We start from the raw sequence: 72089 nt of genomic DNA on the forward strand, positions 1-72089 counted from the left end.
GACGCTCTCGAGCTCGTCCACGGTGATCTCTGTGGGCCGATCACACCAGCCACAAACAGTGGTTAGCGGTACTTCCTCCTGTTCGTGGATGATTGCAGTTGCTACATGTGGCTACAACTCCTGACGAGTAAGGATGAAGCGGCGGCGGCGATCAAGAAGTTTAAGATGTGCGTGGAGGCCAAGAGTGGCAAGAAGCTTCGCACGCTGAGGACTGATCGCGGTGGCGAATTCACTTCGGTGGAGTTTGTTGCGTACTGTGTAGATCAGGGTGTGGTGCGACACCACACCGCGCTGTACTCGCCAGAGCAGAATGGCATGGTGGAGCGATGGAACCAGACGGTGGTCGGCATGGCTCAATCCGTGATGAAGGCCAAGGGAATGCCGACAAGGTTCTGGGGTGAGATGGTGACCACGACGGTGTTCATCCTCAACTGCGCTCCCACCAAGGCCCTGAAGGGTAAGACGCCGTTCGAAGCTTGGTATGGGCGAAAGCTGAGCATGTCCTTCCTTCGGACATTCGGCTACATCGGCCACGTCAGGAAGATGAAGCTGATCCTCACCAAGCTAGAGGACAGGAGCACACCGATGGTGTTCCTAGGCTACGCGGAGGGTATCAAGGCGTACTGGCTCTATGACCCACACGGAGACAAGGTGCTTGTCTCGCGCGACGACGTGTTCGACGAGAAGGTGGCTTGGGACTAGAACAGTCCGAGCACAGGGCAAGCTGGTGGCTTCAGCAGCACCTTCGTCGTCGAGCACTTGGTCATCCACAGGAGTAGAGATGTTGGGGAAGAGGTGCCGAGCACTCTAGGAGGGGTGCTGAGCACTCAAGCAATAGAGCCGAGCACTCCTGGGGCAGTGCCGAGCACTTTGGGAGGGATGCCGAGCACTCCGGGAGGAGTGCCGAGCACTCCTGGAGGGATGCCAAGCATGCCAGGAGTGGTGCCGAGAGGTCCAGGAGTGGTGGCGACCACTCCAGGACGGGTGCCGAGCACTCCCATAACGGAGCCAGGAGGTCTTGGAGTGGTGCCGACCACTCCAAGACTGGGGCTCAGCACTCCTACAGTGGTGCTGAGCACTGCAGGAGTTATGATGAGCTGTCTAGGAGTAGTGCCGAGCACTGCAATCGGGGTGCCAAGCACTCCAGGTGCTATGCCGAGCACTCTGGCGGAACAGGGAACTCCATCGACGCCGATCGAGTTCGCCTAACCTCCAAGTGACATCACTGAGTTCGTGGATGCCTACCACTAAGGTGAGGAGGTGCGGTTTTGAAGGCTGGACGACCTTGTCGGTGGCACAGGTCCCTCAGGCCTGGCGAGTAGGCTGCTCAATGACCTAGAGCTGCTACTCGTCAGTGTAGGGGAACCACTCATGTTCGCGCTAGCCGAGCACGATGGAAACTGGTGACGGGCGATGCTGGAGGAGATGAAGGCGATCGAGGAAAACGAGACTTGGCAGCTCATCGATCCTCCTCCAGGATGCCGTCCGATCAGCCTAAAGTGGGTGTACAAGGTCAAGCAAGATGAGCACGGTGCCATTGTCAAGCACAAGGCGCGCCTCATGGCCCGAGGCTTTATCTAGTGTGAGGGCATCGGCTTCGAAGAAGTATTTGCACTGGTAGCACGCATGGAGTCTGTCCGTTTGCTACTAGCCTTGGCAGCAGCAAAGGACTGGCACGTCCATCACCTGGACGCTAAATCAGCCTTCCTCAATGGCGAGCTGGCGGAAACGGTCTTCGTCAGGCAACCTCCAGGTTTCGCCGTCAAGGGAGCGGAGCACAGGGTGCTCCGACTGCGCAAGGCGCTCTGCGGGCTACGGTAAGCCCCACGAGCGTGGAACGCCAAGCTTAACACCACGCTGGGTGAGCTTAGGTTCATGAGATGTGCAATCGAGCACGCGCTCTACACACGGTGACGAGGGAAGGAGGAGCTCGTCGTCGGCTTGTATGTGGACGACTTGATCGTCACCGGCGCGCGTGCAGAGGACATCAACAGCTTCAAGCACGAGATGGCGGCTTGTTTTCGAATGAGCGATCTTGGGGCGCTCTCCTACTACCTCGGCATCGAGGTGAGACAGGGGAGGGAGGCATTCGTGCTCGGTCAGAGCGCGTATGCCTCGAAGCTATTGGAGCAGAGCGGCATGGTTGAGTGCAAGCCATGCGTGACTCCGATGAAGGAGCGGCTGAAACTGAAGAAGGCCAGCACTGCAGCGAAGGTGGATGTAACACTCTACCAGAGCATCATCGACGGTCTACGCTATCTAGTCTACACAAGACCAGACATTGCGTTCGCCGTGGGCTACGTCAGTCGCTTCATGGAGGATCCCAGAGAGGATCACTGGGCTGCAGTGAAGCAGCTACTGTGCTACATCAAGGGGACGGTGGATCAAAGGATTGTCTTCCCCAAGACCGGCGGAAGTAGGCTGCAGCTCACTGTGTTCAGCGATGCAGACATGGCGGGGGACATCGACGGACGGCGGAGCACCTCTAGCGTGCTCGTCTTCCTCGGGTCGGCTCCAATTTCAAGGCTGTCGCTGAAACAGAAGGTGGTGGCGCTATCTATGTGCGAAGCAGAGTACGTAGCGGCGGCCACAGCGGCGTGCCAAGTTGTGTGGCTACGCTGGCTGCTGGGTGAGCTGACCGGTGTGGAAGCTCACCCACCAGCACTGATGGTGGATAACCATCCCGCCATCGCCCTTGCGAAGAATCCGGTTCTACACGACCGGAGCAAACACATCGACGTGAAGTTCCACTTCCTCAGGGACTGTGTCGATGGAGGGCAGATCGTCATCGAGTTCGTCGAAAATGGACGGCAACTCGCGGACATCCTCACCAAGCCGTTAGGACGTCTTCGACTCACAGAGCTGAAGGAGATGATCGGCATAAAGGGGTACAAGGGTTAGTAGTTGGATTAGGGGGAGAATTGTTAGATAATCTACTGCTTCCTTGTATGAACGCACGACAGGGGAAGACGGCGCCGAAAAGGCCCCCTACTATGGTACTGTAGCCACTGTAGGGGCAGGCGCCGAACGGCTCACCTGCCGCACTGTAGCCACATGCAGGGGCAGACACCAGAGTCAGCCCTGCTGTGTTATATAGTCACTGTAGCAGCATGTCAGCTGTACTAGGACTAGATGGATAGAGTTGTATATATAGTTTGCCACTGCAACTCATCAAAGAGAGTTCAGATTTATCATCTCCTCTGCAGGGCTCCGGCCAATACTGGTGTAACAAAATATTTTGGCTCTCTAAACATGGTAGTGCATTGTTTATGTTGGAAAAGGCAAGCACAGAAAGAACGGGTGCACCCAAAACCTGGAGGTACAATACACGACAAAGCGCAAAGAGAAGTCGCAGGAGGTAGCTAGGTCGCCACACAACCAACACAAGTCTAGTCAGGATCATTTGTAGTAGTAATATATGGTACTACTCCATTATCTGTACGGTGTACACGACTGATCTATGTATGTTTGAAATTAGCGTGAATTCAGTTTTGGCCCCCATGTTGTCTTGAGTTTTGTCCTAATTAACAGTGTATTTGGAGCACGTCACATATATAGCATCCAAGTCAACTATTGACCTGCATATATTCGTAGCACAACAAAGGAGAAATGGATCACTAGCACTGTACTAAACAGTTGTTCCGTGTTTGTCCTTTGTACCCACGCCATTGCAGCTGGAGGTGTCAGCAACCTCTAGTAATCGTCCCCAAGACGCCATTCATACCTGCCTGCAACAGCTGCTACTTGCAAAGTTGCAATTCACATCGCTGGTTTGACAATTTCGCAGGTAAAAGACAACAGCGACAGACAAGTGGCCAACAACCATCGATCACAAATGTTTACAACTTGCAGCGCTCGGAAATTACACTGCAGCTTCCTCCTTGTGCCATTCTCCTAGAAACAGCAGCATCCTCTGCACTGCATTGCTCCTATATGGAAGGAAATCACTACCTCTACAGTATTAAGCTTGGTTGTCCAGTTCGCTGAATACAAGCAGTGCACCTCTCAGTGCTTAGTTCTTGATCTCAAAACATATAGTCTAAAATGTTCAATAAAGTTTAGCAAATCTCATTCAAAAGTCACTGGTTCATTAGACCACCCAAGTGAACTAATTAAAGTAGCCTAAAGTTAGCATTTCACACTAGAAGATGCACACCTGTTTCCATCTACTTCTCTCAACAGTCTCCACACGTACAGAACTACAGTTCCACTCAGATTCACATCTGGTGTGTTTCGGTCTGCTTCTCTCGCTAAAAATATCAATACCGTGTTTCAATTCTAGTTGGGGCTTGTGCAACCCCTCAAAATCATCGTCAAAAATAATAAAACTGAGATCATACCGACCTTTTTAAGCGCAGACAAATTTCCATAGCAAAGATGAAAACAGTCCATAATTAATTAACTGCATCTGAGTAGAGTGTCCAAAAAGTAGCAATCGGGAAGACTGACCAAAGAATTTACAGTGCCTGTGAATGTGATGGGGCTAAATCCAACACCGACCGCCAAGTGGGTAACAACCACCACAAGCTTTCCGAGTCATAGCGTTCAAAACTTGCATGGCAGCTTACTAGAAACTGAACCCTCCTCTGCATTTCCTTGATCTTTCCAGCTCCTCTGTTCTTGATCACACATTGGAGCCACGCCGCCCATTTCAACCTGTCCACACATTGAGCCCAAAATGAGGACCAGCTACCTCCAATTTTTTCACTACTGTATAAATTAGCCTGGTCGTCCGGTTCACTCTGTTCTTGATCTCACCTTATCCCGGCTCCTTCATTCCTCCAACAGCAAGCCTGTCATCAGCATGCAGTTGGTGTGCATCACATGCGTGGCAGCAGCAATCTAGAGGAGAATTAAGGTATGGACTACCCTCAGCACACCACAGACTATATTACTAACTAGCCAAGATCATTTATCGTCAAACTATATTTGCTCATTTTATTTGTCTCCTCCAGGTCTGGTCCGGTCCGATCCTTGGAAGCTGCCATCATGGCGGAAATGGTGTGTTCAGCCCTTGTTCAGGAGGCCGTGAGCAGAGGCGTCTCCTCTGTGTCGAGCAGGCGTGAGGAGAAGGCATCCCAAGGGCACTTTATGGAGAGGCTCCAGATGGCAGTCAGTGAGCTGGAGTTTGTGCTCGAGAGGGCCAGGAACTGCCCATCAGACACCTCTCTCTGCTTGAACGTAGGAAGCAGATCAAGCGTGCCTACGTCGAGGCCATGGAATTGATTGACAGGCACAACAATCAGCAGGCACTCCAGGAACAAGTGGCACAAGGGGCAAAGTGAAAGCGATGGGTTCTTTGTGCATAGAACATGTCTTGAGCACGGATGATGTTCGAAGATTTGAATGGTATGCGGATCGTGCCGGCAGGTTTTTGAGGGATGTGGAGTCTGGCTGTTCGCTTCATCACTACACCTTTTGCAGCCCTATTGTCAGGCATCTCCTCGAAGGTAAAACTCCCCGGTATTCTCATTTGGAGCGTGGAAACCAGCTACGACGTTTCTATATATGGCCCACGTATTCTGATGAGCGTGGAGCACAGGCCGTGCTAATGCCGTTATGGTGACAGCACAATGAATGAGAAATATTTCATTCTGGTGTTGCTCCTACGACTGTCAGAAAGCACCGACATAGTTGGGGTTGCTATTAACTGCTTGCGATTGTTTACATCTGAATTCAAACTTGCGGCCGAATTTGCAATGGGAGAACTCACCCTGCTATCTAATTTGCAAGACATTGCCCATTCCTATGGGCCTGCATGGGTGGGCATTCAAGAGTTGTATATCGACGACAGCACACAGTTTTTTCGCCCAGACCCAGTATGTTGCAAAGGAAGTAGGCACGGAGTTTGTGCTAACAACAACGTCTCGTCAGAGTTATCAGATATATTCCCAGAGCAAGTTACTGTTTGGAGTTTTACATGCTACTATGTACCAGCACTAGAGCCCAGATCGTCATGCAGCTCATCTGATGTGGTGGGAACAAGCAAGAGCAGAGGAGGTGGGAAGCCGCCCCTGCTGCTGTCAGCTGTCTTCGCCCCTCATAATGTGACTGAGACGCAGGATAGTTATGCAATCGAAACTATCGGAGACGTCAAAAAGTATAGAGACGCTAGTAGCATACAGCAAGTGGCCGAGGCACTAAAATCAAACGCAATCAATTGTTTCTCCCGTCAGCCAGAGCTGACAAAGTACAAAATATTTTGGAGCTCTAAACATGGTGGTGCATTGTTTATGCTGGAAAAGGCAAGCATGGAAAGAACAGGTGTGCCTAAAACCAGGAGGAGGTACAATACACGAGGAAGCGCAAGGAGGACTCGCAGGAGGTAACTAGGTCACCACCCAACCAACACAAGGCCATGCGAGCTAGTTAGTGTGGTGTCCAGTATTTGGTTGGAATATTTGTAGTAATAAATACTCAGAGTGTGATGGTAAGGTAGTAAGCACCCGGAAAGTAAACTTGCGACATCATCAGAACCGTAAAGCACATTGCACTGCTGTATTCACTGAACGCCATGATTGATGATTGTATATACACTGGAAGGACGGAAGGAAGTTGCTAAGAAGCATCCTCAGCACGCGCTTTCTTGACATGCAGATTGTGCAGGAAAAGTTTTGTGAGGGATGTGGAGTCAGACTGGTCGATCACTTCAGTTCACCTTTTGCAAACCTATTGCACGTCAAGCATCTTCTCCAAGGTAAAACTCTCCGGTATTATAATTTCGAGCAAGGAAACCTGCTACAAAGTTTGAACATATATATGGCCATGAATTCTGATGAGCGTGGCATGGAAGCTGTGCTATTTTACCGTTATGAGGATAGCACAATGACCATTAATATCGATAGAAGTGGGTAATGTACAAACATCTACATGCTCTATGGTTATTTAAACATCTACATGCACAATGACCATTAATATTGATAGAAGTGGGTATGTACATGTGTAATTAGATGCAAATTTAGGTCTACTTTAGATCATGTCTCTTAAAGACATATGTGGGTAGCTTATATACAGAGTCACGAGTTATTTTATGTAATAGGAGAGGTAAATATTTAGAAAATAGAATAGATCCAATACCTATTATTATCAATGGTGATTAGGTTATACCGAATTGATGGTCAAATGTTTAGGTTTTTGTGTGAAATTTTTAGGGTATATCTTTTATTTTCCTACTGTCTCGTGGGGATTAACATGGAGGATGCATTAATGACCTCTAATTAGCATTTCTAGTATTTATCCTTTTTTAGCATGACATGCATTTATTTTAAACCTAATCATAAGATATATAAACTCTTATTGCATCCCTTTGTGTGACTTCATAAATTATAGTTTTGCTTTCGACTTTTAACTAAGTTGTACAAATTTTTTCACATGTTAAGTAGAAACTTTAGTGTTTTTTATTTTTTGTTCAAAATTTATTTTTATTAAAAAGAGTTTAGGTCTTAGTAATACTGTTTTCCACATGTTAATTAAGTTGAAACTTAGAGTGCACTCTAGCACCGAACTTGTTAAATTTGTTATATCACAGAATTATATGTGTGCAGTATTATTTTATATATTATAGAGTGCTAAAAATTAAATTATCAATATTGATATGACATAATTTTTTAGTTACAATGTATGAAGTTATTTAAAAACAACTTATAAAATTCATTATTATGGAGTATTTTAACATAATTTAAAGGGAATTGTCGGTGTTATGTCATTGCTATGTGGTTTGTTAAGCTATTAAAGTAAATATTTATCCTAAGGTATATATGTTTACTTGGTATGCATGGTCAAACATAGCATTATGGTTATTTAATTTCACAATTGTAGAAGTTTGTAATATAGAAATATATATGTCTTGTATATACATGGTCAAACATAGCATTGTGATTATTCAATTTCATAGTTGTAGAAGTTTGTAATTTAGAAATATATATGTCTCATATTTTATAAATACTGATCTATTCTTTTAATAGCATATATTAGTATTTACATATAGATTTGAGCGAGGTGGGTAATTTAGATGCAATGTGAGAGGGTTATTATGAATTATGTTTCATAATGACAAAGTGGGTAATTTAGATACAAATTTAGGGTGTTTTTTGAATTATTTTTCATAATGATAAGTGTTGGTCATTTATATACAAATTTAGGGGGTTATTTTAAATTATCTTTCGTAACAGTAGAGGTGGATAATTTATATGCAAAATTAGGGGGTTACTTTAAGAATTTTCATAATGGCAGAGGTGGGTAATTTTTTTATAAATTATAATAGATCCAATGGCTATTATCGGAGATGATGATTAGAGTCTACCAAATTAAAGGCCAGATATTTCTGATTATTATGAGAATTTCTAGGATTTATCTTTTTTCTTAGCGCGTCTTGTGAGAGGTAACGTGGTGCCTCCCTTTGGGGCCTCTAATTAGTAATAGTATGATACCTTTATGCATATATTTGTTTCATGTGACTTCGTGGACTAGCAGTACGTCTATTGTGCTTATGAACTAATTTAGTACCTACTATATAATTATACATATATATATCTTTACACATATATTTGTTTTTGTTGCAAAAAATATGGGTATATATTCCATGGAATAAGGGGCATACCCCTGACCCGCCCATGTTTCTGTATATAGTGTTTTTTTTTGCGATTATGTTTCTGTATATAGTTTCATTTTCTTGTGCAATTTGTGTGTTTCGTGATGCATCTGTTCATTGGTCAATGGTGAACAATCGACGTGTCAGATTTGAAAACAATGTAAATTCTGTCGGATTTAGCTGTCCACGTCTATAAAAAAAAGTCTGTCAAAATATAATATATACCTTTGACCTTAAAACATGGGAAATAGATGCAAAATTACATGAGGTAAACAGACTTTACGGCAGAGGGACACAAGCTCTTTCTTCGGTTCGAGAACATATAGAGGTAAAATCACAAAACTTTGAAAACAAGGATAAAATCTCTATTTTTCTTTAAAACGAGGGCATGAACACCGATAGCCCTTAATGATACGTTGGTACTCAAATAATGGTCGTAGTCTTCACCAATAATGTTGGCCACATTAGGAAATTAATTATATAAGGTTTGTCGATATGTAGCTAGATACTACTCCGTGACTGCTGTATGTGGCTGCCGTGTCACTTCACGCTGACACTGCCATTTGGGTTCTAGCATCGACAGCAAGTCTTCGTCTTCGTCGTCGCCATGCATGCTTGCTAGCTGCCAGCAAGAAGAAATAGAAGAAAAGTACTGCGGCTCAAATCATAGGGAATATACAGTGTTCAATAGTTTGTCTCGTGGCAACGCTCTTGCATTATGTTTGTCGATATCTGGCTGAGCAGTTTTCGTGTGCGCGAGAGACAGAGACAGCGGTATATGTGGCTGCCCCGTCACCTCGTGCTGCCACCGCCGTTTGGCCGCTAGCGTCGACTCCAGGTCTTCGTCGCCATGCATGCAAGCGCATAAGCCACAGCATGAACCGATAGAAGAAAAGTTTTACTACTCAGATCATTTATATGTGTGTGTGTATATATATATATATATATATATATATATATATATATATATATATATATATATATATATATATATATATATATATATATATATATATATATATATATGGGAGAGGCTATTCAGTAGCCAGCTACAGAATAAGTTATTCTGTAGCCACCTCTATTTACCATAATTTTATATACTAATTTATGATAATGTCAATATATATTTACTATAGTTGGGTTACTATAACACACGGGGATATTTACCATAATGTTATAGTAAACCACTTAGTAAGGAGTTACTATAATCTTATAAATTAACATAGTAATTATCATAACTCAAAGTGGCTACAGAATAAGTTATTTTGTAGCCAGCTACAGAGTAGTAGTTATATATATATATATATATATATATATATATATATATATATATATATATATATATATATATATATATATATATATATGTGTGTGTGTGTGTGTGTGTGTGTGTGTGTGTATGAGGCGCAAGACTTTTCTACAATCAGTTCTCGCTGGTGGCATATATATGCATTAGTGGATGATGACAAAGACCTGGAGTCCGCGCAAGCATCCAAACTGTAGTGGCATGTATATATAAATGATTTGAGTCGCAAGACTTTTCTTCTACTAGCTTTTACTGGTGGCTTCTATGCACATGTGTTATTATCTATATAGATACATACATATATCTGTGTATCTGACGTGCAAGACTTTTCTACATCACTTCTCGCTGGCGGCATATCTATGGATTAATGGATGACGACGAAGACCTGGAGCCCGCGCTAACATCCAAACTGTAGAAGAACCCCACTACAAGATTTATCTAATTCCTCATGCTGCAACGTCAGCCACAACCCACACCCATCCCGATTAAACTAATATAAACAGAGAGGTTATACAGCTCTCTGCCTGTACATCTCCCTCACGTCTATCACTGTCTCTGTTCCAGGCCGTTCCTGGCCGGAATCGATCCGACGCTATTTAGGCATGGTTTACTGGGGTGAAATTTGGGAATTTGGTTACTGTAGCACTTTCGTTTTTATTTGGCAATTAGTATTCAATCATGGACTAATTAGGCTCAAAACGTTCGTCTCGCGATTTCTAACCAAACTGTGCAATTAGTTTTTTTTTCGTCTACATTTAATGCTCCATGCATGTATCGCAAGATTCGATGGGATGACTATTGTAGTACTTTTTGGGAAAACTATTTGGAACTAAACAAAGCCTTAAATTATTGAAGGAAACTTAGCTGGGAATTGTTCCCAACCCCAACCGAACGAGGCCTGATCAGAAATGGATTCCCACCGTGATGAAACGATTTCATTAATCAACTTAATCCATCCCTTCCCCTTTCCCTTCCACATCAATTCGTCATTCACTTGGAATCTACCGTTGGACAACTAGCCCATTTAAAAGGCCCTAGCGATCACATCATCTGTGCTCCAGGGCATCCCACCAGAAGTTGGAGCCAAGCCATCGCTTGCATCGATTAGCCACATGCCGATGCATCTGCAGCTCCTGCAATTCTGCTCTCTGTGAGTTCGTTCGGCAACCATGCATGTGTGAGTGCAAGTGGAACATGGCGACGCTAGAGGTGCGGTCGAGGAACTGTTGCTGCGGATGCTGATCGAATTTGAGCGGCGCAAGAACGCGATTGAGTGGGTATGTTCACCGGATCGGATGCTCGCTCTTAGACACGACCCTCGCTCCCTGGACACGACAAAGTTATGGCCATCGGCGTGAGCTGCGAGTACTATGAGCTTGGCCGGCTGTTTTTCGACCAGGCGGGGGTCCCGCACATGGTGGACTTCTGCGAGCGCGAGGGCCCTGCGATGGAGCAACTGGAAGCGCCGACATCCAAGCACGTCACCTTCGACTTCGTGTTCCTAGAGCCGACATCCAAGCCAACGTTTCTGCATCCAATCCACTTTTGATCGATTCTTTGGTTTTGTATCATGTTTCCTATTAGCTGGTCTTTCTGTTGGGCTTCAAAATGCAATTATGGTCATTCTCATCATTTTCTTTTGCTATCTTTGAGAGATGAAACTCTGCAGCCTTTTTAAAACATCGCAACAGGAACACATAATTCTGTTCTTCATCCTCTTTTAGCTAGAAAAAACATACCCACATGTACAAAATTACAGCCCCAACTTCACGTGTAGACGTGTTTTGGTTCTTTAACAATTTCTCCTATAATTAAGTATATATAGTCATGTTTGAATTACCACAGCAACGCGCACGGTATTATCTAGTATATATAAATGATTTGAGTCGCAAGACTTTTCTTCTACCAGCTTTTACTGGCGGCTTCTATGCATATGTGTTATTATCTATATAGATACATACATATATCTGTGTATCTGAGGCGCAAGACTTTTCTACTATCAGTTCTCGCTGGCGGCATATATATGCATTAATGCATGGCCACGAAGACCTAGAGTCCGCGATAGCATCCAAACTGTAGCGGCATATATATATAAATGATTTGAGTCACAAGACTATTCGCTTTTACTGGCAGCTTCTATGCATATGGATGGATGGCGACAGAGACATGCACGGAGTTGTCGCTGGCGTCAAAACTGCAGTGGCAGCGCGAGGTGACGAGAAAGCCACATCCACATACAGTCACGGTTGTCGCTGGCACGTACTATGGACGATCTCGATGGCTGCAAATGGTCCCGAGAGCAGGGGTCTTGTACAACAATGGCGTCCGCTTGCTGCCACTTGCACAGGCTGCGGCATCCCTTGTACAGCAATGACATCCGCAGACGATATTATGAGTTTAATTTTTGGGTCAATTATAAGACTTTTTTTTACATAGCATGACTAAACTTAATTTTACTCCCTCAGCATTCGATATGCTACTTAATTACTCCCTCCAGGCTGGTAAAAGAAGTCGTTTTGGACAATGACACGGTCTCCAAAGCATAACTTTGACTTCTTATTTTTATTAAAGTATTTATTAAAAAGTAATATGTGTATATCTTTATGAAAGTATTTTTCAAGGTAAATCTACTAAAATGATGCCTTATATTATGGGATATATATATAAAGAGAGAAGAGTACTACAGTCACATGTTGGTTTGTCGAGCATAATATGATATAATTAATAAGAGTAAATTTCACTAGTGGTAAGGTTGGTTTGTCGAGCATAATATGACATAATAAGAGTAAATTTCACTAGTGGTCCTTTAACTTGTCCCAAGTTGGCATCCTGTTGCCATTACTCGTAGATTGCATGTTTGGCTCCCTAAATTTGTGTGGAGTTTTTATCCATGTCCTCATACTTTTAGATTCTACATTTGGCTCCGTGAAACTGTCCCGGGTTGTCATCCTGATCTTGTACTTGCAAATTGCATACTTGGCTCCTTAAAATCATATTATTGTACCATCATGGTTGTTGACGGTAGTTAACATTCATCATAAACCATCAATATAACTTGTATAAATGGCTAAAAAGGATCACCAATGTAGACTTAAGGGTTTAAACTGACAAATTCTACGAGTTTTGGTGAATCTGTGTTTCTAGCAGGATTTAATCAGAAAACCACGAAGGAAGACCTATTCGTCAAAGAAAATTATGGAATTCCCACGGCGTAATCGACGTGGGAAGACTTTAGAAGACTCCAGAAGCCAAATCACCGAACCGGAGCCCGTGTCCCTGACTGTGGGGCCGGCTGGCCTGTGGGCCCGGCTGGCCTGTGGGCCCCACATGTCAACCCCTCCTCGCTTTGTCGGTTCTCCACCGCCTTAAGGATTGCGTCTCCGCCGTTTATTCAAGTCGGTTTGATCCAAGGGCTCAGGATTAACGCTTCGGCCTATATATAGCAGCCTGCACCCCCCTCCAGGGCAATTGGCATTTGATCCTGAGAGCTGAGAAGCCAGAAACCCTAATTCATATGTCCACCAGGATCAGGGCTAGTTAACATGGTCTTGCACTAGTTACTCTGAGCCAGGCCAAGCCAAGACCCCACCGGAGGGTTTCCAAGAGAAAGCGGTAGAAGTTCAAAGGTGGGCAAGTCATTTGTGATTAGGCTTATTTTACGAGATCGGTACTTCAATTTCAAGGCCGTGATTTATCTAGGTTCTAGCTTTGAAAAAATTGTAATCCCTCCCCATGTTTCACCCGTACCTGCTAGTGTGGTGCCCGGTGTTTCACCAAAAGATGGCATCTATGTCTGCAATTCTCTGTACGGTGTTTCTATTTTTTAGTGGAATCATCCAAGAAATAAAACTATTCTGTCATGCATGCCAGGGTGTGAAAATTTGGTTTGTAGTTTTGTTATTCTGTATATGTATGTATGATTGAAAATAGCGTTCATGAATAATTAACTTGTGGTCCCCGTGTTGTCCTAAGTTTTGTCTTGGTAACACTGTCACTATCACAATCCTTAATTGCCTTGAGTGCCAAAAACCGCCAAAGAAATGTGTTAAACCGCCAAGAAATGATGCTTGGTCACAAACCGTCAAGCAAATTCACTCAAGGATAGGAGATGAGGGAAATTAGTAGCGCAAAAGCAGGATGGAAGGATGGAGCACTCCATGGCCACACTGCTGAGCACGAAAAAGCAGGCCGCAATGGGCAGGACAGAGCTGAGTCAGCTCAACAGTGAAAGGGGCAGAAGCAAACACGAGTAGTACAGTACATCCATGACGTGCATTATTGCATGCGGCCAATACATTGTAATAACGGAAAATAAAAGCTACCAATAAATCATATTGCTGATTAATGATCTAAGAGTATAGTGCAGCCAAGTCCTTGTGAACTTGTCCTTGATCACTTGTTGTTGTGGCATCCAAGGCAGGCACACGGACGGGGGAAGCCCCCTCTGCATTTCCTTGAACGTTCCAGCTACTCCATGGCTGAGCACGTTGGGCTGGACAGCTGAGTCAGCCCAACAGTGAGAAAGGCAGAAGCAAACATGCATGACTTGTACAGTACATGCATCCTTGGCGTGCATTGTTGCTTGCGGCCAAAACATTGTAATAAACCAAAGTAAATGCTAAAGCATGTTGTTGATTGAGTTATATATCGAGACGGCCCCACTTCGGGAAGAGGCCTCAACCTCTAGGAGATAAGCCCGCGCCCAAATAACCCGTTCCCGTCTACTACAAAAAAACATTTGTATCAACACCGTTTTTAGTAGCGGCGGCTTAATCTAAAACCGCCTCTAAAAATAGTTCCAAAAATAAGCTGCCCCACAAATACATTTATAGAGGCGGCTGGTATTTTTAGCCGCCTCTATAAATTGCCCTATTTGTAGGGCCGGCTTTAGACCCAGCCGCCCCTATAAATTGATTTGCACAGGTAGGTGGATCTAGAGCTGCCTCTACAAATGGGCGCTCAACTATAGAATTACATATTAAAAACTTTATAGTTGAAAATATTTTCATTTGCAATCATCTATCCATGAAAAATTATGCTTGAATTTGTCCAATTTGAAATTCAAATTCTTTAAACGACCTCAGATATATGGAGAAATGACCAAAACCAAAGTTATAGATCTCGAAAAGTTATAAAACTTTGTAGTTGACAACTTTTTCATTTGAGTTCGTTTAGTGTCCCAAATATTCATTTCAAAACTGTTTGAAGATAAGTTTCTTGTGGGTGGAGTGGTTAGGATAGGATTGTGCGAGAACGGAGGTTGTGGGTTCAAGAGCCCATGGCTGCATAGTTTGTGTTTTCACGAGAAAAAAAACTCCTGCGACGCCGTGCGTGGGTCTCCCATGACAAAAAAAAATTTTGCTATTTTTTCTATTTTAGGTCTAAATTTTTTATTTCTAAAAAACAATTTGTAGGGGCGGCACGTTTTTCAGCCGCCCCAAGAAATCTATGATTTTTTTGCGACACATGCGTAGGGACGGTTGGCCCAACCACCCCTACAAAGGGTCTGTAGCCGTCTCTAAAAAGCCTGTGCGTAGTAGTGGGGGCTTGGCCTAACCCGCCTAGCTCCCAGCCGTGGGCGCCGGTTGCTGACCAAGGAAGGCAATGAGCGTCACCGCGTGGCTTGAGCTGGCTTCCCATCCTGACTGATATGAGAAATATTTCTTCGGAATCTGACAAATACTCCGAACCTAACACGAGGATAGAGTCGTAGGATATGTAGATAGTTGCATGTTTTGTACACAACAATAAATGGATGAGGTTTGAAGTGTTGCCGACACTACGGGAGAGACAAAATTCCCCGAGTGTCGCTGGCTTCCCCGAGTGCCAAAAATCGGACACTCGGGAAAGAGGATCTTCCCCGAGTGTTGCACTCGGGGAAGAATTGCACTCGGGGAAGAGAGGCTTTCCCGAGTGCCGCAGAGAACCTGGCACTCGGTAAAGAGAAGCACTCGGCAAAGGCCCTCTTCCCCGAGTGCAACACTCGGGGAAGATCGGCACTCGGCAAAGAAACATGCTACTTGACGGTTCACCCCGCCCATGCCGTTAAAACTTAAAAAAACAAAAATTCTTCCCCGAGTGCCAGGGAAGACACTCGGGGAAGAGGCCCTTTCCCGAGTGTCAGAACAGGACACTCGGGGAAGAGGCTGCCTTCCCCGAGTGCCCTGTCCTGGCACTCGGGAAAGAGCCTCTTCGCCGAGTGCCAGGGAAGGCACTCGGGGAAGAATTTTTGTTTTTTTTTTGTTTTTTTACCTCATTTTTTTTGTGAGGCCTTCCCACATTGTTTAAAACTGCATGTTCATATTTGGGACAATTTTGACTTATTTTGTTATATTTCGTTAGTTTTTTTTGTTTCGTTGAATTTTTTTGCATACTTCGAATTTGAACTGCAGGTGCATGAAATAATGGAATTTGGTGATTCAAAAAATTATATTAATGATATTTGGTGTATGTTGATGCCTTATCCAGGAACTCGCATGAAATGTCGAGCATCTTGTTGACGTAACATGACGAACAACTTGCTCCTATAATTTAAATACACTTTTCCCGCAAGTTGTTCGTCATGTTACGTCAACAAGATGCTCGACATTTCATGCGAGTTCCTGGATAAGGCATCAACATACACCAAATATCATTAATATAATTTTTTGAATCACCAAATTCCATTATTTCATGCACCTGCAGTTCAAATTCGAAGTATGCAAAAAAATTTAACGAAACGAAAAAAACTAACGAAATATAACAAAATAAGTCAAAATTGTCCCAAATATGAACATGCAGTTTTAAACAATGTGGGAAGGCCTCACAAAAAAAATGAGGTAAAAAAACAAAAAAAAACAAAAATTCTTCACCGAGTGCCTTCCCTGGCACTCGGCGAAGAGGCTCTTTCCCGAGTGCCAGGACAGGGCACTCGGGGAAGACTTAAAAAAAAAAGGCCCAACAGGCCTTATCTAAACCTAACCGGCCACCCCACCCCACCCCACACCCGCTAGCCCGCCCCGTCCGTGCGCTACCCCGCCGCCGCCAGCTCCCTCCGCGCGCCGCTGCCGCTCGCCGCGCGCCCCCCGTAGCCCCCGCAGCGCCGCGTGCCACCGCAGCCCTCGCGCCGCGCGCCCCAGCAGGCCTCACCGGCACGCTCCCGCAGCCCGAGACGGCGTCGCGCCCCCGCAGCCCCCGCGCAGCGCGACCCCTCAGGCCCCGCCGGCGCGCCCCCGTAGCCCGAGACGACGGCGCGGCCCCGCCGGCGCGCCCCTGTCCCTGCGCGTCGGGGCCCGTCCGGCCGGCGCGCCCCCTCCCCAGCCCCAAGGCAAGCCGCCTGGCCCCTATCCGTCCGTCTGTCCGTGTGGAGCCCGGCCCCTGGCGCTGGTCAGGGAGCAGAGAAGGAGGAGGTAGGTGGAGGAAGGAGGAGGAAGGAGGAAGAAGAAGGGGAAGGGGAGGAGAAGGAGAAAGAAGGGGAGGAGGTGCCACCGTCGCCACGTCCTGTCCCGTTGTCGGCGTCTTCTTCTCCGCATGCACGTCCCGCCAACGCCCAAGGTATACGAACCGTCCCGTTCTGGTTGTCGGCCATCGCGCCGTTTATGTGTTGACGGCCTTCGTGCCGGAATTGTGGATGTGTGGGCCATCGTGCCCCAAATGTGGACGTCGGCCATTGTGTCGACGGTTTTTCTTGCAGGTTATCGAAACCTCCCCATGCAGGGGAGGTTCTGCCGAAATTTTGTACTTATAGTGCTATTTTTCTTCTTTTGCAGAGCAGGACCTGTCGCAGGGGAATCGGAGCACCTAGGCGACCTCGATCGTCTTCGTCGGCGCTGCGGTCCTACCTGCACAGCGCCAACTCGCCACTGCACCGAATCGCCACTGCGTCGCTAGCCTTTCTCCACCACCACCCTAGGTATAATTAAGCTCTTTTCCTTACCGTTGTCGTACGTAGATCGGTGTAGCCTAGTTAGGCATCTCCCGTCCGAAACAGATACGATTGGAGGTATGCGGATCTCTCCATATCTATGACCGTATCTATTTCGGATTGTCCAGGTGTAATTGGACAGCTCGCGGATGGGTAGATGGGTTAGTTTCCATGTTCTGCTCGGATCCGAGACGGAGTTTTGGCACCACCTACCTGTTGTTCTCTAGATACACACTCTCCCTTCCAGGATGTGTATCGGGAGAGCAGCGGGTAGGTGCTGCCGAAATTCTGTCTCGGATCAGAGTAGAGCATGGAAACTAACCTCATCTACGCATCCGCGGGTGGGATTAGGACCTATCCTCACCTATTAGACAGTAGGCACGCCGTGCAGATGCGACTGATGGTTACTTTACTCCGTTATGTGTATATGCTAGAGGATGGATACCCGTGAGTGGATGTACACGGGACGCCCAAGTCAGTCTCAAATCACCCGTGAATGGATGGATAAGACCAAGAAATTCTTGGACCATGCATTTAAGGCAGCTAAGGGAGCAAGAGACACGTTCTGTCCCTACAGCGAATGTGAAAACAAGAAAAGAAGAATAAGGGAAGTCATGATGAAGCATCTTTGCAAGTATGGATTTATGCCAAACTATACCCGGTGGGTGCACCATGGTGAACCCTACCGTCCTAGAGAGGAGGTAGTGAGACGAGGCTTGGAGGCATTTGATGGTGATGGCGGGGTAGCAGGATGGTTAGGTGACTATGCGGATGCGATGTTCGCTGAAGGACGTACGGAGGACGAGCAGGAGGATGGGGAGGAGGAGCCAGAGCCAAGCGCTAAGGTGTTCTTGGACATGTTGAAATCGGCACAGAAGTTCCTACATGAGAAGACATCGATTTCTCAACTAGATGCCATTGGGCGCCTATTGGGGTTGAAGTCACATCACAACATGACTCGAAAATGCTTCGATGATATGGTGGCAATTATTGGGGATCTGCTTCCGGCGGGTCATCAGCTGCCTCCAAACTTGTACGAGTCAACAAAACTCCTTCGGGCACTGAAGATGCCGTATGACCAGATACATTGTTGTCCAAAGGGGTGCGTCCTATTTAGGAAAGAACATAAGGATGCAAAGTACTGTCCAAAGTGTAAATCCTCTAGATATGTGGAGGTAGACAAAGGTGATGGCAAGAAGGAGCAGAATGAGAGGATCCCCATGAAAGTCCTACGACACCTTCCAATCATACCGAGGCTCCAACAGCTATTCATGAAAGAGGAGTCTGCGAAACAGATGAGATGGCACAAGAATGGTGTTCGATACAATAAAGACAAGATGATACATCCAGCAGATGGTGAAGCATGGAAAAGCTTTAATGCCAAGCATCGTGGCAAAGATGAAGAGGCCCGTAATGTACGTGTTGCGCTGGCAACGGATGGGTTCAATCCTTATGGAATGATGTCGGCCCCATACACTTGTTGGCCCATGTTCGCTATCCCCCTCAATCTCCCCCCCGGGGACCTACTTCAACGGCAAAACATATTCTTGACGTTGATAATTCCTGGACACCCGGGAGACAAAATGGGTGTGTACATGGAGCCTGTTTATGATGAATTGATCGAGGCTTGGAATGAAGGCGTATTGACTTACGACCGAGCTACAAGGAGGAACTTCAAAATGTATGTTTGGTACCAATACTCTATGCATGACTTTCTGGTGTATGGGATATTCACCGGCTGGTGTGTCCACGGGAAGTATCCATGCCCGGTATGCAAGGCAGCTCTACAGTTCATTTGGTTGAAGAAGGGTGGCAAGTTCTCGTCGTTCGACAAGCATCGACAGTTCCTCCCTCTTGACCATGCATTCAGAAGAGACACCAAGAACTTCACGAAAGGTGCCACGGTGATGACTAGTGCACCTCAGAAGATGACAAGTGCCCAGGTTCATGCTCAGATAGATGCTCTCGTGGTCCCAGCGCAGGAAGATAATCCAAAGAAGGGTAAAAGAAAGAAAGGTAATCCAAAGAAAGATAAGCCAAAGAAAGATCGCTTTGTGGGCTATGGTGTGGAACATATGTGGACTCATAATCCGGGATTGGAGAGGCTTCCCTATTTTGATGACCTTCTCCTTCCACATAACATAGATGTAATGCACACTGAGAAGAATGTCGCCGAAGCACTTTGGGCAACACTCATGGACATTCCTGACAAGACAAAGGACAACCCTAAGGCCAGAGTAGACATGGCAACACTATGCGATAGACCTAAGCTATAGATGCTGCCTCCAAGAGACAACAAACCATGGAAAAGGCCTAAGGCTGATTACGTCTTGGAAAAGAAGCACAGGACGGAAGTGATAGAATGGATGCAGACGTTAAGTTTCCCTGATGGGTTTGTAGCGAATCTGAGGAGGGGAGCGAACCCAGAAACTGGCAAAGTCTTAGGGATGAAGAGTCATGACTTTCACATATGGATTGAGCGGCTTCTTCTGTCGATGGTTCGAGGCTACGTCCCTGAGCATGTCTAGAAGGTGCTGGCAGAGTTGAGCTTTTTCTTCCGCCAGCTCTGTGCCAAGGAGATATCTCTAAGAGTGGTTGAGGAGTTGGAAAAAACGGCACCCGAGTTGCTCTGTAAGTTGGAGAAGATTTTTCCACCTGGCTTTTTCTTGTCGATGCAACATTTGATTTTGCACCTCTCGAATGAGGTACGAATGGGGGGGCCCGTGCAGAACCGTTGGTGCTATCCAATAGAGAGATGTCTAAAGACTGTTCGCCAGAAATGTGGAAACAAAGGCAGTATTGAGGCTTCCATAGCAGAGGCATTCATTCGTGAGGAGGTGTCAAACTTCACAACATCATACTATAGTGAGAACCTTCCAAGTGTGCATAATCCACCCCCTTGTTACAACGAGGACGAAAATGAATCGACCCTCAGCCTATTCAAAGGGCAACGTGGGAGATCAAGTGGAGCGTCCAAAAAGATATTGACCAATGAAGAGTGGCGCAAGATCATGCTCTACGTGTTGATGAACCTTGAGGAAGTCGACAAGTATCAGGGGTAAGTTCTCAACGAACTTGTTACATACTCCGTAAATTTTCTGCATCCAACAACCTTGTTGCTTGTCGGTGCAGAGAATTTTTTAATCAATACTGGCATCATCCAAGTCCACCTTCTGACCATGAACGAGATACCCTTCTTCAACATGGTTTGCCTGATTTCAAGGTTGATTTCATTACATGGTTCCAAAGAAAGGTACCTTCTGACCAACTTAGCTCGTTCTAAGTTTGGCGTTCCTAGTTGCCTAATTTCATTTCTCTCCTGCTTGATCTTGTAGTGCCAAAGTGATTTGTCTATAAGTGCCGAATTACGACAAGTGGCCAAAGGCTTTTACTGTAAGGTCTCGTCATTTAACGCTTATGATGTGAATGGATATCGCTTTCACACAACAGGCTACGAGAAGAATCGGGCCAATGCAAGGACCACGAATACCGGAGTATTTACGCCCGGAGTAGTTACGCCTGATGCTGATCAGGAGGACTATTATGGCACAGTTGAAGAAATATACGAGCTCGAATACCATGGTGAAAATGCACCTAAGCTTGTCGTATTCAAATGCCAGTGGTTTAAACCTACAGTACAGAGAAAGTCCCCTAAACTTGGAATAGTCGAAACTAGACAGGATTCCTTCTATGAAGGAGATGATGTCTATATTGTGGCTCAATAAGCCAGTCAAGTTTATTATTGTCCATATGCGTGCAAAACCGACCCACGTCTTCAGGGTTGGTATATTGTGCACAAGGTATCACCACATGGTAAATTACCTCGCCCAAACGATGATGATTACAACTTGAACCCACCCACGCATGACGGGGAGTTCTATCAACAAGACGAGGGACTACCAGGGATGCTTGAGATAGACTTAACCGGGGAGATTGAAATGGAAGTAGACGAGGAATGGGTTGTTGACGAGCAAGCTGCAGATGAGGTGCATGATCCGAGAGACTTGAAAATGCTTGACGGACTACAACTAGACAGCGATGAGGATGAGGCTATTGACGATTTGGAGGCTCTTGATAGTGATGACGATACCTATCGTCCAGATAATCCCGATCATGAAGAATATTAGAAATACATGTAATACTATGTTATTTTGTAATTACATTTTCTTTATTTTGCATCCCTTGCTAAGTATTTCTTGTTTATCATGACTAATAATGGTTTATTCTTTTTAATTGCAGGTGATGGGACCCACTAGGAGGAGCTGTCCCTCGACTTACTCGAGACCGAGGGACACGTCAGCGGCTGAGGAGACAGAGACGGAGCCGTCAGAGAGGCAGAGGCGTCCGAGGGGCAGGCCCAGGCGGGGGGGCCTGCCGCTGACTGACCACGACCTCGGCTCCTCGCGCTCTGCTAGGGCTGACGACGTACCTCTGCCCACGGTGGGCGAGGACGCCATTCCACAGATGTACGACGACGCTGTTCCGCACGCGTCCGAGGAGGGGGTTCCGCACACGTCCGAGGAGGGGGCAGGGGGTTCGACTTCCTCTGCAGCCTCGAAACCCTATAAGCGAGGTCCCAGCCAGCTCCCGAAGCGACCGATTCTTGTTGACCGCCGCCCACTGATTGCACCCGAGGGGGATAGGTAAGTAACTTCATATGTTCTTCATTTGATATGTTGAAAAATCATAATTAGAGCTAATAATAACTATTGTTAACCACTTGTGCAGGAACTGGATGCTTGTGGAGGAGGGGGTCCCGGCTCGCAATGTCAATGGGATCCTAGGACTTCTGTGCAGGGAACACTTCCCTGGCCTAGTGTGGACGTCGGAGGATGAGGACCCAGAGATACCCTCGTTCGACCACTACGCCCTCTTCCCCGCCGCTGGGCACCTAAACTTGGCGGATCAGGTGCTTACGGAGTTGTGGGTAAGCCTTTCTCGCTCTACAACCCTCAATTCATTGCATTCATTGGACATTCTTGAAATAAAATAATGGATACCTCGTGTCTTTATGCAGGACTTCTTCAGATGCCAGCCGGGACAGGAGTTAAGGGCGCATGAGGTGGCTGCCACTTCCTGTAGAAGGCGTGTCTCGGACTTGTATCATGAGTCCCGCCTCCAGGCGCACATTGACTACAACGTCACCTACCGTAATAGAAGAATGAACAGAACTCAGGCAAGAAGAGAGATAGAGATTCTGACAAGGGAGCAGTACCTACAGGTAAATAGAAAACATCTCCTATTGATCTCTTTTTAGATTAACTATGCCTAATTTGATCTTCTGATGGCTTGTAGGTGATTCCGAGCTGGTGCGCCACCTTTCCCGATTGCTGGGCTGCTATAGTGGACAGATGGTTGGACGCGGACTGGCAGAAGGCGCACCAAGAGAAAAGCGAGCACCGTATGCTGATGCCAGGTGTACCTCACCATCAGGGCAGCGCCACCCTCAGCAAATACAAAAAGACATATGTAAGTCTCCACCACTTGTCTAATCTAGCCGCGCTCAATTCTGCATGATTTCTAACCACATGTTGTCTTTCTCGCAGGAGGCGGCGCACGGTGGCCAGCCAATTGGCCAACTCACGGCGTATGCTCTGGCCCACATGGGCCCGGCAAAGTCCAACATCGAGTACAACCTGGATGCGGGCCCAGAGGCGTACACCAACTCCAGCGTCCACACCCGCCTCAGTTCGTACACGGAGGCATCAAGGTTAGTCCACGGGTCGGACTACGATCCGAGGACCGAGGAGCGCCTTGATCCTGAGCTAGTGATGAGGATTGGGCAAGGCAAGAAGCATGGGCGGTTTTACATGGGCGATGGCATCCTCGAGACGGGCTGTACTCCTCTCAACCGCCTACGAGCAGCGAGCACGAGCTCTAGCGTGCCCATAAGCCAACGGCCGACAGCGGTGGCTTCAATCCAGGTAAGTATTCCAGTTTCATTCGTCGTTCTTTCACTTTTACGTTCCTTAGCTATGCATTATTGAAACATTGGGGTCAAATGTTGCAGGCCGAGCTGCAGCAACTTCGGGCTCAGCAGAAGAGTTTGCTAGTTGAGAGGGAGGCTGAGCGGGCCGAGCGGGAGTCCGAGCGTCAGAGGGTACAAGCTTTGGAGGCCCAGCAAGATGGTTTGCTCAAGTTCGTGCAACAACTTGGGCAGAAACAAGGTTGGGAGATTCTAGTAGAGCTGCTTGCACCACCACCACCACCACCATATCGTCGAGAGTCTACTCCGGTGAGTATGAGTACGGATGTTTTACTTTCTTTGCTCATGCTTAGTGTCAAACCTAGTGATGGCCTTCGTGCCGGATTTGTTGATGTGTTGGCATTCGTGCCGGATTTGTTGATGTGTCGGCCTTCGTGCTGGAAATGTGGTTGTCGGCCTTCGTGCCGACGTTTTTCTTGCATGTTTTGGAAACCTCCCCATGCAGGGGAGGTGCTGCCGAAATTTTCAACTTTTCTTTACACTCCTTATATTTTTATCTTGTCACTCACGTGCAATCTCGTCTCTTTTTTGCAGCATCAATCGGGTGGGGCGTCGAACCATGTCGAAGGGTCGCCGGCATCGCACGTCGGGCCATCCCCACCTGGACCGTCGCCGGGATCGCACACTGGGGCGTCCCACCCCTCACAGTCGCCGTGAGCCGCCTTCGGAGTCGTTTTTTTGTATTGAACTTGTGAACTTGGAATAGTGTGTACTTTTGAACGTGTGGTTTGTAATATATTGTGGATTTCGGACAAATTTGGTCGTTTGTGATATATAAATGTGGTTTGTGACATATTGGTGTTGATTTGTGGTTTGGTTTGTGATATATATATATATATATATATATATATATATATATATATATATATATGCTTTGTTGTTTACGTGGAAAAGCAAAAAACAAAAAAAAATAATTTTAGAGGTGGCTTCCCCGAGTGCCTGTGCTGTGGCACTCGGGGAAGAGGGATTTTTATAAAAAAAACAAATTTCTTCCCCGAGTGCCTGAACTTCGGCACTCGGCAAAGAGTATTTTAAAAAAAAATTCAAAAATCTTTCCCGAGTGTTGCACTCGGGGAAGAAAATAAAAAAAAAACAACGTCGGCCGTCGGCCAACGGCGTCAAGTCTTCCCCGAGTGCCAGCACGGCACTCGGCAAAGCCTTCCCCGAGTGCACGATTTTTGACACTCGGGGAAGGCGGCTTTCCCGTGAGAGGATTAGCCGGAGGCTCTTCCCCGAGTGTTGCACTCGGGGAAGGCTTCCCCGAGTGCAACTGGGCCTTCCCCGAGTGCAACCGGCACTCGGGGAATCCAGCAGTTCCTGTAGTGCGAACACTCCACTCGTGCCAAAACACAGGTCAATTTATGTTTTTCTTCTAAGTAAAAGTTATATCAATTTGATAACTTTTATAAAAAAAATTGCATCAAACATCTGTAATATCCAAATTACAGGCCATCTCATTATATACTTTATACAATATTTATTAATAGTGTATTTTTTAAATATGTACGAAAATTCATATATTGTTTTTAAAAGCCCAGTCAAAGTTAGGTAAGTTTGACTTAGGATAAAACTAAAATGATATATAATTTGTAGGGGATGGAGTAAATAATTAGTAGTATCTTTGCATAGCATGGAGTAATTAGGAGACTATTTTTATTTTCAAAATCAAACAAGCACTGGTATTGGGTATCGGTTGGCAAGTCGTGTAGGCGTACAATATCAATAACAAGGGAAATTAGTGTATGGTTGGCAGCCAGAAAAATAGTTTTATTTCACAAATAATAGGCTTGTGTATGTTGCAAATAATGGAGTAGTACAATCTTATATTGCTACAATGATCCAACCAAATACTGGACACCACAATAACCAGCTCACATGGCCTTGTCCCTGTGTTGGTTCGGTTCTGACGTCAACACCTGTTGTCGTAGGGCAAGCACGGGTTGTGACGTCAACACCTGTTGACGTCAGCTACCTCCTGCTATTCTCCTCTCCTTGTGCAAAACAACTCTAGGAGACCTTGACCTGCTGCGAGGCCAAGGCGTGGACTTGACTCCAACGAACTACTCGCAGCCCGCGGAGCAGAGAGCAGACTAGCACAGTACATACTGGTACATCAGGAATCATATCGCTGACATGGCAAAGACGCCAACAAGGCAACAAGTTTAGTGCCGCCGACTTAGGCCGGTCACAAGGTAGATTTCATGAGAGTTTCATGGATATTAAATAACCTGATGTGGCATAGTATTGACGAAGAGAGGTATGATAATAGTTTCATGTGATGAAATGAGTTTCATGGGGATCGAACTTATCTCTGCACAATTTCCAACACATGAGAATCTTGAAAACAGTGGCATGAAACTCCTAAACCGCCCCTTAACCACTTTGCATTGGTTGTGGATATGTTGAAGTGGCCGTGGAATTTGGTGGAAAAGATGCATCAAACGACCCCTTAACCACTTTCTGTTTGGTTGTGGATATGATGAAACGGCTCTGGAAGCTGGTGGAGAAGATCCATCAAACGGCCCCTTAACCATTTTCCGTTGCCAATGTCTTGTCCATTGGAGGTTTGTGTTGGCCATCCTCTTCTTAAGAAAGGCTCCCCAAGAGAGTGTGAACTCCGGATGGTAGAGGCTGGAACGTTGTTCTATTATCTAAAAACAAGAGACTGTGAAATGGGCACCACCGGCGACCACACTGATGAGCTAGGTTGAACCTTGAAGCTTGCTCAATATAGGTTTTGCTATATATCTAGTATGTTGCAAGTCATTAGGAATTTTTTAGATACATAGCCAAGATATAGTGTACATTTATGTGCATGGCAAAAAGCTACATATCTATAAATAAAAGCCAGAATAGCTTACAAATTTGGAACCGAGGGATTAAAAAATATGTGGCATGCGTTAGGACGAAGGGGCAGCCCAAGTTCGATTGGCACAAGCTAAGCCTCAGTATAAATACTAGAGAGCAGCAGGGCACATCCTTCACTCTCTCTGGGTTACTTTAGGCTTCTAGCCGGACTACACTATTGGAGATTCTTCCATGTCTCTACCAGTTTCTCATGCTGGTAAGTGGTAACTAGTTAACATGCTGGTTCATATTTGCAATGTGATCTTTGTTTATATATATGAATGCGCATGAAGTGCTGAAATGATGTCTGAAAACACTGCAAATTAAATCATGTTTGCTCTATGGATTTGCTTACATTCACACTGACAGTGCCTGTACATTTGTGAAATCAAAGCAGACCTGTGCTCAGATGCTGTCGTCGAGTTTGTCGGCGGGGTGACTATGCAGCTGTGGCGGTCCAATGCACTCATGGTTGCCAATGCCATCCTTGTGGCAATCATGGTGGCAGCTAGTGCGTTGGGCCGGCGTTATCGCTATGCAGCCGTGACCCGGTTCCTGTTCCAGGGAGCCTCCACGCTGTACCTCCCCATCGTCTCCTACGTTGCCTCTTCCATTGGCAAGGAATCCTGCAGCATGTCAGGAGGGCTTGACGTCTTCTGCCACGGCAGGTCATACGTGGCCTTGCTCCTGATCTGGACAGTTCTTGTCCAGATTGTGGGAACCAACACAAGTGCAGTAGTCGCCGCTGATGACTACCATTGTGGGCAGAACCTGAGCCCTTTGATCCAGCTTCTTTTCCGTACGGTATGGACATCATACCTGGTGTTCTACTACGCAGGCCGAGGTTTCGTCACCGAAACTAGCCCATACTACACGAGGTTGTCAAGCATATTGTTCTACAAGATGCTATCACAATATCTTGTGGTTCTCTGTCTTCTTAGTCTTGCAAAGATAATGCTCATGTGGTATGCGTTTCAGAAGGCAAGGAAATCTTTTGCTCTTGGGCGCAACTCTCACCTTATCGCCGGATACATGGAGAAATTACAAGGTGATGATGAGAGCCCATTAGAAGCAGGATTATCACCGGCGCCCGCGGTGGCGTTGTGTGGTCATCCGAATCAGATGATACCCCCATTTATAGTGATGGGGGAGGACAAGCAGCAGATCGAGGAAACACCCCATGGGTACAGCATCAAGCAAATAAACGCTAGCTTGGTGACCGTCGACATGGTATGGCGAATGTCGGCGACTGGCGATGCTCTCTTGGCCTCCCAGCCATGGCTCAAGGACTTATGCCTTTCATTCGCATTGTCCAAGCTGCTTACGCGCCGGTTCGCCAAGGCTCATATCGCTGAGTCTGGCTCTGCCAAGGCATTTAGTTTTGTCTTGGATGTGCTGCTTAACAATGGCAGCGCTGACAGGGTATTCAGAGTGATGGCAGATGAGATCTCCTTCATCCTTGATTTTTACTATTCATCATTGCCAACTTCAAACTTTGGGCGACTTCTGCCAATTCTCAATTTCATCGTCTCCCTCTCAGTTATAGGCTGGTGCATAACTGGGGGCGCTATCATATCAGAGCATTACAGTGTTCACAGCCACCGTAACCAGATATACTGCAGGCCAGAACCTATGTCGTCGTGCATGTTTCCACCCCAGTACTTAAATGATGGCTACCGAATAGCATTCGGCAGCATACATTTTAACACTCTACCCACATTATCACTTTTCGCAGCCGTCATAGTCGCAGAGGCATGGCAGATTGTGTCATACTTGTGCTCCAACTGGGTCAAGGTAACCATGCTTTGCCACTATATGACCCATGCGTCCTGGCAGGAATCCCCTCGTGTGCAGAGATGGCTTGGTGTTCTTATGAAACTGAGAATCAGGTTCAGAAGGAGCTGGAGCGATCACATCGGACAGAGGTCGCTACTACCACCAAGTATAGGGCGGCAGTATGCATGCCGGACGATGATGTGCCGACTCTTCTTTTGCTTCTCTGACCAAAAGATGCAGTATGTCAAAGTGCCAATAGAGGTGAAGGCTGCCATCGTCGACGCGCTTAGAAGGAGCAATGGTACCCTGACCAAAGGGACGGCAGCGCTCGACAAGCACAGCAGTATTATTGGCAACAGCCTCCGATGGGCATGTGAAGGGCAAGGCACATCCGATGTTATCCTCGCCTGGCACATCGCCACTGGCATGGTTGAGACCTCTACCTGCAGCAGCATTCGCTCATCGGCCGCCAATGCCAACAGGGCCGTCGCTATGCATCTGTCCCGGTACTGCGCCTACTTGGTGGCTGAGGCTCCTCAGCTGCTGCCAGATAACAAGGAATGGTCAGGGAAACTTTACAAGACGGTGAGCAAAGACATCAAGCATGCACATGTTGTAGGCGATGCCATAACCATGGCTGCTCGTCTCGGTGACAGATGCGAGCACGAGGTGGTGAAGATGGGCCTGAGGTTGGGAAAGCAGCTCATGGAGTTGGTTCAAGATGATGAGGACGCAAGCTGGGCTCTCTTGGCCAGCTTCTGGTCTGAGATCGTGCTCTACGTGGCTCCCTCTGATGACCTCAAGGCGCACAAGGAGGCCATCGCCCACGGTACCGAGCTCCTGACGCTGATCTGGGCATTGCTCGCGCATGCTGGGATCACTACCAGGCCAAGCTCTACCGGTAATGCTGCTTAATTGCATTAGGTACCTGCAGCATTAGCCTGCAGTTATTGTAAGTTTTATGTAGTGTCTCGGGTGAGCACAACTTGTTTGTTTTAATTTCGTTCTTTGTATTTTTCACGTCATGTGGCATTCGGGTGTCGTCCCTCGTGAAACCCTCAACTGTGGCATCTCCTATGTATCGTTTGCTTTATGTCGAACAAATCACTACATGGAATAATTCTACATAATGATCTGAACGACCTCTTGTGTACACGAACTTTTAACAAGTGTTATTATTATTAATGTATTTCTAGGACATAAGCAAGGCAATGTACTGTATTTGTTTTCAAGTTCCAGATTAATGCTCATTTGGATTTGAAACTATCGGTGTTCAAGTCAGTAGAATAAACCAAAGATATTAGGCCAGTTTGCGTCATACATACATTTGCTAGAGTGTTTTAGTCCCGGTACTAGCGATCCGAGACTAAAGTGTTGTTCTTTAGTCCCGGTTTGCCACAACCGGGACTAAAGATCATCCCAGCTTTAAAAAAAATAATGCCTCTCACCGCTGCGCCCCCTGAGATTCGAACCCAAGACCTCATGCACTGCCTCGCGCGGAGCTTACCACCCCACCTACACAACACATCTAACAATGGATGGGATGCTTTTCTTTTGAACTAACCCATCGGAGGACCTTTAGTCCCGGTTGGTGTTATCAACCGGGACTAAAGGGTCCTTTAGTCCGGGTTGGTGTTACCAACCGGGACTAAAGGGTCTACCTTTAGTCCAGGTTGGTATTACCAACCAGGACTAAAGGTTGGAGGACTTTTTAGTCCCGGTTGGTGGCTTCAACCGGGAATAAAAGAACATTTAGTCCCGGTTGGTATTACTAACCGGGACTAAAGGTCCTTTAGTCCCGGGGGCAAAAAATGTCGAGGCTAATGCTAAATTGAGACATCGTTCTAAAGTCTGTTCTCTAGTAGTGTATAACCAGCCCAAATCCAAACCATAGTAACGAAAAAGAACACAAATGTTGTCACATCATCATTGCATTAACATGCAGTACAACTCATAATACACCGTACCAATCATAGAAACATACATTGAGTTTCATTTATTAGCAAGTCCACTGCTGTCACATAGTTTGAGGACAATCAATTCACGATCAAGCTAACTAGTATGTATCAATTCACAATCAAGCTAACAAGCATTTTGTCCTATATATATTTTCTAAGGCAAATGGGTAGCACTTCCCCTATCTCGGCATCAACATCTCTTGTCTTTGGTCAGAATCTCTTCTAGAGAGATGATCTGTAAAAATGGTGAAACACGCTTGCAGACAACCGCTAGGCCTCTGCCTCCACGCACCGCACTGCTGCCTCCTCAAGCCTTCTATATCCAGATTGTTCTACAAAATAAGACCACAAATCAATAAGCATTTCAGTTAAATCAACCATAAGTTCATTCATAGTAAAGTGGAACCAAGACAGATGTTGATTGTAGGACATCACCTAAACAACTTAATTATAGTTCATCATAATAGGCATGTACACTTTTCATAAGTCAAATGGGCAAATGACAAGCATATTGAGAGCTCATGCCTTTTTTCATAAACTACGGTCCAATATCATGCATTAAAGATATTTTCTAGCATTATACTTTACACATGAATTTAAATCTATCATACACCAGTAAGTTGAAAGCAGCAGCAGGTATCATCAGACAAAATGTTAGAAAAGATGTACATCTAGGAACTGATGCAATTTAGATGAAGAAATGCTGAAGACAGTTTTTGAAACTACTATACTCACATTTGCTTGCGTCCAATATAGATGGCCTTGCAGATCTATTGGGTCTTCCTTTTCTGCTTAAGCCAAGGTTAAAGATTCACGTGCACAAGTGTTGTGGCCAATAGCAAACCGTGTAACTGTTTCAGTAGGGACCCTTGAATGTTCAGAGTAATTTGAGAGCATCTCATGAGTCAACACAATCCAAGAAAGATGTTTTGATCAGCAAACCAAGAGATACAGTGAAACTAAGATGGTTACAGGTATTAAACCAATTGATGTCTAACTAATACATACGAGATTGGTTTTTTTATGAAGTTTTGGTTAACTGCTAAATATACCTGTACCTTTTAAGAAGACAGGTAAATTATCCCAAATTCCATGCGGGCCAATTATCCCATTTGCGTTTCCATCTGAATATAAGCTCTAAATACAAGCTAATATAATATCCAGACCTCAATTGATAACGAAGGGAAATCCAAGCTCTAAATACAATCATCATACACACCTGCTCCATCTAAGGACCAAGGTAGCATCTCCATCCTCCAGTACCCTAAACAAGAATACAAGATACATAATTTTTAGAAAACAGACACACAAAGAAACGAAAGTGCATGAACCTGGACGTGGCAGGTCCGGTCTCCCTCGGATGAGCGGCTGTGGATCTGGCCTCCCTTGCACGAGCGGGGGGCTCTAATGGCCGCTCGATGCCGGGACTTGGTGACGGATGGCGACGGCGACGGACGAGACTGATTGGGGATGGAGGCCGCGGCAGGGACGGCAACCGCATCAGGGAGGGAGAGGAGTAGGCGGACTGGATCTGTGCGCAACGGGGATGGCGTCCGGACGACGGCGCTGCGGGGACAGTTGCCACGGCTGGAACGACGGCCGCGGAGGAGAGGACAGCGGACACAACAGAGACGGCGCCTCGGTGAGCTCGCGTTGGCGGTGGAGATGAGGAGAGGAGCGGCGCTCGGTGCTAGAGTCCGTGAGAGATGCTGTTAGGTGGCCGGGTGGGAGAGGATAAGATTGGGAGCAGGGAGAGGAGGGACCAGGAGCCGAGGGAGTACATCGGCCGGGGCAAAATATCAACATCCGGTCCTCATTTTCATTTTTTATTTTCTTTTTTTATAATCTTTTATCTTTTATCTTTTTAAATGGTAAGCTGTGATATTCAATATATGTGATATGAATATACGACACTTTTTAAATGGTAAACCATGAATATCAATGTACAACACTTATGTAAGGTTCATTTTAAATCATAAAATTATATTTTGGCTCACATATTTCACTCTAGCCTATATCTTGGAGTTAGACAGAAAAAAAAAACATTTGTTTGCCAGGGAATACTCTGGATCTTGCATCGTTTACAAGGGAATATGATCTGTGACGTCCAACCGTGACGACAACTAAATCAGTCGTTACAGATGTATAACCTCAAGAATGAACCGTCACAGATAATAGAATTCTATGATGCTTTCTTAGAACGTCACTAGTAAACTGTCATGTAAAGCCTTAATTCTTGTAGTGGTTTAATGGCGTTGTTACCAAAATTGTCATGTTAGCTTTAATGTTGGAAAACGGGTTTCATCCAGACAAAACTCTCTTTATCTCTCTCTTCATAATTATTTATCACCATGTTGCCATTTCCCCTCTGATTCAGTACCACACAAAAGACCATCACTGCAGGATTGAGGGATTTCCAAGATTCAAACTCAAGACCTCAAGGTTCATGTTTCTGCGAGCGCACCTGCCAACTGAGCTATGTGACACATGACTATATAGCTAACGCTATTGTTTTAGCTATACATTTTTGAATCTTAGATTATATATTTAACACTCAAAACAATCTTAAATGAAAAAGGTTGTTAACTGCAAAGTTATAGATCTAATCAAGTACTACAACTTTGATGTTGACTTTGTCTCCATTCGACATGGTTAATCATGTCAAATCTGATCCGAGAACTTATATTGAATATTTGGACTTGGAAACCATCTCAAATTAAAAAATTGTCAACTACAAAGTTTTAGATCTCTTTGTACTCTACAATTTTGATATAAAGTTTATTTTCATCTTATCTCAAATGAAAAGTTATGATTTTTTTGGTGCAAAACAACTATCACCGCTAGTTCAAGCCACGAAGCGATAGTGATAGGCATCACTGCTGGTTCATGGTTTGAACAGGTAGTGATAGTACTGTGCCTATCATTGCCAGTTGTGCTATCACTATGTTGAAGAAAATCGACTTCTTGAAAGGAATGACAACAGCACGTTCCTCCTTCTCCAGCTTTCTCTTCCTTGTCGTGTTCTCCTTTTTTTTTCTTCTTTCCGAACCCATGGCACTGCAGCCTCCGCCTTTGCCAAGCGGCCTTTTGCTCGTGGTACCGCGGCCTCCGCCTTCGCCAAGCGACCTCCGCCCGCCTTCGTGGGGCGACCTTCGTTTGCCTTCGCCGGGCGACCTTCGCTCGCCTTCGCCTTCATGCGGCCATCAATGCGGAGGCCTTCTTATAACTTTCCTGCACATCATACGAAAAACCGGTTCGCTTGTTAGTCTCTGCTGTCTCCAGACTCTATGGCCTCCGCGGCTCGTGGTCATTCCCCAACAATATCCAATTCGTTTCAGACTGGCCAGTTTGTGCAACAATAAGTCACCATGGTAAGGGCGGCGTCTGCGTTGCATCAGTAACATTGTTCTTTAGTGTGGGGTTAGCAAGGCAGTTTTTATCTATTTTCTTTCCCTTATCAGAAAGTAAACCAGCTCTCTAAGAGGCTGCATGTACAGGTTCCTCATGGCAGAAATGGTGGGTTCAGCAATTATTCAGGAGGCCGTGAGCAGAATCTCTTCTATCCTGTTAGGAAAGCGTGAGGACAAGGACTCTGAAACGTGCATCATCGAGAGGCTCAAGATGACGCTCTCTGAACTGGAGTTTGCTCTTCAGATATCTGCTAATCTGCCAATCACAGATGTCTCACTGCTTCGTCACAGGAAGGTGTTCAAACATGCCTACATAGAGGCCACGCATCTCCTAGACAAACACAAGCCACGGTCAGAGCAAGAAGGCCAAGAGACTGAACATATCAGTCATTGTCGAAGTCTGTACTTCTCATCTCTCATTCGTCTGAACAAGGACAAATCGTCATGTTTGAGTTGCTCCGATGTTCAAAGATTTGAATGGCTTGCAGATTGTGCCAGGAAATTTGTACGAGATGTGGAGTCAAGCTGTCAACTACGCCACTACACCTTTTGCATCCCTCTCGTCAGGCAACTACTTGAAGGGAAGACCCTTGGGTATGGAAGGGTGCAAGGAAACCAAGTCTGCCATTGCTGTGTGTGCCCAATATGTAGCGAAGGGTGTGGCATAGAGTTGGAGCTACAATATCAGTTTGATGATCACAAGATGCCAGGGAAGGGTTTTCATCTAGCATTTATGCCGCGACTATCAGAAAGCATAGACGTAGTAGGGATTGCTATAAAATGTTTGCAGTCATTGGCATCTCATTTCAAGCTTGACACTGACTTTGTAATGGGAGAACTACTACCAAATTTAAAAGACATCTCCAATTATCCATATATTCCTCCGGTGGTTGGCATTCGACCACAGCATATACGACACGGTGATATTTTGCGCCCAGATAATCATATATGCTGCAAAACAAATGGACAAGGACTTGTGCTACCAACATTATTTCATCAGAGTTATCACACATACTTCCAGAGCCTGTTATATATGCCAGTTTTCGAAGCAATATTTCAGCGCTAGAGTACAACTTTTGTGGATCAACTCATGAAGTGAACCGAAATGCCTTGAGAGGCTTACTAACTTTGGAGCTAGCAGCTGTCATCGTGCCTCATCTCGTGCAGGAAAACCAACAACAGAGTAATGCATATGCGGTGATTGGATTCAAAGAACAGCGTAGAGATGGTAGCATACAACAGATGACTGAAATGGTATAAGAACAGAGGCGATAGGCCGTTTCACCCGTCAGCCAGAACTGACTGACTATGGAATGCTCTGGATCTCTGCACATGGTTCTGCATACAATGGTAAGGATGAAAACGGAACGGAAATATCCCGAACCGAACCGCATCGTTTTCTATATTTAATCCGATCGAATCCGCATTTTCTTGTCCGACTTTACCGTTTTCGCTTTCGCATTTGAGATGTTCCGTATTTCAAATGTAAAAGTAGAAAACGGTTTACCCATTTTTCGACCGTTTTCTACTTTTCTACTTTTAATTTGAAATATTCCGAATTCAAAATTCAGTTTAAACCGAATTTGGCCAACTGCACAGGTCATACAGCCCAATTACAGGCTGCTCACCACGCAGTTGTATTCTTTCTACTGGTGGCTAGCTGCCCTCTCTTATAGACGGCGCCCAGCCTCATCTCTTTTATTATATATTTGGTCGTGCACTTGTTTAATGCTATGCACTTGAACTAGATCATGCACTTGTTAGTTGTGAACTTGTTATGTATTTGGTCGTGCACTTGTTTAATGCTATGCACTGTGGGTCGGTATTTCGTATTGAATTTTCGCATACCGACCGTGTTCGACATAATTCCGCTCGAATTGGTTCGTTTCCGAAATTCTAGATATTCCGTAAGTTCGTGTTCGTTTTCGTGTCCGGCTTGTCCGCTTTCGCTTTCGCTTTCGCTTTCGTATTTCAAATGTAAAAGTAGAAAACGGTTGAGGAGTTTTTCGACCGAGTTCGACCGTTTTCATCCTTATACAATGGTGTGCGGAATCTTAGCACTGAAATAACAAGTGCACCCAAAACCGACAACTCTAGGTCCAAGACACGGTGAGTTGCAAAGAGAAGGCGTAGAAATTTGATGTACGATGTTTATATACTGTGTCCAATTGCCCTACATAAGGTGTTTCAGGGCTCTTTTTTTTTTTTTTTTTGGCAACATTATGGCTAGCATTAATATTGTGGTGTGCTGTGTTTGGATAAAAGATATATCTTATTTGTATTCTGTATTTCGTGCTCAATTGAAGATGCAAAAATTCTGCTACTATTTTAAGGATGTGAACCTTTGAGATATAAGCTGTTCTCTTTTCTTGGCAACAAGCTGATTACCCACACAACTTGTGTGAGATCTGAACATTGAACTTTTATTAAAGTGCAATTCAACAATATTTCTCAATGTGAACAAAGGAAACTTTTGCCATTCACAGCAGTAAGTTTTCCAAGGTTTCTCAAAATACCAGTTTATGAAACACTGCAATAGCATAATACAAGGGTTTACTGCACATCATAAAAGAACACTGACAAGTGGTTAGCAAAGGACAACTTCAAGATGGTAGCAATCCATTACACGAGAAGACATATACGCTAGTTCCGAGTTGCTAAATGGTAACTCTGTGTTAAACAACAGCAATCCATGGTATTGCAAATATCTGTCAAATCATAAGCTCTGAATTTGCAGTTTTCAGCCTGCACTGCCAATACATGCGACCTATGGTATCCCTTTTCCCATGAATTTAGAGGAGCCAACTGTATTTTTCTTAAAAAAATATTGAACAATTTAATAGGACTTTCCCTTGATCAGGAGGTAAATCAGCTCTTCATGGCGGAAATGGTGGGCTTTACCTCTTACTCAGGAGGCCCTGAGCACAACCTCTTTTCTGGTGTTTGGGTTTGCTCTTGAAATGTCCATGCAGAAAGGTATTTAAAGATGCCTACATTGAGTCCGCAAATCTGCTCAAGAAACAGTCAGAACAGGAAAGCCAAAAAATTGAACGGATTAGTTATGGTAGAAGTTTACCTTTCTGATTTCCCATGAGTCAGACACAGGGAGTTGCCTTGAATGATTTGCAGATCGTATCAGCAAGTCTGTAGACGTCAAGACTACTGTTCACGCGCGCACTACAACTTCTGCAACCTTCTTGTCAGGTAACTATATGAAGGCAAGACATCTCCAACAATTCATATGCTGCTTCATTCGTTGGAATTCAACTACAGTATAAATTGTACAGTTTTTTCACCAAGATTCCGTATGTCCTAAAAACATCATCTTGTCAGAGCTATCACACATACTACCAGAGCCAGTCTTGTATGCTTATTTCCAGCAGATCAAAAACAAGCTATAACAAGCAGAAGCGTTTTAGTGTTATAATAGCAAAGAAATGGAACACAATCATTGTCATGATGACAAAACTGAAATTACCAACTCCCGCTGTGTTTTTTTCTCGAGCAACCCCTGCTGTGCTAATCAAGCTGTTTCACAAATTCAAATTGTTGATTAGTCAATTGGCTGGTATAAGAAACAAATTCACAATCAGGTCATGAGCTAGGTTTTGCAGAGTTCATGCTGTGTAGCATATGCTAATCTATGCAACCTCTACATATGGTGCTTCTTTTTATGAAACATTGACGAGCTAATTCCAGAACATGCTGAAACAGTCAGTCAGATAACTTTTACCCTTTCAGATGCATTCTCATGTTGTGCAAACAGATGGAGCAACATACCTCAAATGAACCTTAAATCAATAGACGATGCCCCTGATGACCATTCAGTTCCAAGTTCATGGTTATGTACAGAGACTGTACTGCAATTTGAACATGCATATTCAGTTCCAAGTGCATTTCAGAAAAAGCAGTCAGATTAGTTTCACTTTTCAAGTCAATAGAACCACAAAATACATTCAGTTCCAAGTGCACTCTTAAACCACCAATTTAACTAACTCTAAACCTCAAACATAGTCTCCATAATCATGGTCATAAACAAGTGATGGAAAACATAAGGTCCATAGCTGGCCACTGAGGCTTACAATACATGAAATTAAATTACCAAACATAATACTAACAAACATTACAAAGCATTAGCTCTGCAAGATGCTAACTGTACTACATTAAGCTCGGTGGATTTATAAATTGGACAGGTGCTACAATATTGCAGCTTGGCAGTGATTAATTTGTCTCTGCTGGCGATTGCAGTTTCCTGGTAGCACAATCTGATAAGCGCCAAGCACAAAATTATAAAATTGTAGCAGAACAAAAAAGTTGTTAAAGATAAAACGACAGAGAGTGCCGACTGTGTACTATCAACAAGCAGGGTAAATTAATGAACAAGCCATAATGCTACAAAATATTAATAATATAATTTCTTAGTGCAAATTCTGAAGGTAGTCAAGGTCTGGTTTTTATGTCGTGAGCTTCAGAACTGACTTAGTACAAGATACGAAAATAATAGATCAACAATGACTGGTTTGAGGGAAGAAAAACATCCAGCACGACACACCTTGGTAGTTTATCAAATTCTACTTAAAAAATCGATGCCAACCACAATCAGATGCAATATTCATAATAATGTCATATATTTGGTTTCTCTAAAGCCGACCAAGAGTGTCACCAATATTAAGTTTTATAGATAAATATTATTTGCTTTCTAATAAATATATACAAAATCAAAAGTAAGATAAGAAAATGCATAGAAGTGCAATGTTAAGTGTTACAGATAAATATTATTTGCATTCTAGTAAATATATACAAAATTAGAAGATAAGAAAACTCATACAAGCTCTACATTGCACGATAACATCTAGGCAATGGACTAGAATGTACCTGGAGTGTAGAAGCTCATGAATGGGAAGATGGTGAATTCGGTCACAAGCTCACTTATCCTCTTCTTGAGACCTGACCTGAGGTCCAATGCAAAGGTACCGGCCTCTGTGCTGAGAAAGATGACACCAATACCATCAGTAAAACCAACCGCAAGGGTTGTGCGCCACGGATTGTCAATGCGGATGACCTTGTATTTTACCCATCTAGTAAGTCCCTCGGGATCCACCTTTCTTGACCACAAGTAAAGGCTTGAACCCCTAACTCCGGCAAACCCCAGTGAACATTCCTCAGTTACAATGAGAACATCAAACCATCGGTATATGTAAGGCGCATCGATCATAGATAAGCAATTCTTGTCCAGATCAAATTTCACAATGCCATTACTCTTTGCAATGTTGAAGTAGAGTTCATCTCCAATAAGAATACCAGTTTTGGTGTTGGTGGCAAACAACGTCCCCATTCCTGTGTCCAGAGAGATTGGTGCCCCCCATGCCCCAGTCTTGGAAGAGTACACACACGCCCACGTCCTCATGACGCCACCGTAGGTTTGACCACTTAAATAGAGATAGCTAGAGCCCACGGAGACAACGAAGAAGGGGTCACAGTGGCAATCGTGGTGATTGCAGCTACCCACGGCGCACAGAACCGCAGAGGAGCTCTGATGAAAGATGGCGATTTGGTTCCGGGGCAGCCTCTGGCAGTCTCCTGTGATGGGGTCCCAGACAAGGAGTCTGTCTGCATTTCCGGTGCTCTGCAGAGGACCCGCCCATGGCGGCAGTCGAGCGTCCACATGTGGTTGTAATCGAACGGCGGCGGTTGGAACAAGGCGGGTACCGATGTGGTGGGGACGAAGCGAGGCATACGTTTGGGTGCGGTGGCATTGGAGAGGAAGATGCCGAGCATGGGAGGTACACGGTGGAACTCACGGTAGCGGCGGCCGAATGTTGGATCGTAGAGGATGCGGCGCTAGAGCTTGCAGACGACGGAGGCACGGACGAGGTGCGCGGGCTCGTCGGGCAGGACCAAGGTTTTCGGATTCAAAACTGCAAAAGATTCGGAGCCTAACGAATTGAACGAAATTCGGAAATTTCAGAAAATTCAGACTAGGATTCAACCAAGGTTTTCATTTTCGGAAATTAAAATTTATCGGAGGTCACAAATAAAGAGGATAAACAGGATATATCGGAAATATCAGACCAAATTCAAATAAAATTTAATTTGAATTTAAGTAAATTTAAATGAATTTTAACAAAATTTGTACGAAAATATAGATATTTCCTTATCGGCACCTACGGATAAAGAGGATATATCGGAAATATCAGGAGATTTCGGCCGATATTGGAAACACTACTGGACTCAGGTTCTTTGCCGAGTGCCTGAGGCACTCGACAAAGGCCAAATTGCACTCGGCAAAGCCTTTGCCGAGTGCGGCACTCGGCAAAGAACACACGGCAAAAAATTGATCGGCAAAGCCCTCTTTGCCGAGTGTCTTTTATCGGGCACTCGGCAAAGGCTTTGCCGAGAGCCCCGGGGGCACTCGGCAAAGAAAAGCGACCGTCACGGCGCCGGCCCCGTTGACGGTCTCTTTGCCGAGTGCCAACCCTGTAGGCACTCGGCAAAGATTTTTTATTTTTTTTAAAAAAAATTCTTTGCCGAGTGCCCTCTGGCTGGCACTCGGCAAAGTTTGAATTTTTTTAAAAAAAAAATTCTTTGCCGAGTGCCCTCTGGCCGGCCCTCGGCAAAGTTTGCATTTTTTTTAAAAAAAATTCTTTGCCGAGTGCCCTCTGGCTAGCACTCGGCAAAGTTTGAATTTTTTTTTAAAAAAAAAAAATTTTGCCGAGTGCCCTCTGTCTGGCACTCGGCAAAGTTTGAATTTTTTTAAAAAAAAAATCTTTGCCGAGTGCCAGACAGAGGGCACTCGGCAAAGATTTTTTATTTTTTTTAAAAAAAAATTCTTTGCCGAGTGCCCTCTATCCGGCCCTCGGCAAAGATGTTTTTTTTTCTAAAAATTCTTTGCCGAGTGCCCCCTGTCCGGCGCTCGGCAAAGTTTGAATTTTTAAAAAAAAAAAAAATCTTTGCCGAGTGCCCTCTGGCCGGCACTCGGCAAAGTTTGAATTTTTTTTAAAAAAAAAATCTTTGCCGAGTACCATGGTCATTGGCTAATATCTCAAGGTTTTTACTGGAACATACAAAGCACAGTGACATTGGCTACAAGTACCACACATAGTTTCTGGAGTCAAGAAACATGAATACATTCTATAGTAAATCTTCAAACCTGATGGTGATGTGCATCACTGTCGTAAGACATATGTTACAAAGGTCTAGAAGCAGTTCTCTAAAATATTCTATGAAATTCATGTGTTATATACATGAAAAAGAAATAAGAGATTATATGCTGATTTTGAAGATTGTTGATTCTCACTAATTACACAAAACAGATCTGCCAGCTAAATCTTCAGAAATGCAACCTAGTTGTAATTTTTGCTTTTCCAATCATATTGTCAAAGGTCACTTGCAGATTTGCCATGTTAACTGATCCAATTTTACACTACAGTATAAGAGCAGTTCGATATTCATTGCAGATTAACTGACCTCTGCTGATCCACTTACATGGAACCACAAATGCATGTATGTCAAAATGCCTACTCGTCAAAAGAGAAAACCAAGAAACAATCAAGCCCGCATGAACTCATACAGAAAAATTGGTAGAACAGACCAGTTGCTAGATGGCAGAAACCGCTGTGATCTCTTGATCTCTGGTAGGTAGCAGCGTGTCTGGTTGCTCAGGAATCTGCATGACCAAGGTGGAGGAGGGGAACGATTAAGAGTTGTAAGGCTAAGAACTTGAGAAGGCGATCAGAAGGGAACCGAAACTTAAGCATATGGGCATCTGGAGGCCGACGCTGTGGGCTTCAGCAGAAGCAAGGAGCGCCTGGTGCTAATCCGGCTAGAAGCCCCCAGCACCCCACCGCTCACCTCCAATCTGGCATGCCGTCGGCTGCAGGAGGTGAGGGAGAGGTCTCTATATCACCGTCATCCAAGTGAAGATCAACTGGTCTATCCAAGAACAGGGGAATTATGTCGACTCTAGCTGATAAGGCCTGCAAGCTTTGGTACATACCGGGTTAGCCAACCTGATACACATAGCAGCATATGGAAAAAGATCATTGATAGAATCAAAAGTAACGTATGAGGTTTAGCATTGAAATACTAAATCAGAAAGCATTACCTCACAATCTACTCTATCCAAAGTAGTTCTATTTGCGGTTGGTCTATGCATATTAGTCAACACTTTTGAGCTTAAACTCTGAACATGTGAGGCTCAAGCATTACTTTCTTTGACTTGAGCAATCTATTGGCTAATATATCTGTAGAGCAGCAGCAGCTTACTGCTGTATGACATTTACATGTACAGTTTGTCATGTATATTAATCTAAACTTGGCACTAAACAATTCCTGATGAATTTTGATAAAAATTAACAAATTACAACAGAAAGCATAATCACCTGATCAATGTCAGAATTTTCAAGGGAGGGGTATATCATTTGATGCATTCCTTTTTCTCCAGAAAGGGTGCCAAACATGTACTTGCTGCAGATTGGATATGGCCACTCGTTGAAAATATCTTCTCAATCAATCCAACCTTGTAACCTTGCTTCAGCCTCTTCAGCCTGCACAGTATATCTAATGGTCACCAGCCAGAAAACACAAGTGCCAATTCAAATTGTAGTTTCTGTGGACAAAATAAAGACAAAAAGAAAGTCAAAACTGTATATTTGCATATTTTAGTGAAAGGGATGTGACAGAGTACACATGGTTTAGCTTATCTTCTGAAGCCTGTTCACATGGATGAAGCATCACACTATAAAAAGCATATTTGTTCCTGGAAATCCTGAGAACAAAAACTGTTTGTTGAACTCATATTACTAAGCACCTTGAAGCGAAGATCTTTTAGATGGTCGACCACCCTGATAGCATCTGCCAGAGCAGAGAGCGTCTCATGTGACTTAGCTGGATTATCCCACAAGTTACGCTTCCGCAATACTTCTTCCTGTTTAATTCTCTGTGCTTCCTCCAACTCCAAAGCACTGGAAGCGGTTGTTTCAACCCGCACAACTGCATCTTCAATCCTCTTTTTCAAGGAGTACAGACCTTCAAACAACAAGCAAACAGTTTATTTAGGAATTTGAGCTTTTGGGTTTAAATACAAGGAACAGTACTTTGTTAAGCTTGGCTCAGTGCAGTGTTTCCCAACCACTGTACTTTGATGCAAAAAGACAATTTTGCGTTCTATATTCAGACTGCTATTTATTATGGAATCAGATGAAGATGAACAAATAAACTTTGTGCCACGAAATCAAACTTTTGGATTGTCTGTGAGTTAAGTGGCCAAGAGCTACTTTTGGTCAAGCAAGAACCCTGTCAGACAATCTCTTGACCAACCAAATTAGCCAGTGGTGGACCCAGCCGAAAAATTTAGGTAGGGCGGGCTGCCACTTATATGTACCAAATGTCACCGATATTTCAGTTTAGCCATGAATGTATACCATATTTATATTGCTATATCATATAACAATTCTAATTTAGTCAGTAATTCAACAATAGGTGTTAAACTTGTATTCGTAAAACCAATATTGACAAACTGAGGTGGAGTTTGATACACAGCAATGGTTTTTGGATTTGCAATTAGGACTAACAATAACTTCAAATGTGTATCAAGAATAGCATGTTCACGACTAAATTGGTATTCAGCAGAACATTCGGAACAAGAATTTGAAAGATTGCTGGACTAGCAATTGTGGGTTTTCAATCAAAATCATCAAGTATAAGGGAAAAGGTAGCTGCGATTTGCAGGTACACTGCTTCATGTCTGCACGATATCTGCTAAACAAGCCAAACAAAATTAAATACGCTCGAGTGGCGGACGTACCGAGTTTCTTATAGGAGGCAGCGCCATCACCGCCGCGCCCATCCGTCGGCTGCAGGAGCAGATCCACGGCCATCAGCAGTTGCTGCTTGGAGCGCAGCCCCACCGTGTGACCACCAGAATATAAGATGCGAAGACGACGAGGGCGGCACGTGGGCCTGTACCTGCAGCAAGAGAGCACTGCCGCGGGGGCTGGCAGCTTGCGCGAGGACGCCGGCGGACCTCCGTGGCCTATCCCTCGAGCGCGAGGACGGCGGGAGAGAGGGAGAGGAAGCGGAACTGCGGACCAGAGCGGCGGCAGCTGGGACCGTGAAAAGTGAATGGGTTAGGCTTACGGTGCGCTGGGCCGGCGGTGTTAAATCCACCCTTTGCGAGTGCCCCCATCTGCCACTCGCCAAAGGGTTTTTTAATGTTTTTTAACGATCCTCTTTATCGAGTGCCCCCTGACGTGCCACTCGGCAAAGAAGATTTTTTTTAAAAAAAAATTCTTTGCTGAGTGTTTCTGATCTGGCACTTGGTAAAGGGTTTTTAATTTTTTTTTAATTCTTTGCCGAGTGTCATCTGGCCTGACACTCGCCAAAAAGGTTTTTTTTTAAAAAAATTATAGAACTCCTTTGCCGAGTGTCTTCTCCTGACACTCGGCAAAGAGGCTCCTTTGCCGAGTGTCATTTTTTTACACTCGGCAAACCATATTTTTTTCATTTTTTGACCTCCAAACTTTCTCTGCAGTCCTCATACAATACATGGTACTCCATGTTCCAATGTGGCACATTTCTCGGACTTTTTCTATATTTCTTTAATTTATTTCATTTAATTGAATTTTATTGGATAATTTAAATTATAACCGCTAGTCATTCGAATAATGAAAAAAATGAATGAAAAAATGATATTCATGTTATTTGGTATAATGTGAGGCCGTATCTAGGAACAGACCACCAATTTCGAACATCTTTTTCAAGAAACATGACCATGAACTTGCGGTCGAGTTGTTTTTAAATTCTATAAAAAACAAACAAAGTCCAAAAATCATGAAACTTGTCAATATGTCATGATATCATATGTGGAGGCTGTGATAAAAATTTAAGAAGGTTTCACGTAAGTTGTCACGTACGATGCTTACCACCTCGTCGCCCTCTTCACAAAATCATGAAACTTCTTCGGAGTTTCTTCGGTTTGCAAGCATCATACGTGACAACCTACACCAAACCTTCTCAAATTTTTATCATAGCCTCCACATACGATATCACGACATCTCAACAAGTTTCATGATTTTCGGACTTCGTTTGCTTTTTATAGAATTTAAAAACACTTCGCACGCAAGTTCGCAGTCATGTTTTTTGAACAAGATGTCCGAAATTTTGGGTCCGTTCCTGGATACGGCCTCACACTACACTCAGTAACATGAATATCACTTTTTGAATCATTAAATTCTATTATTCGTACCACGTGCGGTTCAAATTTATATTTTTCAAAAAATTCAAGTAAACGAAATAAAGTAACTAAATATATCAAAAAGCCACAAAAAATTTCCAAATTCTAGCTAGGAGTTCCTAGTACTTTAAAAGGGCTGCACAAAAAATTTGGATGCAAAAAACAAAAACAAAAAAAAACTTTGCCGAGTGCCGAGGCATGGCACTCGGCAAAGGGGTCTTTGCCGAGTGCCAAGAATAAGGCACTCGGCAAAGAGGGTTCTGATTTTTTTTTAAAAAATTTCCTCTTTGCCGAGTGCCTTCACAGGGGCACTCGGCAAAGACATTTCGAAAAAAAATCAAATCTTTGCCGAGTGCCAGATCTAGGACACTCGGCAAAGTATTTTCAAAAAAAAATCTTTGCCGAGTGCCAGATCTGGGACTCTCGGCAAAGAATTTTTTTTTTAAAAAAAAACTTCTTTGCCGAGTGCCTAACAGCAGGCACTCGGCAAAGAAGGACGTGGGCGAACACCGTTACGCGGGGCAGTCTATGCCAAGTGCCGCGATTTTGCCGAGAGTCTGGCACTCGGCAAAAAGGTCCTTTGCCGAGTGCCCTTTTTTTGCCGAGTGCAATTATTTGCCGAGTGCGGCACTCGGTAAAGAAGGTCTTTGCCGAGGGCCCGATTTTTGACACTCGGCAAAGCATTTTGCACTCGGCAAAGATTTCGTTTCCAGTAGTGAAACCATGGATTCAACTGAGTGGACTGGTCAAAAATTTGTATTTGACAAAATGTATCCAAATTTAACAAAATTCAGTTGTAGCTCAGTGCATCTACAGTAGCAGCAGCGACGCTTACATGATTGCATCGAACTGCTCTTTTCCACCATCCCATGGTTGCATGACGACTTGATCGCCGGCAGCGCCGCCGCTGCGGCACAGTCGTCGCGCCGCTGCTGCCGCACAGTGGTTGGCTGGTTGCACACACTAGAAGTGGTGTCCGCATAGGCTTTCTTTACACGGAGGCACAAAATTGCAGGAGAATCCGATGGATCCAATTGGGATTTGAAAACACTAAGTCACATAGGGTTTGTAGGGACGGTTTTGACAGCCGCCCATATCAAACCGTCCCTACAAATCATGTATTTGTAGAGGTGATTTTTAGATCATCCCTACAAATCGATTTGTAAAGGCGGCTGGTGTTATCAGCCGCCCCTACAAATAGATTTGTAGAGGCGGGTGGTGTTATCAGCCGCCCCTACAAATCGATTTGTAGGGCGGTTGGTAACACCAGCCGCCTCTATAAATCTATTTGTAGGGGCGGCTGTAGTAGCAGCCGCCCCTACAGTATATTTTTCAACAACAAAGATTAAATTTATAATTCAAATTTGACTGGAACCCCCCCCCCCCCACCCCACACACACACACACACACACACACACACATATATATATATATATATATATATATATATATATATATATATATATATATAATTCAAATATGATCAGAACATATATAATTTCAAATCTGACCACAAGCACAAGAGCACAAGGTGTTGGTACTTAGGATTTCTACCTAAATGAACGTTACAAGTATGTATACAAACATATAAGCTAATGAGAATTGTCGATATGTATACGTCTTGAGAATCAATATGAAGTAACTGGGCTCATGCACACTGGACACATCTCATGCACACCTGCAAAAATATAAGTACTGCTATCACATATATATACTGTAATAGCAGTCAAATGAACAATATGCACAATATATATTTCACAGTTTAGCTAGGTCTTCTTGGCAGATGATGATCGCAATTGTATATAGAGCACTCTATATTCAAAGTGGTCCATTAATTTAGAAATATGAAGGACTGTGCAATCAATACTAGCTTCATCCAAAAATTATTTTAACGCATTAGGAAATGGTTTGTTCAATGGATTACCCTTGTGGATCTTATGTGCCTTAAGGATGAATCAAGTTGCTTCTCAAGCTGCTCAAGCTCTTTGATACCAAGCGACCCCAGATCTTCACCAAGCAAATTCATGTAATTGCCAATAAAGCCAAAATCAATTGTCTGCATCTTAGCTAAGCATTACACATTCACATTAAGAAACTTATTTTAACTTGCCTCTGAGTGCTCTTTAAATTATCCACCCTTGTTTTCAGTTTAAGGTACTCATTGTGACTGCTCTGGACTAACTGCAAAATAAGAGGTACTTCAGTACAAAAGATATCGAAAAAAACAAGTAAGCATTAAGTGCTTTTGGAGCAAATAGTGGCTGGGCACTAGGGATGAAAATGGAAGATCAGTTCACACACACTACTACTTGGAGCAGTAGTGCAGCTAGGAAAAAAGAGAAGCTGATCTTCATGCATCCTATTACTTGACATCTACAAAATTAGCATGATAAAGGCATTGGCATATATTACAAAAGCACAACACCAATCGCAACCCAATAGACCAAACCATTTGTGTCTAATGCAAAGCACACCAAAATAAAGGTGAGAAACTAGTGCATACAACAGGAATTAAGTAAAGTAATCCAGCTTTCAGGTTACATCCAAAGGAAACATGCATGGACAATGTGCACGACATGAAAAATGAGAACCCTTGCTGAATACATTTGGCACATATAAAAGTTTGGTGAAATCCAGAGTCTGGTGATGATGAAAAGGATAAAAAAACAGTACCAGACTACCAGCCTGGTAACAGCTCAAGCTAACTTGTGCCAAGGCCAGATATATTATATAGAAGCGAACTTATGTTTGATGAAATATGAGCTTACCTTCTCACGGAGAACACTTTTTATAAATGACCCTTTCTCACTAGTTGGCAACGATGTAGGCCAGCCAATCTGTGTTGAGTCAGAGGAAGGGGTTAAACTCCAAAAAGGCAAACTACCTTCTACCAGCAGAGGAAATTAAGAGTCTCCACAAAGCTATGTTAAACAAGTAGTTTGTTACGTAATAAAGCTGAATTGCAGTGTCATGTAACCAGATTTGTAATTCTTCCTTGACCAAAGATGGCAATAGGGCAAGAAACAGAGCATACCCTGTCAAAGAATAATGCCAGCATCCTTTCCTCATCACCACGAGCTTTCCTAGAAAACAATGCAGCTTTAGAAAAATAACAAACATAAAGAGAAAAGGAAACACACGCATCCAGTCCAGTTCATACTATTAGAGGTTAAACATAAGGGAACAAAATAGCAAGGGCCCATGTTTCAATCCATAATGCCAATTGTTAACTCAATGTTGAAGGAGAGGCAGGACATGTGATGCTCAAGTTTGATAAGGATAAAGAATTCAATATGCACCTCACCAAATCATCATATATTGGCTGTCCAATTTGCACAATCTAGCCCGAGGCTTCGAAATGCTGGTGAAAAAAAAGTTAAAACGTATTAAAATCAACAGGCAAGAACCATTCATACTTGTGCAGGTAGACTTGTACCCTGCTAGAGGCTAGACCCCTACATTGTTTATGTACAGAATTTACTATTTTACATTTCAACCTTGGCATGGTATCCATATTGGAGTAAAATACAGTGCAATAGAAATTGGTTAGGGGTGACGAACAGAAGTATATTTTTGTGTTTCACACCTACATTGAAAGCTTGGCGAGAAATTGGTAAGGGGTGACGAACAGAAGTATATTTTTGTGTTTCGCACCTACATTGAAAGCTTGGCGATTGCCGAAACGGTAGACATCCGCAAGAACTCTGGTGGAACAGAAACAAGAAATACTCAATCAGAAACAGAGATTGTTCTGAGATCAGCAAAGCAGAGGAGTCTGAGAGAAAGAAAACATGTCACTATTCTCTATTCCACAATAGTTCAGAAAAGCTTAGTAGTATGTGTTCAACAACGAAAGCATGGTGCCGCTATTACAAATAATCAATGGAGAAAGCGTTCGCAAAGAAATAATCAGATACTACCACATCGCTTGACTGTGGCACTTGTCTGCACAAATTATCTCTGAGCAAACCCAATTCCATCCACTTTTAACATTTGTCTGCATACAGCAGTTCTAATTTGAAATTTTCTAATCCCCGTGGCCAGATGGGCAGTAGCAGAAACAGCTCTACCTTCAACAATTAGCATACTATTATATCTCGTTTGATTTATCTAGATCAAATGCGGGTAAATTGGACAATTAGGATGGAGCTTAAACTTAGAAAATTGACTACTATTTTATTGAATTAAAAATAAAGAAAACTGTAAAGACCCAACTCCAAGCTAGCTAAGGATAACGTACTCATATTCATCTATATCTCACTTTGTTCATTACCCCATGTCTACTGGCCCACCTGAGTTGTTTACTAGCTTCATATGGTTTTATTGGTTCCTAGTAAGCTTTTCCTACAGTTCTATCATAGTTTAGCATGTTGATTTTTCAGACCAGCCCTATTTTCCTCAACTTTTCTTGCCATTACCATCCCTGCCTATGTGGTTCTCATATTTGAATGAGCTTTTATACGATTATTCATACATGAGGCATCTGTATTACCATCTCATGCTACATGGGATGAGTAGAAAACCAAATATTGATGCAAATAAACAATTATATTTTTGTAAAGAAATGAGCATGGGGGAAGGAAGACACATAAACGTTGCATATGCAAAACTAGTATGTGAGATGTAACTACGCATTTGAAACTATGAGAGAAACAACCTTTACAAAACCGCCTGTCCTTAATTTGTTGTCACTAGTGTCGATATATACTGGTTCAATGGCCATAACACTAGACCAAGGGGCTAGAGGTAGAAATGGTTGTGATGCTACTAATCATAACTGGTTCATGCTATATAAACCCATTGTGATACCTTGGAAGACATCACAACAAGTTTGTAACATAAATACGTTGTGAAGGTCCACATATAACACAACTGTTATGTATTCAAAATCTTTCTCTTGTGTCCATGAGCCACGGTCAAATATATATTGCTGAACCAAAAAATGGAGAGCATGTAAAAACCTGAAATCAATTCAGGAAATGGCAAGAGAACCAATTCTACAATTAGAACTATGTACCAAAGAAGCAAACAACGGAAAGGTGTACATGTAAAAAACCTAAAATCTATCGAGGCTATAATAGGAGCATCAATTTCTGTGCTCGTCATTACGTACTTTATCTTTGAAATTTCAATCTCCTCTAAGAGCCTGCAAAATCTGTAGACGGTTTTAGTACATGCATCCTCAATAGACTAAGTCACTAATCAATTGAAAACAATGATTGGAAAATAATTATTGCATTATTCTATTAGTATCCACTACCTGGTGATGTAGTCAAGCGCTTCGCAGCCATTGTCAGATTATTGCTCCGCGTGTTCATCTGCCTTTTTCTCTGATGGGATCATTCTTAGGAAATAGTCTACAAGATTTGGAATAAAACATGACTCGTAACTCATTATTTGAAAACATAATAATAGATACTTATTCTATAAGAAGAGTTGTATAGAAATCAAGAAATACCTCGATTAAGTGGGACGCATCGCACTGATGGCCACCCTAATCGGCACCTCCATCACCGAGCTGATCTTCCACTCGTCGGAATCGACCTCCGGTCCTCCACGCCTGGATCAAGAAGAGGATTGAGGAGCAGGAAGAGGTTAGGTAGAGACGTGCCTGGAGTTGGAGCCGGTAGCAGTGGGACGGGGAGACGAGATCGATCTACAGATGAACTCACCTCCTCGCTGTGTTCGCAGCACTCCACCACCTCGAGCAGGCCACCCGCGCCAGTGCGCCGCTGAGCCCGGGCCAAGGCCGGTTCCGCGCCAAAACCGTAGGTTGGCGTGGCGGTGGCGCCGGAGGCCGGTCGCCCAGGCCGAGGTGTCGCTCCGCGGGGAGGAGAGGCGGAGGCGGCGCTCGGCGGTGTCGACGTTGGGGCGCGGCGGAGGCGACGACAGAGGGTGGCGCGGCGGACGCCACGGGAGAGAGCGACGCGAGGGAAAAGCCCGGAGGCAACGTCTCGGGCTGAGGTCGAGAGGACGAGGGAGATATTTTTTTTCCCAACAACTGTATATACAGCGGGCATTTGTTGGGGCGACTGGTGATTCAGCCGCCCCTACAAATAGACACAGCAGGGGCGGCTGATAATACGAGACTCTCCTACAAATCGACCTATTTTTAGGGGCGGCTCGTATCACCAGCCGCCCCTACTGTGTCATTTGTAGGGGCGGCTGGTCTCGTTGGTCCCGAGCACGCTCACTGTAGGGGCGGCTCCATCACCAGCTGCCCCTACAAAAAAATTGTCCCGTTACAACAAACATTTTTGTAGTAGTTAAAGTAAATGGTGATGCAATAGGCTCCTCCTGATTCCTAAAAAAAGAGGAAATGGTGAAGAGCAACGAGCATGACCAGTGGGGAAGAGCGGCCAGGGAGATCTCACGCAGTCACGCTTGGTCTACCGCCGCTAGGTGAGAGAGGGAGGATACAAAAAAAAAACTAGGGTTTTTGGTGTGGGCTCGGCCCTTTTATACTGTGAGAGGTGTTTTGTGGGCTGGTGTTCCGCTGGGCTTAGAATTCAAATTGGGCCGAATTTTTTTGACCGGTTCAATATTATCTCGGGCCCAACCGAAATGGACGAAATTCGGTAAGATTCAGGCCTTTCGAGCCGAATCCCAGAACCAAAAGACATCCAAACGGACCCAACAAACATAATCAACGTGTTGGTCCTGACATCACTAGTATTATTTTTTGAACGCAAGACATCACTAGTACAGAAATAGTTTTTACCAGCAATAGATTTTGGATTTTACTAGCAGCCTTTTTAGCCGCAGATGTTAAAGGCCAGTGGAAAGTTGGTCATACACCAAACTTGCAGTACTTGAAAATTTTTAAAACTTTATAGTTGAAACTTTTTCATTTGAGTTTGTTTAGTAGTTAAAATATTTAATACGAGATTACAAAGTATTTGCACTACTACAGGAAACTTATCTGAGGCGGGCAAGTCATCCGCCTCCATTCAAAGGTCATGGTTAATCCGGCCTTAACGCAACAGTCTCGGTTAATAGGTTAACCGAGGCGGGCGGCATAAGTCAATTAACCGAGGCGGTTACCCTAAGGCGACCGCCTCCATTAAGGTATTAACAGAGGCGGTTGGGTAAAGCAGCCCGCCTCAGTTAAACAATTAACTGAGGCGGTTGTTAAAAAATATACTTTATCGAATTCGGTTTTGAATTTGAAATTGAATTTCGTAAATTAAAACACATACAAAGCAGAAAATAGCGTACAGAGGATAAACATATATTACATTCATTCACGTGTTGTCCTTATCGTTCCACAAACAAACATTAAGTTATTACGTTACAAAGGATGTCTTCATCATCGTACGACAAAAACACATCACATTCGTACATGTGAAGCTAAGGTCACCAAATCAAAGACATCTGGCAACTTGTAATCCGTCATGTCTAGCATGGTTCTCCAGTTTCATAGCCTCTCGTACTTCTCCTCCATCGCCAATTCGCTGTCCGTGTTGAAGAACGTTCCCCAACATGCACGCAGTCGTCTGTGACAAATTTACAAATGTCGGCTATTGTTTGAGTGATGCTCTTATTGTCGACCTTTTCCTTTTTCCACCATCCTTGTGATTTCTTGAGCTGCCGCCAGCTTTTGCTAAATTTGCCGCACGCCCTGAGGTACTCACAAGCATAGTATCCACATAAGACTGTTGCAGGAGGTTGTTTGGCGCACTTCACCATATATGTAATACACAATCATTAGAACATATAGAGAGCATATGCACGATGTAGTTGCACATATGACTTTGGATACATACCGGCAATTGTCGCCTCACTTTTAGTTTTGTGCCATACTTCTGCTTCTTCTTAGATCTTCGATCGAAACACTCGGGATCTTGCACGTACTTCTTCTAAGCGCTGTATGAAAACCACTAGTGTCAACGACAAATTTAACACGTACGTTAAGTGTGTAAAAGAATAAGTAGCGTCACTTACTATCACAAACAACTTTCGAAATCTCTGTACCCTTCTTTGTTTGTTTCCCACAAGGAGTCGAATATATAGGCCATTCCATCCTGAGGATAGATTATAAATACAATCTAGTGGCCTATGATGCCCAAGCTACACCATTCAAACAATACAGATTTAAAATCTTGAAATATGAAAAGTGGTGATCCCAGTAGCTATTGCAAGTATTGTTTTGACTTACCCGAACTGGTGGGCGGCAAGGATACACCCATTTCCCCGGACCTTCTTCATGGCTTGGTAGATGTACATTCCCACGTTGTACTTTATTTCATTGCGCATTTCTATTCGGACTTGCACTCTATCTATCGGGTCCATATTCACCAGCCTATGATGCGTGTCTGGTACATCATAGCCCACGATAGCCCTCTAGGTAATACACATTGGAGAGAGGTAGAAAATATTTTTGCCAAGTTCCTTGCATACATAGGACTGCATCCTACAAGCACAAGTCGTCAAGGCATTATTAGTTTTATCCTAATTAAAGTACCTAGAGCGATGCAAAGGTGTAGAAGTCGTAATTAACATACTTGGTAAACAAGGTGATTTGGGCGACGTCGATGTCCTTGCACCGCAGCAGCCTATGCATGTCATGGAAATCTACGGAGACTTGAGCATCTTCTTCCAAGTGGAAGTACTCCGCCGGGGTCTTGACAATGAAAGTTTGCATGCCTAATTTCGCAGCATGCATGTACCAGAGATGGAACCTCCATACCTCCCATGGCTCTGCCTGGATGAGCTGGCCCAAGGGCAACATGAACTTGCCATGCTCGTAGTTGTCGGGGCAATCTAGAGAAAGGGGCCAAACCGCCACCGGTGTTCGCGGCCTGTACTTGAGACCAGGAGGAGTGAAAAAGTCTGCTAGTATCTCCGCATACATTATCTATTGACTATGCTTGCCTATAGCATACCTTTCAAACGTCGTTGATCTTTGGTACTCCTTTGCTATTTGATAGACCGCCCAACTCATCTTGGTGTGGTTCCAGGGTATGACCTCCTCTTCTTCTGTAGGCTTCCTTGGCGCGAGAGGACATTGCCCTTTACCCTCCTTCGGACAACTTGCAGGTGGTGTATCTTCACCCGGTGCTGCCACTGTACCTCCCTATAGACTGCTAGTGCCTGGAGGTGGACTGCGTCGAGGACTGCTGCCTTGGCCAGCATTGTCATTGTCATCATCACCGCCGTAGTCATCATCGTCATCCGCAGGAGACGGTGAGGGCTCTGAGAGCTATGATACCGACATCGGGTCATCCAAGATAATGTGGTCCTCATTCCAGAGCACTTCTTTGCCCAAAATAGCTCGCATGTACCTTAGCTCATGCGGAGTGGGAATGTCGATTTCATGATCCTCAAACTCCGGGTTCGTCCACGTCATGAGCACCATGGCATAGTCAGGCGGCATTGGCTTGTTGTCATACATGGCACCGCTTTTGGGCGGCATTGCCACTCCCCTGCCCACTTCCTTCTTCCTTGAACTCCTGCCAAAGGGCACCAAGAGCGTGCAAGTTGTTTCTTTCATGATGTCGTCGATCGGGTACCTTGGGAGTCCTCCGATCAGCGGCACCATCTTCCCTTATACGGTGGCTTCACCCTGTGGCAACAGCACGCTAGCCTGGCGAAACATCTGCGACCTCAGCTCCACCATCTTGGGGTCGGTGCTCATGAAAGCGTCTTGTATCGACCCCATGATCATGTCCTTCATTGCCTCATTGTAGCCTTTCTCGATGAGCCCTTCCTTGTATGCCTGCCTTGTGTGATACGAGATCGTGTGGGATTGCTAGGACTCCATGTTCTTCTAGCTCTGCCTCGAGGAAACACCGTGGACACGGCCACGGTGCTCAGGGTTTCCCAGCACCTCAGTTAATATGTCCCTCTCTCTACAAGGGTTGAATGACCCACTCTTCTTGGCCGCTGCAACCATAAGGATCTTCTTCTCTGCCTCCTCGGTCTGCAGCTCTTTGTACTTGGTCATGCCCTCCTTTAGCTTTTTTGGCCGATAGGCATAGAGGTAGTGACGTGACCTCTCATCGACATCTGCTAATGGATTCGACCGCCTGGCCATAGCTGCCTCCCTTTCTTCCTGCAGCCACTTCTCCTTCTTAGCGGCGTACCCTGTCATGCCCAGGTGGTGGTGGAGCACGTTCCTCTTTGTGTGCTCAGAGAACTTCTCGCCCTTAGCCTTTGCTTCTTTGGTTTGTTGTTTTTGGACAAACTCTTCCTAGACATCATGCATGATGAAGTTGTAATGTTCGAAGGGTGTCTTCCCTTTCTTCACGTATTCGGTATTCAGAATGGATCTAAAGTTGCGAAGCGCTTTTCCTGCAACATACAATGCATGCCCCATGCACTTCTCTTCATCATAGCCCTTTGCTGGATACGTGAACCGCCTCTTCACCTCTCCCCACATCGCACCCTTGAGGTCTTTTGGGACTTTCTTCCAATTATTATATGTGATAGGCACCTTCTCCCTAACTATAAAGGAGCATTGGTGGCTGAAGGTGCTGATGACGGTATCTAGCTACAAGGGCTCTCCATGCGGCCCTGTCTTGTGTATGGCATGCACATTCTTGCGTACCTGATGCCTCTCATGTTGGCCCCTCTTAAAGACTAACTTCTTGCCACTAGCCGTTGCGGATGAAGAAGTGCCCAGGGAGGGACCGGGTGGTTCATGTGCCCCTTCTTCCTCCGCTTCGAACTCCAAACAAAGAGGCACCACCAGTATCTATCGAGGACAAGAACTCGCATTAATGATATACTTGCGCGAGGTCCTCAAACATTTTGTTAACTAACGCGGACTGCTACAAGTATGTACCTCAAGCCTTTGTGTCATGGTATCCTCATCCAGATGGTTCACTCATGACAACATGTGAGAAGATCGTGTTTCGCCCATCGGATCAAAGTCCAGATCATTTTCTTCCTCTCCGCGAGGTTTCTTCTGCGGTCTCGGTGTGAGCTCTTTGCTCTCATACTCAGTGCTCCCATCCGAGTCTGATGACAAGCCTTCATCACTCGAATCAGGAGTAGGATCGCACCATTGTTTAGTAGGCTCATTCGCCATTGGAGGCTATATATATGAAGAAGAGATTTATATGGATATTTCATAATAAAAAACATAGTGTTATATATAATGGAATCGTTATATTCATCTCAAAACATATATAATAGAATCATTATATTCATCTCAATACAAATTTACATGCTTTTACAATTACATTGGGAGTAGGGATACAAAAATTGTACAAGAAAACTGAAAGGGACCATGATGCCTAAGAGGGGGGTTGAATTAGGCAACTTAAAGGTCTAACTCTAAACTATGACCTCTTTTTCTAACCTTAGCAAAACCTATGCAAAAGATAAACTATCTAAATGTGCAACTACGGTTTTGCTAGTGTGTTGCTATCTCTACGACAAAAGGAGTTATGCAAACAATGTAAATGCGGAAGCTAAAGAGTAAGGTAGAGATATGCAAACTCCCGTCGATGACTCTGGTATTTTTACCAAGGTATCAAAAAGCGCACAAGCTTCCCCCTAGTCCTCGTTGGAGCCCCTCGCAAGGAATCCCTTGCAAGGGCCAAGCTCCCGATTGAGTAACTCCGTGGCTAGCCCTGGGACTTCCGCACGCGCAAGTGGGTCTCCAGTGTGCCTTCCGGCAAGCCTCTCCCGGACCGCTCCCCGCCGTCTTTACTATCAAGCAATGTTTTCCTAAACGGTAAACGGTCTTTACACGGTCGCCCTTCGTTTAGAGTTTAGGCTGTTTACATGGTGTTTAAACGAAGTTAAACGGTCTAAACGGTTTTGTACTTTAAAAAAAATACATATAATTATATATGTGCATGTAAAAAATCAAGTATTCTAACATTTATACATATTTATCCGAGTAAAAATCAATTATTTTGGTATGTATATATATTTATGCATGTGAAAAGAACCAAATATAGATATTTATGCATGTAACATATCAAGTGTACACATTTATAAATATAATAAACTTAAGTATACAAATTTATCCATACAAAACTGAACTAGATTTACCTTGTGTTCACCTAAACAGCTATTTAAACAACTGTTTAGCCCGTTTAATACTGTTTATCTCTGTTCCGTTTAGGCCGTTTAGACCGTTTTTCCCATTTTTTGATCGTTTAAACGGTCAACCGTTTAATTTCGGTTTACCCCCTAAACAAAATAGTTTACCACCGTTTACCGTTTAGTGGCCGTTTAGGCCGTTTAGGCAAACATTGCTATCAAGCTTCCTGTCGAAACGCCATGGGCCTTGTTCCCTTCGGTACACGGTGGCGGCCACACCACAACATGGTTGGTGTGATCTCGTAAGACTACAAGACTCTCCGATGTACAACAATGGTGCCCACAAGCACCGAGTGGTAAGAGGTATGCAAACCTCACTAAACACTAGGCCTAAACCTAGAGCAAGAGCATAAGCGGTGGTCTAACCAACCTAAGCACTTCGCATAGCACCTACGCTAATCACCTAATGAATCACTCAGCACTGTGCAAGTGGAGATCAATAAAATGGTGTATCAACACCCTTGGTATGTTTCCTCAGCTCCACTAAACTCAAATGGCTGGTTGGGGGTCTATTTATAAGCCCCACTGAGAAAGTAGCCGTTGGGGACGAAACCCGCTTTTCTGCTACTGACCGGACGCTGCTTTCATCCTAACCGGACGTGTCCGGTCGTCCCAACCGTTAGAGCATGCGATCAACTGATCTGACGTTGATGGCATCCGGTCACATGCCACCGGACGCATTTGGTCGCAACTTCGCCGCTTTGGAACCTCTCTGTACTCGATCGGACGCTACAGTTCTTGCGTCCGATCGATTTGCTGCCAGCATCCGGTCAGTACTGAGTGTGTTGCTAGGATGATGAATAGTGCCATCGGTGTGTCTAGTCACTTTCAGTACTTAGCGTCTGGTCACTGCTGTAGACGCCTGCTGTTGTTGAGCCATTGATCAGAGCGTCTGGTCGCTATGTCGCCAGCGTCCGGTCACCTCTTTGAGCTCATTTTTCGCGAACTTGTATCCAGGTTGGTTCCTATCTTCGTGCTTAGACTTTGCTTGATATCTTGGGTCTTCTCTTTTGCTTCTAGGGTCTTGCTTATGGTGTTGATCGTGGGATCACCACATCGCCTTTGTCCAAGTCATGTCTTGCATCCTATTGAACTACAAAACAACTGCTTATAAATTTATTAGTCCAATTTGGTTGTGTTGGTCATCAAACACCAAAATTCAAAGTAAATGGGCCTAGGGTCCATTTTCTTTACAATCTCCCCCTTTTTGGTGGATTGATGACAACACAACCAAAGCAAGCAACTAATAACAATTTGGAATTAAAAAACTATCTACTTGCTAGGATGCAATGCAAAGGGCAAGATTATATGATGCTAAAAGATACTAGTTGTAAGACTAAAAGATACGAAATGAAGATACCAATTGTAAAGCTAAAAGGTACCACATGTAAACATCTTTGGAAACTTATATTGCCCTTGCAAATGTCCCCATGTGGCATTATGGATTTAAGCCTTGCTTTTGGTCCTACAAAATCTCCCCATTACATAGACTAATCCATAATCCACTATCCTCCCTTTCTTGGACCATTACTACTTATAAATTATTATGATCGGGATTGGTCCTACAAATTAATGCTTGCGTTTAGTCCTACATATTCTCCCCCTTTGGAATCAAACACCGAAAAGGAAGATATTAGTAGCACAAGGGAGGGTCAAACTTTGTGATCCTTTGTATGTGGAGTGGAATAGGTCACAAAGTTTGACTCTCACATTACATAGACTAAGCTCCCGCTAAATATATGCATACATATGTTGAAGAATGTAGTTTATGCATAATTGGCAAATTAATGCTCAAGGGAGTTTAATCTATATAATGCATGGAGAAAGCATACAAATACCAAAGTGAAATCGACATGATGATATTGGTTTAGAAATACCACATGTGGAAACCAATTTGATTTCTACCACTTACAATAGGTAGTGGATATTTGAAGTATGATGCTTAACTCCGAGGACTCCATTTTCCTTGCAATGAGACTACTACACACATGATAAGCTTGAAAAGGTGTTAGTCTCAAAGCATCCAACTTGTAGAGTAACCTCCCCCTAAATTTGTGCACACAATCATGGAATACTTGTAAGAGACATACACATTGATTTTAGAATAAAAAATACCACTTGAAGGATGACACCACATGAATGTGGAAATCATTTTCAAAGGTGATATTCGGGAGAAATTTATCTACAATTTGGACTTTGGCACATATTAAATGAACAATTGTAAAACAAGCTATGTGCCGTGCTCCTAAACAATTAAAACCATGTCAGTTTCTCCATGGGTTAAGAATGAAACCGAGCAAGCCTACCATAAGATATACCTAATGTATGCAAGATAAAAGATTAAACATATAAATGCAAACCTAGGCATGAAAAGGAACTAGATGCTAGAAGATACTAATTGTAAGAACTTAAATTTAGTTACCTAACATGGGAAGGGGAATTTGGGTCCATAGTATTCACTAACCCACTTATCAATATCCTTGTCCATCATGATGCACCCCATGAAATGCACCCATACTTTGCCAAGTCTCCAAATTCCCTATAGTCCAAATGGACTCCTCACTTCCCTTTCGGGATCTAAACCTTCTTGGTGCTCTTCATGTTGGAAATGATCTCCTTTGGCACCCAAATGCGTTTGGCCCCATTGTTGGTTTGCTTGTTTACCTTGATGGCCACCACCTTGTCATTTTTCTTCTTCTTCAAGAGATAAGGTGTGGAGGCCTTTTGTCCACCTTGTTGGTGTAGGTTTTAGAGAACTTGCTTGTTTGCTTTTTCTCTTTCTTCTTTGCTCCTCCCCCATTCTTCACCTTGCACTCATAGGACTTGTGGCCTTCCTTGTGGCATACATAGCAAACCACGGTTTGTCCTTCATCAAGCTTCTTCACTCCCTTGACGGTGTTATCTTGATGAAGTTGGGCTTGTTCCGTCTTGCCTTTCACTTGAGTTAAGTCCTTGGTGAGGCGAGCCACTTCTTGCTTGAGTTGCTCATTCTCCATTGCAACCTCTTGTGTGCATGTATCTACAACAACTTTCTCAACACAAACTTGATTGCACATAGGCGAGTCTAAACATAAATCATTGCAAGAAGTAGAGACATCCTTTTTAGGCAAGTCAAAGATAGAACTATTCCTTTTAGGTGCCTCTATGGGGGTAGAACCAATGGCTTCAAGATTAGCAACTTTATTAGTTAGCTCATCACAATGTTTGCACATAGTTTCTATTTTAGCAAGCAAACTTTTATAAGCATCTTGTGAGTTAGCTAACTTTTTCTTTAATTTTTCATTTTTCTTTACAAGTTGCCCATCATTGATTGTGCAATTATTTGTGTTTGCACTAGTCTCAAGTTGCTCAATTTTAGTAGATAGCTCCATATTAAGATTGGCAAAAGTTTCATATTGTTCAAGCAAAGTAGCATAAGCTTGTTGTGAGCTATCTAGTTTTTCTTTTAATTTTTAAGCTTCTTTTGTTGACTAGTGCAAAGTTTAGCAAAGTTAAGATTTTCTTGCACAATTTCATCATAAGAAGATAGCTTATCATCACTATCACTGTTATTATCACTATCACTAGGGATAGACTTTTTGTTACATCATGCCATAAGGCACACACGTGAAGTGCTTGATGATGAGTGCTTGTGCCCTCACCTCTTGTGGTGGCCTTCTTCTTCACTTGAAGAATCATCCCATGACCTTATTGTAGTGAGGGCTTTGTCCTTGCATGCCTTCTTCTTTGTCTTGGGTGTGGGCTTGTTTGGACAAACTTCCACAAAGTGCCCTAACTCACCGCATCCATATCATCCTTTCTTCCTTTGCTCATTTCTTTGATTGGTGAAAATGAAATCTTGAATTTGGATGGGCACACCCTTGACATTGAGCCTTTGGATCATCTTCTCCACCTTGTTGATAAGTTTGATTGATTCTTCATCAAAGTCGGAGGTGGAGGAGGAAGATTGATCATCATCACTTGAATCTTCATCATCATCATCCTCATCCTCATCTTCTTCTTCATCTTCACTTGAGGAGCTTGAGCTTGACCTTGTCTCAATTTGCTTGCCCTTCATCTTCTTTTTCTCACTACATGCGAGAGCTTTGCCTTTACTTGATGAACATACTTTTTCTTGACCCATTTTGCATGATATTTCAAATGCCACTATCTTGTCAATGACTATGGGCGGGGTCATGGTGCTCAAGTCCTCCATGTTGTGAAGGATGGTGATGATGCTTGCATATTTCTTTTGTGGTAGCATAGAGATGATCTTCCTCACGATGTCTGCATCATCTAGCTTTGTTAATCCTATTGAGTGGAGCTCATTGATAATTAGATTCAAATGGGAATACATATCACAAACAAGCTCATCATCATTCATTTTAAAGGAATCATAATTTTGTTTAGCTAGACAATATTTTTGCTCATGGATATTAGTTGTGCCATCATGGAGCTCTTGGAGTTTTAACCAAATTTCATGTGCCGTATTTAAAGTGAACACTTGGTTAAACACATCCATGCTAAAAGATTGAAACAAGTAATTTTTAGCTCTAGCATTGAAATGAATTTCTTTTTTCTTCACTCTTTGTGGGTTTATCGAGATTCTTAATGGATTTCATCCCATCACGAGTGACTCTCCAAACACCCAAATCTACCGCCTCAAGATGACAAGCCATTCTAGCTTTATAGTAGGGGAAGTTAGTGCCATCAAAGTGCTGAGGTCTAGAGGTATCCATTCCAACCACTCTAAATAGCATCGACTCAACGACGATGAAGCCAAAGGTCCAAATTGAGCCAACCGGCTCTGATACCAACTGAAAGGGACCATGACGCCTAAGAGGGGAGGTGAATTAGGCAACTTAAAGGTCAAACTCTAAACTATGACCTCTTTTTCTAACCTTAGCAAAACCTAAGCAAAAGATAAACTATCTAAATGTGCAACTACGATTTTGCTAGTGTGTTGTTATCTCTACCGCAAAAGGAGTTACGCAAACAATGTAAATGTGGAAGCTAAAGAGTAAGGTAGAGATATGCAACCTCCCATCGACGACTCTGGTATTTTTACCGAGGTATCGAGAAGCGTGCAAGCTTCCCCTTAGTCCTTATTGGAGCCCCTCATAAGGAATCCCTCGCAGGAGCCAAGCTCCTGGTTGGTAACTCCGTAGATAGCCTCGAGCCTTCCCCACACGCAAGTGGGTCTCTAGTGTGCCTTTCAACAAGCCTCTCCTAGACCGCTCCCTGCCATCTTCACTATCAAGCTTTCGGCTGAAACACTGCAGGCCTTGTTCCCTTCGGTACACGGTGGCGCCCACACCACAAACACGGTTGGTATGATCTCGCAAGACTACAAGCCCCTCCGATGTACAACAATGGTGCACGCAAGCACCGAGTGGTAAGAGGTATGCAAATCTCACTAAACACTAGGCCTAAACCTAGAGCAAGCACATAAGCGGTGATCTAATCAACCTAAGCACTTCGCAAAGCACCTACGCTAATCACCTAAAGAATCACTAAGCACTATGCAAGTGGAGATCACTAAAATGGTGTATCAACACCCTTGGTATGTTTCCTCAGCTCCACTAAACTCAAATGGCCGGTTGGGGGATCTATTTATAAGCCCCACCGAGAAAGTAACCATTGGGGATGAAACCCGCTTTTCTGCTACTGACTGAACGCTGCTTTCATCCTAACTGGATGCATCCGGTCGTCCTGACCGATAGAGCGCTTGATCAACTGATCGGACGTTGATGGCATCCGGTCACATGCCACCGGACGCATCCGGTCGCAACTTCGCTGCTTTGGAACCTCTCTGTACTCGATCGAACGCTATAGGTCCTACGTCTGGTCAATTTGCTGCCAGCGTCTAGTCAGTACTGAGTGTGTTGCCGAGATGATGAACAGTGCCATCGGTGCGTTCGGTCACTTTCAGTACTCAGTGTCCGGTCGCTGCTGCAGACGCCTGCTGTTGTTGAGCCATTGATCGGAGCGTCTGGTCGCTATGCCGCCAGCGTCCAGTCACCTCTGTGAGCTCGTTTCTTCGTGATCTTATGTTTGGCTTGGTTCCTGTCTTCGTGTTTGGACTTTGCTTGATATCTTGGATCTTCTCTTGTGCTTCTAGGGTCTTGCTTATGGTGTTGATCATGGAATCACCATGTCGCCTTTGTCCAAGTCATGTCTTGCATCCTATTGAACTACAAAACAATCACTTGCAAATTTATTAGTCTAATTTGGTTGTGTTGGTCATCAAACACCAAAATCCAAAGTAAATGGGCCTATGGTCCATTTTCCTTACAAAAAGTACAAAATTGTATAAGAAAATTATAAGTAAAGTACAAAATTGTACAAGAAAATTACAAAAAAATGTACAAAATTGTACAAGAAAATTATAAGAAAAGTACAAAATTGTACAAGAAAATTACAAAATTTTAGAATAAAAAATCATTTATATAGTTGGTTCAGATTTGCCCCATTGTCATCACATCGCTTCTAAACTGGTTGCTTGTATATGGTATACAAGCCATCCTAGTCTAGCAGCTTACAAGTAGGGGGCATTTAGTCATCATAGCTGCTGCCTCAGCATAAAAGGGTTCACATCATTGCATATGCCACTGCCTCAGTACATTTTTAGAAGTTAAAAGGTTTCATCATTGCATATGCCATTGAGAAGTTCAAACATTACCAAAACTTGTAGTAGTAGGAGTACAAGAGCAGCAATCACTTAGATACAATAGTAGTAGTAGTAGTAGAGTAGTAGTAGATACAGTAGTAGTAGTAGATAGTGTAGCAACTAGCCCTAGTGTAGTAGTAGTAGTATAGAGGTAGTAGAACTAGAGTAGCTTACATGTAACACAGAGTAGTAGTAAGAGTAAGAGTAGTAGTAGAGGTAGTAACAGAGGGCTAGAAATAGAGCAGTAGGTAGTAGCAGTATTGGAATAGTAGTAGTAGTAGTACTAGGAGTATAGTAGTAGGAGTGGTAGTAGAGTAGTAGGAGTAGAGTAAATAGTAATAGAAGTAGTAGTACAAGAGCAGCAACTACTTAGTAGTAGACAAGTAGTAGGACAATATAGTATAGCAGCAGTAGGCATATATCCAATGAACTTAAGCACATACCAGCACCAGTAGTACAAGTGTAGGAGTAGTATAGTAGTTGTTGTAGTAGTAGAGATAGTAGGTACTGAGTAGTAGTATAGAGAGTAGTCGAGAGTAGTAGTAAGCATGCCAAATTCAGTAGAGAGTAGTAGAGTAAGAGAAGAGTAGTAAGAGTAAGTGTAGAGTAGTAGGAGTATTGAGTAGCAGTAGAAGGTGTAGTGTAGAATTAGTAGGAGTAGTAGGTAGCAGAGGTAGTATAGGACTGTCGATGTTTTCGGACCATCGACGAGTAAATTTGTATTTGCGCATCTAGCTCGGATGGTATGCTCAGAGGACACAAGGGTTTATACTAGTTCGGGCGGAATATCCCTACGTCCAGTTCCCTGCTGCTCGTGTTGCTGGCACTTAGTTTGTAGTAGGGGTTACAACTAGGCGAGAGAGGGAGAGGATCCCAAGTCTCTGATGGAAGGAGTGAACCGGTGCTGAGAGCTCGCTTGCCGCTCAGCCGTGTGCTTGTGTCATGCTCTTGTGTTTTTATCTCCTGATCGGATCCCCCTGGTAGGGGTGCCCTGCTTTCCCTTTTATAGGCAAAGGGAAATCATGGGTTATAGCGGAGGAAAAGAAGAAGAACGAGAGAGAGAAGAGGGCTTCTAGGATCGTTGGGTCCTTCTTCTTCTTCGTGCGGGTCCTGCTGATCCTATAGATGTCAACAAGGATGGCTCCACGTTGCCTCCTTATTTGTCACTAGCGCCATGCATAGTTGTCATCCACCAGTCATGGCGTTCCATTCCGTCCTGGCGAACGTTGTGGTGAACTGATGTGCCTATCCGTGTTGGTAGAAGGGTTAGGCAAAACAACACTGGCACGCCCAACATTGTTCTTGATGTGAATCCTCAGGTATGGCCCATAAAGGCCACGGGTTACATCGAGGCATGTTAGTCTCTTCCCTGGTGTCAGAGTTTTGACCCAGGCCCATACGCTTTGACCTAAAGTGGTTGGTAGCGGTACGTGTCCCCGTCAGATGAGACGGAGCCTGTAGCCTTAGGCGAGATCCCCACAGCCTCGAGGTCAGGCGAGACGGAGCCCATGTCCTTAGGGTTAGGTGAGGCGGAGCCCACACCCAAGTGGTCGGGCGAGACAGAGCCCGTGACCTTGGGATTGGGTGAGACGGAGCCCGCACCCAAGAGGTCAGGCCAGGCAGATCTCGTGGCCTTGGGATCAGGCGAGACGAAGCCCATACCAAAGGGGGCAATCGAGATGGAGCCCGTGGCCTTGGGGTCGGGCGAGATGGAGCCCACACCCAAGGGGTCATGCGAGACGGGACCCGTACCCAAGGGGTCGTTCGAGACAGAGCCCGCACCCAAAAGGTCAGGCGAGGCTTGATCCCGCGACCTTGGGATCGGGCAAGAGGAGCCCATACCCAAGGGGTCGGCTGAGATAGAGCCCATGGCCTTGGGGTCAGGCATTATCTTTTAGTACGTCTTGGGCCATCCGGGGGAGTCAGCGCGGGCACTAACCTCCTTGCTTTGGGTATTCCTACTATCGATACCCGACAGTAGCCCCCGAGCCTGTGGAGGAGTAGTGTCACACCTCAAAAATTCCATTTTGGGTTATGAATAGTTTCTATTGAATAAAAATAATGTTTTTATCATTTTCTAAAGTTTTCAAGATTTAATTACGGTTTTTGTAATTTATAATGTGAAAAATGTTGATTTTTAAATAACTTTTGTAATATAATGTGAAGGGTGTTGCATTCATGCTGGTTGCATTTGGTGTTTATGAGTGCAAATGGTTTTGAAATATGATAGAGCGACGTTTCTTTCTGTCAAGAAATTTTCTAACCTTTTCTGGAATTAAATTCCTTTTTCCTTGGGCTTAATATTTTTCCTTGATCTTTGCAACAATCTTTTCGTGAGCTCAAACAACTTTAGTTGAGTTCCTCATTCTTCAATCTATCTTCAGGATTTTTCCGGGCATTTTTCTGAGCTCCGGGCTATTTTTCGTGGCTTAAATATGATTTCAGGAATTTTCTGGAATTATTTTTAAACAGGAAATAAATCCCGAAATTAAGAAATTCCAAAACTTTTCCAAACCCTAGGACTATATATATGCCGGTGTTCCTCTCGACGCAAGGGTTCCCGAAGTACAACCCGTTTCCACAGCCTCCACCCGTAGCCTGCTAGATCGGACGCCGAAGTTTGAAAGAGGCCAGGTTTCCGGCGAACTTCCGGCGAGCTTTTCCGGGCAAACCGTCATGGCCCAGCGACAACCACCACCACTCAGAGGTAGATCTCTTCGTTCTCTACGCCGTGATATATCCTTTCGCACGAATCCATCAGCATTTGACTGCTTTTCCATCTCTTTTTCTTTTCTGCGGCGAGGTTCTCCATTGTCGGCTCCTGTTTTTCTTCTGTGGCCGCCACGGCCGGCAGCCTGTTCCCCATGGCCGGCCACCAGGTCTCCCAAGCCGGCTGCTTCCTCCCATGGCCGGCCGGTAGCCCCCCTCAGCCCCTGCCCTTTTCCCCCTGGCCGAGTTTCTCCCCTGTACGCGCGTGAACAGTATCCCGAGAGTTACTGTAGCAGCGAGATTGAACCAGAGGAGAAGAAGGACCTGATTGCGATTATTTATTTTCTGGTTTCGCAAATAGGTCCCTGGATCATGTAATTCCCATCCTTTTTCATCCGTTATTCATTCATACGATATCCGAATTCAATTCTTTCAGTTTCACCTTTTCAATATATATTTCTATCATTGTTTAATCACGCTAGTACTGATTATTTCATTTATTTCAGCACGTTTCATGTGAAATACCTGAAATGCCCCTCCTCGCGATAAATCTTTCGGAGGCCGTATCTTTTCCGTCCGATCTCCGTTTTCAACGGTTTTTGCGCTCACGCGATCATAGAAACAAGACCTACACGTGAGTAATATTTTCATAAGTTGTTTATCATGTTTGGTGTACTGCTTTTGTTTATTTGTATATGTTTGTTTGTATGTTTATGCGCCCGAAGTTTGCCATGATGGAAGAGAAGTTATCGGTGGATCCCGAAGACCCAGAGTTCGAGTTATTATGCGTTTCTAAGCCTAAGGCAAGTGTCCTTGACCATCTTGCTCCTACATTTGTTTTACTTTGAGTTAGTGTAGTTAGACCATTAGTTGCATGCTGAGTCATAATTTGAATCCTATGTTGGGGTTTACTAGAACTTGATGTTATCATCCTTGTAACCTGGGTTGGTTGGGTAGCTATCTTGCTTAGCTTGCAGTCTTGGGTTGGAAATGTTATCATTTAATATTGATTAATGATTTATGCAACTTGGGTTGGTAATGTTTATAGTAACATGGTGAATAGGAATCCAGCAGGATGGTTGGTTTTGGTGGAGGTGTGTTCCAGATTTTGGATAAATGTTTTCTGGTGGATTGTTGGAATTGGTGGAATGGATTGTGCTCGTTCCTGCTTGGATTCTAAGGACCGGTTCATGGACAAGTAACCTGGCTTAACAGCGCAACCTCGAGGGCTATATGGCTCTGGCCCTGGCCAAGTAATTAGTTTCCTCCAAGTTATGCTACATCGGGTCGGTTTGTGTGGCACAAGAGGGGGCTTCTGCAGTGGTGTTGGTACCCACTGTTAGTGGTTAGAAACCTTAGTGAAGGTGTAAAATAGACTTGGAGGGACTTTGTAAAGGCCTTGTAGTGTGACCCCGCTGAGCACCTAGGTAGTGTGAAGCATGGTGGGGAAACATGACTCGTGGTGAAAGTGTGTAACCTCTGCAGAGTGTAAAACTGATATATCAGCCGTGCTCACGGTCAAGAGCAGCCTAGACTTCTTCTTGATTAGATGGCTCTGGTTCAGTTGGGAGGCTTGGATGGAATCCAAGTGTTGGTTTGCTTGGATGGGATCCAGGTGTGGTGCTCGGATGGGATTCGAGTGTTGGTTACAGTAGTTCTCTGAGGTGAAGGAAGATCTCACCTAGTTAAATAGGTGCTTAAGGTTTAAGGTAATAGGTGTGTTGCTTAAGGGCTTGTGTGTAAACCCTGTTAGCCTTTCCTTGTTGGCCCGCATGTCATACTTTCCTATACTTGCGGAGTACATTTCGATGTGCTCACCCTTCCTCTTTGTCTCCCTGCTACCCCACCCAGGCGCTGCAGACGGCGAAGATGAGTACGTCGAAGACGGTGCCTTCGACCCCGATGACGTGTACTAGGCTGGTGTACCCCCGGTCAGCTGCCTGAAGGGATGGAGACCCTGCTCTACTACAACTCTGATGTAATTTTGTGTTTAGACCCTCTGGTCATTTTTGATATATGTAATCGCTTTTGTATTAAACATTGCAATGTATCATTTTGTCGTCGCATGTATGAATAAACAGATCCTGGCATACATGTGATGTGCATTCGGTTTTGTTTTATGAAACCGGGTGTGACAAGGTGGTATCAGAGCTATGTTGACCGTAGGACGTCAGCCTAGGTAGCAATGGTCGTGTTTTGAAGTTATTTTAGTAAAAACAAAGTCCACTCTCTTGTTGTCTTTCTTCTTGATGCTTTGTTTCAAAGTAAAACTCTTCGACGTAACCCCTCGTGTCTCCAAGATCGATGGAATGGAGCTGGAGATTCTACATCAAGAATTAAAGATGCTATAAGGATGAAGATTCTACGTCAACATGAAGAATCATCACACTAAAGAAGATTGAAGATTTCAAGATCGTTTTATCCAATGCCCTTTATAGGAAGGTTTTCACCATGAGCGCCTTTTACGATAGCACATTGCTAAGTTGTGTGCTAGTGTGTTTTCGCCTAAGGACATTATCATGTTAGCGTGTCTTTGTGCAGTTGAATGTTTTGTCATTATGAACTTGAGTGGTTTGGTTCTTTGTAATGACTGTAGCTTCAGCGAATCTCGAGGCGAGATTCCTGTTATGGGGGGTAGTCTGTCACACCCCAAAAATTCCATTTTGGGTTATGAATAGTTTTCATTGAATAAAATTAATGTTTTTATCATTTTCTAAAGTTTTCAAGATTTAATTACTATTTTTGTAATTTATAATGTGAAAAATGTTGATTTTTAAATAACTTTTGTAATATAATGTGAAGGGTGTTGCATTCATGCTGGTTTCATTTGGTGTTTATAAGTGCAAATGGTTTTGAAATATGATAGAGCGACGTTTCTTTCTGTCTAGAAATTTTCTGACCTTTTCTAGAATTAAATTCCTTTTTCCTTGGGCTTCATATTTTTCCTTGATCTTTGCAACAATCTTTTCATGAGCTCAAACAACTTTAGTTGAGTTCCTCATCCTTCAATCTATCTTCAGGATTTTTCCAGGGATTTTTCTGAGCTCCGGGCTATTTTTCGTGGCTTAAATATGATTTCAGGAATTTTCTGAAATTATTTTTAAACAGGAAATAAATCCCGAAATTAAGAAATTCCGAAACTTTTCCAAACCCTAGGACTATATATATGCCGGTGTTCCTCTCGACACAAGGGTTCTCAAAGTACAACCCGTTTCCACAGCCGCCACCCGTAGCCTCCTAGATCGGACGCCGAAGTTCGTAAGAGGCTAGGTTTCCGGCAAACTTCCGGCGAGCTTTTCCGGGCAAACCGTCATGGCCCAGCGACAACCACCACCACTCAGAGGTAGATCTCTTCGTTCTCTACGCCGTGATATATCCCTTCGTACGAATCCATCACCGTTTGACTGCTTTTCCATCTCTTTTTCTTTTCTCCGGCGAGGTTCTCCATTGTCGGCTCCTGTTTTTCTTCTGTGGCCGCCACGGCCGGCAGCCTGTTCCCCATGGCCGGCCACCAGGTCTCCCAAGCCGGCTGCTTCCTCCCATGGCCGGCCGGTAGCCCCCCTCAGCCCCTGCCCTTTTCCCCCTGGCCGAGTTTCTCCCCTGTACGCGCGCAAACAGTATCCCGCGAGTTACTGTAGCAGCGGGATTGAACCAGAGGAGAAGAAGGACCTGATTGCGATTATTTATTTTCTGGTTTCGCAAATAGGTCCCTGGATCATGTAATTCCCATCCTTTTTCATCCGTTATTCATTCATACGATATCCGAATTCAATTCTTTCAGTTTCACCTTTTCAATATATATTTCTATCATTGTTTAATCATGCTAGTACTGATTATTTCATTTATTTCAGCACGTTTCATGTGAAATACCTGAAATGCCCCTCCTCGCGATAAATCTTTCGGAGGCCGTATCTTTTCCGTCCGATCTCCGTTTTCAACGGTTTTTGCGCTCACGCGATCATAGAAACAAGACCTACACGTGAGTAATATTTTCATAAGTTGTTTATCATGTTTGGTGTACTGCTTTTGTTTATTTGTATATGTTTGTTTGTATGTTTATGCGTCCGAAGTTTGCCATGATGGAAGAGAAGTTATCGGTGGATCCCGAAGACCCAGAGTTCGAGTTATTATGCGTTTCTAAGCCTAAGGCAAGTGTCCTTGACCATCTTGCTCCTACATTTGTTTTACTTTGAGTTAGTGTAGTTAGACCATTAGTTGCATGCTGAGTCATAATTTGAATCCTATGTTAGGGTTTACTAGAACTTGATGTTATCATCCTTGTAACCTGGGTTGGTTGGGTAGCTATCTTGCTTAGCTTGCAGTCTTGGGTTGGAAATGTTATCATTTAATATTGATTAATGATTTATGCAACTTGGGTTGGTAATGTTTATAGTAACATGGTGAATAGGAATCCAGCAGGATGGTTGGTTTTGGTGGAGGTGTGTTCCAGATTTTGGATAAATGTTTTCTGGTGGATTGTTGCATTTGGTGGAATGGATTGTGCTCGTTCCTGCTTGGATTCTAAGGACCGGTTCATGGACAAGTAACCTGGCTTAACAGCGCAACCTCAAGGGCTATATGGCTCTAGCCCTGGCCAAGTAATTAGTTTCCTCCAAGTTATGCTACATCGGGTCGGTTTGTGTGGCACAAGAGGGGGCTTCTACAGTGGTGTTGGTACCCACTGTTAGTGGTTAGAAACCTTAGTGAAGGTGTAAAACAGACTTGGAGGGACTTTGTAAAGGCCTTGTAGTGTGACCCCGCTGAGCACCTAGGTAATGTGAAGCATGGTGGGGAAACATGACTCGTGGTGAAAGTGTGCAACCTCTGCAGAGTGTAAAACTGATATATCAGCCGTGCTCACGGTCAAGAGCAGCCTAGACTTCTTCTTGATTAGATGGCTCTGGTTTAGTTGGGAGGCTTGGATGGAATCCAAGTGTTGGTTTACTTGGATGGGATCCAGGTGTGGTGCTCAGATGGGATTCGAGTGTTGGTTACAGTAGTTCTCCGAGGTGAAGGAAGATCTCACCAAGTTAAATAGGTGCTTAAGGTTTAAGGTAATAGGTGTGTTGCTTAAGGGCTTGTGTGTAACCCTGTTAGCCTTTCCTTGTTGGCCCGCATGTCATACTTTCCTACACTTGCGGAGTACATTTCGATGTGCTCACCCTTCCTCTTTGTCTCCCTGCTACCCCACCCAGGCGCTGTAGACGGCGAAGATGAGTACGTTGAAGACGGTGCCTTCGACCCCGATGACGTGTACTAGGCTGGTGTACCCCCGGTCAGCTGCCTGAAGGGATGGAGACCCTACTCTGCTGGAACTCTGATGTAATTTTGTGTTTAGACCCTCTGGTCATTTTTGATATATGTAATCGCTTTTGTATTAAACATTGCAATGTATCATTTTGTCGTCGCATGTATGAATAAACAGATCCTGGCATACATGTGATGTGTATTCGGTTTTGTTTTATGAAACCGGGTGTGACAAGTAGAATACTCCTTTGGAGGCTTCTCTAGATGGGAGGGCTCTGAGGGTCTTGGCCTTCTTATTATACCCTGCGGCATGTCCTGGTAGGGCGGTGATTACCTTTTGTTGTGATCGGTCTCCTTGGGGGCATGTAACCATAGGATTTAGGAGGTTAGAAAGACTTTTCTTGATTTTGGTCCCCTA

At 44.2% G+C, this 72089-nt stretch overlaps 2 protein-coding genes, 1 long non-coding RNA gene and 1 pseudogene across 8 annotated transcripts; 2 read left to right on the top strand and 2 right to left on the bottom strand.

Annotated features, from left to right (window-relative positions):
• The first annotated feature begins 4752 nt into the window (after positions 1-4752).
• On the top strand, positions 4753-6604 carry LOC136545042 (uncharacterized; annotated as a pseudogene).
• A 20043-nt stretch (positions 6605-26647) lies between these two features.
• On the top strand, positions 26648-29524 carry LOC136545043 (uncharacterized). Of its 2 annotated transcripts, none has more exons than XM_066537091.1 (2): positions 26648-26849; positions 27030-29524. In XM_066537091.1, the coding sequence occupies exons 1-2, from the start codon at positions 26825-26827 to the stop codon at positions 29321-29323; spliced, it is 2319 nt and encodes a 772-aa protein (XP_066393188.1). In that variant the 5' UTR covers positions 26648-26824; the 3' UTR covers positions 29324-29524. The 2 variants fall into 2 exon arrangements, with proteins under 2 accessions (XP_066393188.1, XP_066393187.1); XM_066537090.1 differs by having other exon boundaries at positions 26799-26849; positions 27027-29524.
• Positions 29525-36372: 6848 nt separating this feature from the next.
• On the bottom strand, positions 36373-40324 carry LOC136545045 (uncharacterized). Its single transcript, XR_010780898.1, has 5 exons — positions 38652-40324; positions 37557-37636; positions 37255-37304; positions 36853-37171; positions 36373-36785 (listed from the first exon to the last, which is right to left on the bottom strand). It is a non-coding gene; the product is annotated as an uncharacterized lncRNA (long non-coding RNA).
• Positions 40325-40632: 308 nt separating this feature from the next.
• LOC136545046 (peptide chain release factor PrfB3, chloroplastic-like) lies at positions 40633-43885 on the bottom strand. 5 transcript variants are annotated; one of them, XR_010780899.1, is made up of 5 exons: positions 43743-43880; positions 43582-43630; positions 42586-42803; positions 42158-42322; positions 40633-41759 (listed from the first exon to the last, which is right to left on the bottom strand). XR_010780899.1 is itself a non-coding variant. In XM_066537096.1 (5 exons), exons 1-3 carry the CDS (start codon positions 43652-43654, stop codon positions 42281-42283), a joined length of 333 nt encoding a protein of 110 aa, XP_066393193.1. In that variant the 5' UTR covers positions 43655-43885; the 3' UTR covers positions 40633-41442; positions 41628-41759; positions 42158-42280. The 5 variants fall into 5 exon arrangements, 4 of the variants coding, with proteins under 4 accessions (XP_066393193.1, XP_066393192.1, XP_066393191.1 ...); XM_066537096.1 differs by having other exon boundaries at positions 40633-41442; positions 41628-41759; positions 43582-43885; XM_066537095.1 differs by having other exon boundaries at positions 40633-41442; positions 41526-41759; positions 43582-43885.
• Between the last annotated feature and the right edge of the window lie 28204 nt (positions 43886-72089).

Source organism: Miscanthus floridulus, chromosome 3, assembly GCF_019320115.1.
Source record: "Miscanthus floridulus cultivar M001 chromosome 3, ASM1932011v1, whole genome shotgun sequence".
Lineage (NCBI taxonomy): Eukaryota > Viridiplantae > Streptophyta > Magnoliopsida > Poales > Poaceae > Miscanthus > Miscanthus floridulus.

Coding starts and splice junctions, on each gene's coding strand:
- LOC136545043 (XM_066537090.1), top strand. CDS start 26,825: ATGTCTCTACCAGTTTCTCATGCTG. Junction 26,850..27,026: donor TCTACCAGTTTCTCATGCTG/GTAAGTGGTAAC, acceptor GTGAAATCAAAG/CAGACCTGTGCTCAGATGCT.
- LOC136545046 (XM_066537094.1), bottom strand. CDS start 43,654: ATGGCCGTGGATCTGCTCCTGCAGCCGACGGATGGGCGCGGCGGTGAT. Junction 42,804..43,581: donor TGCCTCCTATAAGAAACTCG/GTACGTCCGCCA, acceptor TGTTGTTTGAAG/GTCTGTACTCCTTGAAAAAG. Junction 42,323..42,585: donor TAAAAGATCTTCGCTTCAAG/GTGCTTAGTAAT, acceptor TATACTGTGCAG/GCTGAAGAGGCTGAAGCAAG.